We start from the raw sequence: 72,089 nt of genomic DNA, 5'->3' as shown, positions 1-72,089 counted from the left end.
ACAAGAGGAGAAGGGCTGTGTGCACACTGCAAAAAGGGCTTTGGACTCCGATGTCTATCAAAAACGCATAGCCCTATTTATTTGTCCAAATGAGAAGTGAACAAGTGAAATAAGTACATTGTGTGAAAATATGTGATAGAGCAACACAAAGTGTCCATCTTGCTGATGAATGAACATGGCGTGGAGAGTAATTTAGAAGAGTGCTACTTTCTCTGGTTCATCCCATTATACTGGATTAACCCCAACATTGAGATACACCTCTTAGCCTATTGCCTATATGGGCTGCAAAGACTGACAGGATGTTCTACACAGGCTTAGAGGAAGAAACCTTTGTGGTGACCTGAAAAAAACATTCTAAAACCCAGAACTGAAATAGATTGAAGCCTTGGTTGTCAGGGTTAAAAACATGAAATAATGCTTCTCACGGCACAACACGTTAGTTCCTCTCTAATATTGCTGTATGATTCATTGCTGTTGGTCTTGGACATAGACGCTAAGTTCAGTTTGAGTCAGAGTTTCGTGGCTTCATGCTCTAAAGCTCTACTGGCTTGGTTGGGTAACAGCTAACCTCCTACGCTTAACCAGTGCCCTTGTTTTCCATCCGCAACCCATGTTCCACGCTCCTATCCAGGTTTCATTATAACACACCTCATTACCTTAATGCCATTGCTCCTCCTCCCCACCACATGCGATAGTTTGCAATTATAATCAGTCCTGGATGAGAAAGGTCAACTGTATAGACTCAGGAGCAGAGACACTGTAGAGTCAAGGTACCTGAAACATGGGCTTCAGTGTGTTTTGAGGCCTGAGAAGGCAAATGATTTGCTCCTCATCAAGATCACCTAATGGATATTAGATTATACTAATGCCTATCAATTTAAACTTAAAACTCTCTTCTCTGAGTGGTTGTTCCCCTCCTTTGGTTCAGTGGTTTGATTAGTATGTAGTCTTCTCACAGCCACCAAGGCTGTCTAGACATCTACAGCGATTAGCTGCCAACAGTTGGCCAACATGTACCCACTTCCTGTGGGTTTTAACTAGGGGCAAGAAGGAGAGGTGAAGATAGGCCTTGGCCTCATGTGGAAAGTAATGGCTGCTTATCTCTATAGGGAACTGCAACAATGAAAAATGTTAGACAGCAACAAGTACAGTATCAAATTGAGACCAAATCATATGTGTAATTACTCCAAGTTGGAGTATACATTTGGGAATATTTAAAATTCATAACTGAAGTGTAGAATCAGAGATGTAAAGGCAAAAGAAGAGGTTTGTTGAAATGCATTGGAGAGATTAGAGGTAGAGGCATAGAGCAAATAAAAGCAGACTAGGCTCCAACACAGACTAGGCTCCAACACAGACTAGGCCTCAACACAATATACCTGACTTCAGCTTTTATCTTTGCCATATAACGGTTGTTTGATCATTTGGGAACAGTATTCCATAATGTTATCGATCTGTGTCTAGGCTCTTTATATCTGCGTAAGCAGTGGGTCATTCTACATATCCCGTAATATATAACTACATATCCCATGACGACCAGCCGAGCTAGCATTATGACTAAGGCTGTCTGATGTAGTGATGTATTCTGTGAATCTCTACAGATAAGGACATGATACCAGGTAAAGTGAAACATCAGTGTGATAGGTGCTATCTCAGGACGCAAACAATAGACTAGATGGTCAGATACATTTAGCTGGATCTAGGCTCTACATAATATAAGAGGAAAGGTTTTTGTTAAGTTCTCATTTAATAAACTTGATGATAGAGTTTGTTGTTGCTACAAAAATGTAGTCATTACTGTAAGTGGTTAACAGTAGGCCTAAGCAGTCACCCAGGCCTAAACCCCCAAAGAAGCCTAAACTGTAACACAGGCCTAAACGGCAACAAGGCCTAACCCCCCCCAGAGAGCAGTGACAGTAACCCAGGTCACAGTGACATTTTGGCTCTGTATTTTAGACATCATGCCAATGTTCTATCTTCTCCTGGCTCATTGCCTCTTATCCCAACTGTCTCTGTGAAGTTTACCAGAAGAACTCTATGGGTGCCTAAATATCTTTGATTAAATGTTATAGGCTTAAGGCTTTAAGATGTGACCTGTATGTTGAGAGGGTCTTCTGTTATGACTCAAATGTGTTTCTCTGGGTCTCCTCTACATGAGTCCTCTGTGTATTTCTCTGGCTCTCCTCTACATGAGTCCTTTGTGTATTTCTCTGGCTCTCCTCTACATGAGTCCTCTGTGTATTTCTCTGGCTCTCCTCTACATGAGTCCTCTGTGTATTTCTCTGGCTCTCCTCTACATGAGTCCTCTGTGTATTTCTCTCTGTCTCCACAGCTCACCCTGCAGAGGTCCAGCAGCTTCAAGGACTTCATGAAGCCCAAGTCCCCTGTAGTGCTGGACAAGGAGTTCAATTTGGACTACACAGTAAGTTTACAGTGTGACCGACTGGTTTTGAATTCGGGTCTCCACTACGCTGTGTCAGCGCACGGAGCTAAAGCCTAGGTATTACCTTGGGAAGCTAATGCAATTCTTCAGGGCTCAGACAAGGTTATTCATCACACGAGCATGGTTCACCAAACTACCTCTGTTACAAACAAAAGCCTCTGTTGTCTTCCATTAGCAGCCAAACGTAATCACAGTTCCATCATGTAACAGTTTAATACCAACCATTGATTATGGAAATACATAGTTTGTTTCAGTCTCTCTGTTTACTGAAATTCTAAGTGGTTGTTCCTCGACGGGGGACATACTGCTTTTATCCATACCCACATTCACCGCACACTGTCTATTTAATGAACACAAAGGGCAAACTCACGAAAGTGTTTGAATCTTTAACCATGAAGGAAGTTTGCAATTTATGCTTCCCAAAATTGCCCAAAACAAAGACCTGTCAAACAACCAATAGCCAAGTGTACTTCCTCACTTTCACATTGATGACAATAACATCAAACTGAAATAGACAGCACTGTTATTTTGCTACTGTAGTTTTACAAACCGTATGACTGGAAGTTAGAAGACAGAGACAGCAGTTAAGAAGGAGTTTTCGACAAGGAGAGGAAGTTCAGAGGATGAAGCTTAGAATTGTGTGTAAACGTCGAGAGACGGGACTGAAATAAACAAGCAGGATGTTCTCTGTGAAGTCAAGCAGGGAACTTATGGCTGCTGTCTTCGAGACAGTCTGGTTCTTCACAGTGGGATCCATTCACTACAGCTAATGACATCTCCAGAACCTATCTGTTCCATTAACTGTGAGGGACATGGTTTAATTATGAGCTATCGACCCACGTGCTGCTCCTATGATTTTGTTTAGGGATTATTTTGTTCCAGTCCTGTCTTTCTGTGCACAAGCATGTATAGTGTGTGTATGGTATGTGTTTGTGTGCATGTGCTCGTGTGTGTGTACAAATGCATGCCAGCGTGAGAGAGTATGTCTCTATTTGCTCTATGTATGTGAGAAATCTGTAGTATTTGTTGACAGCACATGTGGTCTGTTATGCTGAATTTGGGGCTGAAGGCTTCCATGTTAACTACACAGCCGTACTGTCTGATTGTAGCCCTGTGAGGAGGAATTAGTATAACTCTCTGTGGTGCTGACTGTACCATGCTCTGTTATGTTATGTTCTGCTCTGTTCTACACTGTTCTGCTCTGCTCTGTTCTGTTCTACTCTGTTTTGCTCTCCTCTGTTCTACTCTGCTCTACTCTGCTCTGCTCTGTTCTGCTCTGCTCTGTTCTACTCTGCTCTGTTCTACTCTGCTCTGTTTTACTCTGCTCTGTTATGTTCTACTCTGTTCTGTTCTCTCACCAAGACAGCGCCTTCAGGTCAAAATGTTCTGGCCTGCTGCCAGTGACACACACAAGCTTTCATCACAGCCAAGCTTTACTGGAAGCACTTTCACCGACAGTGTCCCAATCACCGATTCACGTCACACATTGCAATCTGTGTGTGTGTGTGAATCGCAGCATGCGTGCGTGTGAACCACTAGAGCACATCCCCACCCAAGTTACTGTGATAACTTAAATTTTTGTGAATAAAAACAGTTAGGTGACCCTGTGCACTTAATTTGTGTCTGAGAAGTCACAATTCTTGTGATCCTACACAGATAACAGCAGTGCACATCACCCCCACCTTACAAAAATTCACTTAAGTAGATGTTGAAATGGTAACCAAAAGTAACCCTCTAGGTGCCGGAGGATGTGTCTGAGGAGGAGGCAGTGAAGAGTGGCAGTAAGCAGGGGAAGAAATCGTGGCGTAACGTCATCTCACGCACCATGACCCGTAAAACCTCCAAGAGGGTACAGAAGGCTCTGGCAGAGGGGGTAAGTGTAGGGTGATGTATTATGGGTAATGTAGTACATCTGGTTTGGTCTTAGCAAAGAATGTTCCAAAGCTAACATCAGGTAGGTGGAGTACAGCGATGACCGGAAGTTACTTTTTCATAACAGGTTAGGAGAATTAAAGTGGTATCTTACAAGAATTAGGTTAAGGTTAGGAAAAGGGTTAGGGTGAGCTAAAATGGTCACCTGTTATGAAAAGTAATCTAGTCACAACCCTAACATCGTGGGTAGGTCTTCTTACCAAAAAAAATCATCATAACTGACCTGTTGTCTACAAAAATGACAATTATATTGTAAATATGAACATAATGTATGATTGCACAACTAATTTATATTGAAATATAGTTTTAAATGTGTGAAATAAAAAAACACAATGTTAGGCATAGATATTTAACCCTGAAAATGACAGACACTTCATTTGAGTGATCATGGATATATCTACATATCAATCAAATTGATTTATAAAGCCGTTTTAACATCAGCCGATGTCACAAAGAGCTATACAGAAACCCAGCCTAAAACCCCAAACAGTAAACAATGCTGTTTGGGGTTTTACTGTGTGTGTGTGTGTGTGTGTGTGTGTGTGTGTGTGTGTGTATATAATATATATATATATATTACACAGTTGAAGTCGGAAGTTTACATACACTTACATTTAGGTTGGAGTCATTAAAACTCCTTTTTCAACCACTCCACAAATGTCTTGTTAACAAACTATAGTTCTGGCAAGTTGGTTAGGAGATCTACTTTGTGCATGACACAGGTCATTTTTATTTATTAACTGTATCACAATTCCAGTGGGTCAGAAGTTTACATACACTAAGTTGATTGTGCCTTTAAACAGCTTGGAAAATTCCAGAAAATGATGTCATGGCTTTAGAAGCTTCTGATAGGCTAATTGACATAATTTGAGTCAATTGGAGGTGTACCTGTGGATGTATTTCAAGGTCTACGTTCAAACTCAGTGCCTCTTTGCTTGACATCATGGGAAAATCAAAGACTGGTTCATCCTTGGGAGTAATTCCTAAATGCCTGAAGGTACCACGTTCATCTGTACAAACAATAGTACTCAAGTATAAACCCCATGGGACCATGCAGCCTTCATACCGCTCAGGAAGGAGACGCGTTCTGTCTCCTAGAGATGAACGTACTTTGGTGCAAAAAGTGAAAATCAATCGCAGAACAACAGCAAAGGACCTTGTGAAGATGCTGGAGGAAACAAGTACAAAAGTATATATATCCACAGTAAAACGAGTCCTATATCGACATAACATGAAAGGCTGCTCAGCAAGGAAGAAGCCACAGCTCCAAAACCGCCATTAAAAAAAGCCAGACTGCGATTTGCAACTACACATGAGGACAAAGATCTTACTTTTTGGAGAAATGTCCTCTAATTAAACCAAAATAGAACTGTTTGGCCATAATGACCATCATTATGTTTGGAGGCAAAAGGGGGAGGCTTGCAAGCAAAAGAACAGGGGGGGGGGGGGGGGGATGCAGCATCATGTAGTGAGGGTGCTTTGCTACAGGAGTGACTGGTGCACTTCACAAACATATGGCATCATGAGGAAGGAAAAATATGGATATATTGTAACAACATCTCAAGACATCAGTTATAGCTTGGTCGCAAATGGGTCTTCCAAATGGACAATGTCCCCAAGCATACTTCCTAAGTTGTGGCAAAACGGTTTAAGGACAACAAAGTCAAGGTATTGGAGTGGCCATCACAAAGCCTCAACCCCATAGAAAATGTGTGGGCAGAACTGAAAAAGAGTGTGCGAGCAAGGAGGCCTACAAACCTGACTCAGTTACACCAGCTCTGTCAGGAGGAATGGGCCAAAATTCACCCAACTTATTGTGGGAAGCTTGTGGAAGGCTACCCAAAACATTTGACCCAAGTTAAACTATTTAAATGCAATATACTCAATTTGTATTTGGTAGCATGTAAACTTCTGACCCACTGGGAATGTGATGAAAGAAATAGAAGCTGAAAAACCACTCTACTGTTATTCTGACATTTCACATTCTTAAAATAAAGTGGTGATCCTAACTGACCTAAGACAGGACATTTTTACTAGGATTAAATGTCAGGAATTGTGAAACTGAGTTTAAATGTACTTGGCTAAACTCTATGTAAACTTCTGACTTCGCACTGTATATGTATCAGTACCTCTTTTCCTGAACATTTTCAAAAGGTTGACAATGTCTCCCCCTAGTGGTCACATTCAAACAGCACCCAAAAAGGTTCAGACTTTCACAGCTTCAAGATGTTCTACCATATTTAATTTTACCTTTATTTAACCAGGCAAGTCAGTTAAGAACACATTCTTATTTTCAATGACAGCCTGGGAACAGTTGGTTAACTGCCTGTTCAGGGGCAGAACGACAGATTTGTACCTTGTCAGCTCGGGGGTTTGAACTCACAACCTTCCGGTTACTAGTCCAACGCTCTAACCACTAACCACTGCCGCCCCGGCCACACTACAGCACAGTCTACTTTGGATACTTTTCTGAAGGCCCTCAGTTGTCAAGCTGTCTGTATATGTACTACAGCCTAGTTTTATGGCCATACATATAACAAAATATTGTATAATGAATATACAGTATGTCTGTGGTTAGGGCAAATGTTGACCTGAATGCACTGTCTGTTGTTGAACACTAATCAATATCCTCTATGTACAGGGGGAAAGTGGTGAGGAGGGCTCCCCGTCCCCCACCACAGACTGGATGCCAGACCTGACAGCAGGCAATAGGACCTCCGTGTGCTCCACAGGCTCAGAGGACACCATCTACAGCCCCCTCGCTCGCCAGCTCTCTGGGTGTAAACTAAAATATATTTTACTGAACCTGTCTAACAAGTCAAGTGCATAAAGCTAACCCCCACTACATTCAAATCAGAAGCCCATAGTAGATATCAATTTTAATCATAGACATGTCCAGGGTTGCTGGGCGCTCCCATTACCAATCATGGCACAGCCACAAGCTTGGGAATATTGGAATGGTATGACTAAAGGTTTTGAGTATAGTTCAGCTTCTTATTTTCAGGGAAACCCTTCATGGGACTATAAGGCTGTTAGATAAGCTGACAATGCCTGCGATTGTCTGTCTATGCGTGCTGCAGGTGGGGACCGTCAGAGCCTAGACAGTGGCTACAGCCAGAGAGACAGCATGAGGCTGGAGGAGTCCAGTCCTCCCTACACAGGCCCCTTCTGTGGTCGCGCCCGCGTCCACACAGACTTCATCCCCAGCCCCTACGACATTGAGTCCCTCAAGCTCCAAGTAAGTAGACTGGTTTAACCAGATTTAAGTCTGCCTCAGCATTTATACTAGTTTAACCAGACTGAAGGTACACTCAGCATTTATACTGGTTCAGGCAGACTACCAAGTAAGACCCTCCCTAGGGAATACGTCTTAAAACGACACCCAATTCCCTATCTAGTTCAACGCAGTAAAAAGTAGTGTACTACATATGAGATAGAACTCCGTCTCGCCATAATTAAACGTAACCGATGGCAATCATTTTGATATAGGGACCCTCCCTTGTTAACAGATTGTGAAATAAAATAATGCTTCCTTAATCATTATCCATGGCTGACTCTCTGCAGGAGCCAATCTTACTGAGCGCTGATCAGATTAGACATATCACTTAATTACAGTAGTATTGCAGTAGCTCAGTGAAGAATACAATTACAGTAGTATTATAGTAGCTCAGTGAAGTATACAATTAAAGTAGCTCAGTGAAGTGTACAATTACTGTAGTATTGCCAGCAGCATACCACCCTGCTTCCCACTGCTGGCTTGCTTCTGAAGCTAAGCAGGGTTGGTCCTGGTCAGTCCCTGGATGGGAGACCAGATGCAGCTGGAAGTGGTGTTGGAGGGTCAGTAGGAGGCACTCTTTCCTCTGGTCTAAAAAATATCCCAATGACATTGCCCTTTGTAGGGTACAATTGCAGTAGTAGAGAGAACAGTCTGTGGCTGGGGTCTTTGACAATTTTTAGGGCCTTCCTCTGACACCACCTGGTGTTGAGGTCCTGGATGGCAGGCAGCTTAGCCCCTGTGATGTACTGGGCCCCGTACGCACTACCCTCTGTAGGGCTTTGCGGTCAGAGGCCGTGATGCTCTCGATGTTGCAGCTGTAGAACCTTTTGAGGATCCATGCCAAATCCTTTTAGTTTCCTGAGGGGGAATAGGCTTTGTCCCTCTTCACGACTGTCTTGGTGTGTCTGGACCATTCTAGTTTGTTATTGATGTGGACACCAAGGAACTTGAAGTTCTCAACCTGCTCCACTACAGCCCTGTCGATGAGAATGGGGGCGTGCTCGGTCCTCCAGTCCACAATCATCTCCTTAGTCTTGGTTACGTTGAGGGATAGGTTGTTATTCTGGCACCACCCGCCCAGGTCTCTGACCTCCTCCCTATAGGCTGTCTCGTCGTTGTCGGTGATCAGGCCTACCACTGTTGTGTCATCTGCAAACTTAATGATGGTGTTGGAGTCATGCCAGATCGTGTTTGGATGGAGGTAGTCATCATTCACTGTTTATGTACCTGCAGATCGTGTTTGGATGGAGGTAGTCATCATTCACTGTTATGTACCTGCATATCGTGTTTGGATGGAGGTAGTCATCATTCACTGTTTATGTACCTGCAGATCGTGTTTGGATGGAGGTAGTCATCATTCACTGTTATGTACCTGCAGATCGTGTTTGGATGGAGGTAGTCATCATTCACTGTTTATGTAACTGCAGATCGTGTTTGGATGGAGGTAGTCATCATTCACTGTTTATGTAACTGGAGATCGTGTTTGGATGGAGGTAGTCATCATTCACTGTTTATGTAACTGCAGATCGTGTTTGGATGGAGGTAGTCATCATTCACTGTTTATGTACCTGCAGATCGTGTTTGGATGGAGGTAGTCATCATTCACTGTTTATGTAACTGCAGATCGTGTTTGGATGGAGGTAGTCATCATTCACTGTTATGTAACTGCAGATCGTGTTTGGATGGAGGTAGTCATCATTCACTGTTTATGTACCTGCAGATCGTGTTTGGATGGAGGTAGTCATCATTCACTGTTTATGTACCTGCAGATCGTGTTTGGATGGAGGTAGTCATCATTCACTGTTATGTAACTGCAGATCGTGTTTGGATGGAGGTAGTCATCATTCACTGTTTATGTACCTACAGATCGTGTTTGGATGGAGGTAGTCATCATTCACCGTTATGTAACTGCAGATCGTGTTTGGATGGAGGTAGTCATCATTCACTGTTTATGTACCTGCAGATCGTGTTTGGATGGAGGTAGTCATCATTCACTGTTTATGTACCTGCAGATCGTGTTTGGATGGAGGTAGTCATCATTCACTGTTTATGTAACTGGAATGCAGATCGTGTTTGGATGGAGGTAGTCATCATTCACTGTTTCTCCTGCAGAAAGGTGACATCATCCAGATAATTGAGAAAGACCCGGTGGGCACATGGACGGGGAAGCTCAACAACAAGGTGGGCACCTTTAAGTTCATCTACGTCAACATCCTACCGGACGAGACCACACCGCCCATGAGGAAGAGGTGCTCCGGCAAGAACCGCCGCTCCATGGCCAAAGACAAGCCCCAGACCCTGGAGGAAGTTCTGGAGAGGATCGGTCTCATCGTAAGACAATCATATCCTCTTAATCTCAGAGATTAAAATAGAGAGGTGGCTTAGAGAACGCAATCAAAGAGCAATCATTACTAACTTGGATCAGTTGAGTTGGGAAGAGTTTAAACACTGAGAGCTGTATAAAGACCTTAGTGAAATTGGATAAATACCTGACCACGCATCTCATATAATTGCAATTAATTCGAAGCACTCATAATTCCCTGTCAATTAACCTTTCTTTTGGGATTTTGTGTAATGCTAATGCTAATGTGATGCTTCTCCCTGTCGTTCAGGAGCTGGGCTCTTTGCTGTCTATGCATGGCTTCCAGAGCCTGGAGGACTTTAGCGGACTGAAGGAGTCCCACCTCAATGAGCTCAACATCACAGATGCTGAACAACGTACAAAGATCCTGAATGCTACTGAGCTGCTGCGTGAATGTAGGTCCACTATCCATTCCATATAACAACGTACTCGCACTATAGGAGGCCCATGATCACATTATGATCACACATAAACACACCTACTGGAGGCCCACCACACACAGATACCATTATTTACTGCAGCTAGTCGATGCAATAATGTACTTGAAATCAATCAGCAAATTGTATATATTTATTTGTATATACAGTCAATTATACCTTCTACTTGGGAGCCTCCCTCATAGCCTCTTATGTGGTACTTCAAGATGTAATGTAATGCAGGACATGTTCAGCAAGGCCTAGACGTGTACTCTTTTCTCTGTACAGTGCTATCACCAGCTTTCTCTCCTTTCTGGGAAAACTGTTCGCTAATTAGCGTAATATTATGAGGCTCACTGTACAGTAATGGTACAACATTCTGCTCACATTTTCTCGTTGTGCTCATTAGCCTGTAGGAAACCCCATTTGGCCCTCAGAAACACTCTTTCCTCCAGCCAGATCATTAGCCCTCATTTAAACACCTTTCTCTAGCTGTTTCCTCTGCTTGGAACATAACCACTTGGTTGGCCCTTAGCCTGAGGGGCTAGCAGCTCCGACATGCTTCCCTGTTCTAATTACATACACTATGGCCAGGATTCAAACGAACCACACTGCACTGACCGCTCTGCACTTGACTTTTAAAGGCAATTTAAAAGTCAAGTCAAAACGTTAGAGGCACATACTGAAATAATGGCATTTGTACCAACACTTGAGGTGATGGTTGTCTTGTCTTTGTCCCTCTCAGCGGATGATGAGTCTGAGCCAGAGGAGGAGGTAAGTAGCGTTGAGGAGAAGGGTGATGTACCCAGGGACTCGGGCTGCTTCGAGAGCACAGAAAACCTGGAGAACGGGCGCCATGAACCAGAGGGAGAGCCAGGTACAGAGCAGAAGTCTAACCGGGAGCCAGAGCAGCACCAGGTTGAAGAGGGGCAGCTGAGTTCTGTTGAGGAGCAACTGCAGGAGCTTACAGTGGATGTGGTGGTCACCTGAATACTGAAGAGAGGCTCTGGAATTGATGAGCCTTGGTTGGTTGACTGTACTGATGGACATTTTATCAAAAGCCAACGACAATTGGTTGATTGATTCAAACTATCAGGATAGAGTGATAGTCAGGATTAAGCCATATATATTGAGAGGGAGTGTCTTTTCATTTGTGGCCTGCACACTTTTAAAACAAAGGTCACAAGGCAGCAGCTGGAGCTTCACCAGTAACTGTTGGAAATGTTTTGGAAGAATACAAGACTTTGAAAGCTTGGTGTGGTTGTAAATATTAATATTAATTGATTGCGCAAGTGTCATCCTTTTCACTGATACCATGTCATTTGAGCAGGCCTGAGTGGATTTTGTATCAACTCAGAGCCTTCTTGTCATCTTTCCAGGCTACTATTAGTTCTGACATGGATATTAAAGACCTTAGTGAGGACATACAAATTGAAATATTCTTCTATGTGTTTCTGACCTGATATGGTCACGTATTTCATATTCCCATCAACGGATAGGTAGGAAATATACATTTTCTGTCACTTTAAAAAAATCCTTTATTCTGTCAAGCTCTGTTTATTTTTAACATTTTAATTGTGTTGATGTGTAATGTTTTTTTGCATCCGTTATTTGGGAAATAAACTTAAATAAAACCATTAATATTTGGACTGTATAACTTTACACATTTGACACCACCAAAGCTAAAGGGCTACCGAGTGACACAGCGGTCTAAGACACTACATCTCAGTACTAGAGGCGTCACTACAGACACCCTGGTTCGAATCCAGGCTGTATCACAACCAGCGTAGGTCATCATTGTAAATAAGAATTTGTTCTTAATTGACTTGCCTAGTTAAAAATCTTGTGTTAACATCTGTATTGTCTGTCATAGTTGTTAGGTAGACTTTTCTGTATTCAATTTTAAATTAAACCGTTTATAGTCAATTAACCTGGGCATTACACAAGAGACACTATAGGACAGAACCCTACCACTGCACACAGAGAGCACTGTTACTAGTGCCGTTTATACCTGGTGCCAACATGTGTCCTGATTTTATCCACGTTCTGATTGGGCTCAAATTTTTAGACCAGTGAAGATGATTCAAATAATTGATTGTGAGCAAATCTTTTTGACAACCTTCGAAAGTAGTCCGGAGAATGTACTGGTTGGATCAGAGCTTAGTGTCAGGTCAATGGGTTGAGTCCAGTAAAGACCAGGCTCACTGGGAGGTAGTGTGGAGGGTCAGGGAGGAAGGTTGGAGGGTAAGTGAGGTAGTGTGGGGGGTCACGGAGGAAGGTTGGAGGGATGTAGGTTGGAGGTAGTGGGGAGGGTCAGGGAGGGAGGTAGTGTAGAGGAAGGTTGGTTAGAGGGTCATGGATGTAGATTGGAGGTAGTGTGGAGGGTCAGTGAGGTAGTGTGGGGGGTCAGGGAAGAAGGTTGGAGGTAGGGTTGAGGGTGTTAAATGCCATTTGTGACACACAAGGGCTGCGTTTAGACAGCCAGACCAATTATTTTTTTACACTAAATGTATATTTTTGACCAATCACAGATTGGTCAAAAGACCAATTAGTGGTAAAATATCAGAATCAGTCTGCCTGTCTAAACACAGCATATGTCACCAGGTCAAATCTTATTATTCGTATCTCAGAGCCATTTGCTTTGCTAGTTATAGCTTAATGTTAGCTAGCTAACATTGAACTTTGTGGGTTAGCCACCTGCAGATTCATGCAGGTTGGTAACGTCAGGAGTTGGGATTATGGTTAATCGTTTACCTAGCTACATGTCTTAATGTGTTTGAGCCAATCAGTTGGTATGCAGAAGATAGCCATATTTGGTAAAAGACCAAGTCTATCTGTGACCGACCGCCTTGATCTGATCTTAGGTAGCAAAAATTGAAATTGTGTTTTTTTACATTGGATAAAAGTAGAGACGCAGGGCTACAAAATGTATATCATACACTGCATGAGGAACAATGGCAAAGTAATTCTGCTAATTTTGATAAGCTTAACCTCACTTTTGAATGTTTTGGTACGTACTGGAGAGCTCTTCTTTGTCTCCACCCATTCACAACCTCTTAAGCCCCACCCATCCCTTTAAGGTTTGAGCCGAGCCTTCTGTCCTAACAACAATCAAGCACCGAAGCTAACTGGATAACTTTAGCTAGCTTGCTAGCTACTTCCAGACACATGAGAGAACAGCTCACTGACCATTTTATTCGCCCTAGCAGAGCTGGTTAGGCTGTTTTTGATGTTATGCAGATCGATGGTGACTGCAACTGTACTGCTGGCAACAATTTACACTTTTTTTGCCAACATTTACTGACATTGGCCATATTCAACAGGTGTTGAACATTTGTAAATTTGTCAGTTCATCTGCACTCTGGCAGTGTATATCAATGATGTTGCTCTTGCTGCGGGCGATTCCCTGATCCACCTCTACGCAGACGACACCATTCTATATACTTTCGGCCCGTCTTTGGACACTGTGCTATCTAACCTCCAAACAAGCTTCAATGCCATATAACACTCCTTCCGTGGCCTCCAACTGCTCTTAAACGCTAGTAAAACCAAATGCATGCTTTTCAACCGGTCGCTGCCTGCACCCGCATGCCCAACTAGCATCACCACCCTGGATGGTTCCGACCTAGAATATGTGGACGTCTATAAGTACCTAGGTGTCTGGCTAGACTGCAAACTCTCCTTCCAGACTCATATCAAACATCTCCAATCAAAAATCAAATCAAGAGTCGGCTTTCTATTCCGCAACAAAGCCTCCTTCACTCACGCCGCCAAGCTTACCCTAGTAAAACTGACTATCCTACCGATCCTCGACTTCGGCGTCATCTACAAAATGGCTTCCAACACTCTACTCAGCAAACTGGATGCAGTCTATCACAGTGCCATCCGTTTTGTCACTAAAGCACCTTATACCACCCACCACTGCGACTTGTATGCTCTAGTCGGCTGGCCCTCGCTACATATTCGTCGCCAGACCCACTGGCTCCAGGTCACCTACAAGTCCATGCTAGGTAAAGCTCCGCCTTATCTCAGCTCACTGGTCACGATGGCAACACCCATCCGTAGCACGCACTCCAGCAGGTGTATCTCACTGATCATCCCTAAAGCCAACACCTCATTTGGCCGCCTTTCGTTCCAGTACTCTGCTGCCTGTGACTGGAACGAATTGCAAAAATCGCTGAAGTTGGAGACTTATCTCCCTCACCAACTTCAAACATCAGCTATCTGAGCAGCTAACCGATCGCTGCAGCTGTACATAGTCTATTGGTAAATAGCCCACCCTTTTTCACCTACCTCATCCCCATACTGTTTTTATTTATTTACTTTTCTGCTCTTTTGCACACCAATATCTCTACCTGTACATGACCATCTGATCATTCATCACTCCAGTGTTAATCTGCAAAATTGTAATTATCTGCCTACCTCCTCATGCCTTTTGCACACATTGTATATAGACTCCCCCTTTGTTTTCTACTGTGTTATTGACTTGTTAATTGTTTACTCCATGTGTAACTCTTTGTTGTCTGCTCACACTGCTATGCTTTATCTTGGCCAGGTCGCAGTTGCAAATGAGAACTTGTTCTCAACTAGCCTACCTGGTTAAATAAAGGTGAAATAAAAAAAAATAAAAAAAGACAGAGGTGAGTGCTCTGAAATTGGAGAAGATGGCCAGAGTGAATTTACCAGCTACATCTATCAACAGTTGTGGCAGTGACATTCTATTGAAGTGGTCATTGCTCTTTTGTTAAAACTTCTTTAAGGATAGCCCCCTTTTTTTCAATTTTCGCCTAAATGACATACCCAAATCTAACTACCTGTAGCTCAGACCCTGAAGCAAGGATATGCATATTCTTGGTACCATTTGAAAGGAAACACTTTGAAGGTTGTGGAAATGTGAATTGGATGCCATCTTCTCTACCATCTTTCAAATGCAAGAGAAAGGTCCCAGTTCCAGCCATCACTCCGCTTGTAGTTCCAATGGTGTCCACAAGATGGCAGCAGTGTATGTGCAACGTTTCAGACGGATAGCTTGAAGTATGAGCAAGCTACATGACATTTAGTGTGAAGTCACCCAGGTACATATGGGCAAATCGTGAAAGGTACATTTGCATTGATATTACATTTTTCTGCAAGAATATCATCAAATCTTTATACTTGGACTTTGATTGAGCTTTTCCAGTATTAGTAGCCCTATAAGTTTTGTCCAAAAGGAAAATGCATGCTGTCGTAGTAGCTACATTTTACAACATATACAGGGTTGCCTCATTCCTCATTGGCTATCTAGCTAGCTTTGTTTGGCCCCGATTGGTGCTCATTTGACAAAGTCAGCGTGCCTTGAAGGTGTAGCTCTCTGACCAAATATGGTGTCCTATGGGATATACTACACCCCTAATGATATAGAAGTCTGATAACATTCTAGGATCTCTGAGGAATACATACGAACGTGATTTGGCTGGTTGAAACATTTAGGGTTACATTTTCACAGATTCCTTTCTTTGCAAATTGAATGAGTGGAAATACAAAAATTGACCGTGCATGCTATATGGACCTTTTGGATATGAAAAATGATTTTAACGAACAAAACAACACTTCATGTTATCTCTGGGACCCTTTGGATGATAAATCAGAGCAATATTTCATAATGTAAGTACACATTTCACCTTCAGAGGTGAATTTATCAAACCTATCGCGGTGAAAAAAAGTGTTTTGTTGTTAGGAGCTCACCTCAAACAATAGCAGGGCATTTTTCTGCAGTAATAGCTACTGTAAATTGGACAGTGCAGTTATATTAACAAGAATTTAAGCTTCCAGATGATATAAGACACCTATATGTAACATTTGTTGTTTCTCTAAAATCTGCGATCATGACACAAGGCGCAGCATGATTTACAGTTGTCCCGTTGACGGGACGCCTATCCTATATTCTGTATACCAACCCTACCTTGTCACAACACAACTGATTGGCTCAAATGCATTAAGTTGGAAAGAAATTCAACAAATTAACTTAAGGCACACCTGTTATTTGAAATGCATTCCAGGTGACTACCTCATGAAGCTGGTTGAGAGAATGCCAAGTGTGCGCAAAGCTGTCATCAACACAAATGGTGGCTATTTAAAGAATCTCAAATATATTTTGATTTATTTAACACATTTTTGGTTACTACATGATTCCATGTGTTATTTCATAGTTTTGATGTCTTCACTATTATTCTAAAATGTAGAAAATAAAGAATAACCCTTGAGGTGTCCAAACATTTGACTGGTACTGTACATACAGTGCCTTGCGAAAGTATTCGGACCCCTTGAACTTTGCGACCTTTTGCCACATTTCAGGCTTCAAACATAAAGATATAAAACTATTTTTTTGTGAAGAATCAACAACAAGTGGGACACAATCATGAAGTGGAACGACATTTATTGGATATTTCAAACTTTAACAAATCAAAAACTGAAAAATTGGGAGTGTAAAATTATTTAGCCCCTTTACTTTCAGTGCAGCAAACTCTCTCCAGAAGTTCAGTGAGGATCTCTGAATGATCCAATGTTGACCTAAATGACTAATGATGATAAATACAATCCACCTGTGTGTAATCAAGTCTCCGTATAAATGCACCTGCACTGTGATAGTCTCAGAGGTCCGTTGCTCTCGATGTTGCAGCTGTAGAACCTTTTGAGGATCCATGCCAAATATTTTTAGTTTCCTGAGGGGGAATAGGCTTTGTCGTGCCCTCTTGACGACTGTCTTGGTATGTTTGGACCATTCTAGTTTGTTGTTGATGTGGACACCACAACCTGCTCCACTACAGCCCTGTCGATGAGAATGGGGGCGTGCTCGGTCCTCCTTTTCCTGTAGTCCACAATCATCTCCATAGTCTTGGTTACATTGAGGGATAGGTTGTTACCCGGCCAGGTCTCTGACCTCCTCCCTATAGGCTGTCTCTTTGTCAGTGATTAGGCCTACCACTGTTGTGATATCTGCAAACTTATTGATCGTGTTGGAGTCGTGCCTGGCCATGGAGTCATGGGTGAAAAGGGAGTACAGGAGGGGACCGAGGATGCACTCCTGAGGGGCTCCAGTGTTGAGGATCAGTGTGGCAGATGTGTTGCTACCTACCCTTACCACCTGGGGGCGGCCCATCATGAAGTCCAGGATCCAGTTGCAGAGGGAGATGTTTAGTCCCAGGATCCTTAGCTTAGTGATGAGCTTTGAGGGTACTATGGTGTTGAACACTGAGCTATAGTCAATGAATAGCATCCTCACATAGGTGTTCCTTTCGTCGAGGTGGGAAAGGGCAGTGTGGAGTGCAATAGAGATTGCATCATCTGTGGATCTGTTTGGGCGGTATGCAAATTGGAGTGGGTCTAGGGTTTCTGGGATAATGTTGTTGAGGTCAGCCATTACCAGCCTTTCAAAGCACTTCATGGCTACGGACGTGAATGCTACGGGTCTGTAGGCAGATTGCCTTTGTGTTCTTGGGCACAGGGACTATGGTGGTCTGCTTGATACATGTTGGTATGACAGACTCAATCAGGGACATTTGAAAATGTCAGTAAAGACACCTGCCAGTTGGTCAGCACATGCCCGGAGCACATGTCCTGGTAATCCATCTGGCCCTGCAGCCTTGTGAATGCTGACCTGTTTAAAAGGTTTTACTCACATCGGCTACGGAGAGCATGATCACACAGTCGTCTGGAACATCTGATGTGCTCATGCATGCCTCAGCGTTGCTTGCCCCGAAGCAAGTATAAAAGTGATTTATCTTTTCTGGTAGGCTTGTGTCACTGGGCAGCTCACGGCTGTGCTTCCCTTTGTAGTCTGTAATAGTTTGCAAGCCCTGCCACATAAGAGCGTCAGAGCCGGTGTTGTATGAATCAATCTTAGCCCTGTATTGACGCTTTGCCTATTTGATGGTTCATCGGAGGGCATAGCAGGTTTTCTTATAAGCTTCCGGGTTAAAGTCCCGCCCCTTGAAAGCGGCAGCTTTACCCTTTAGCTCAGTGCGACTGTTGCCTGTAATCCATGGCTTCTGGTTGGGGTATGTACGTGCAGTCACTGTGGGGGCGACGTCCTCAATGCACTTATTGATAAAGCCAGTGACTGATGTGGTGTACTCCTCAATGTCATCAGAGGGATCCCAGAACATGTTCCAGTCTGTGATAGCAAAACAGTCCTGTAGTTTAGCATCTGCTTCATTTGATCACTTTTTTATAGACCAAGTCACTGATGCTTCCTGCTTTAATTTTTGCTTGTAAGCAGGAATCAGGATGATAGAATTGTGGTCGGATTTACCAAATGGAGGGCGAGATTTGTACGCATCTGTGTGTGTGGAGTACAGGTGATCTAAAAATGTTTCCCCTCTGGTTGCGCATTTAACATGTTGATAGAAGTTAGGTAGAACTGATTTAAGTTTCCCTGCATTAAAGTCTCTGGCCACTAGGCGCACCGCCTCTGGTTGAACGGTTTCCTGTTTTCTTATACAGCTGACTGACTGCGGTCTTAGTGCCAGCATCTTTCTGTGGTGGTAAATAAAGAGCCACGAAAGTATAGCTGAAAACTCTAGGCAAATCGTGTGCTCTGCATTTTATCACAAGATACTCTACTTCAGGCGAGCAAATCTTGAGACTTCCTTAGATTTCGTGCAACAGCTGTTGTTTACAAATATGCTCAAACCCCCCCCCCCCCCCCCCCCCCCCTCGTCTTACCGGATTGTGCTGTTCTATCTTAAGCAAGCTGAATATCCATGTCATCATTCAGCCACGATTCTGTGAAACACAAGATATTGCAGTTTTTGATGTCCCGTTGGTAGGATATTCGTGATCGTACTTAGTCTAATATATTGTCCAATGATTGCATGTTGGCGAGTAATCTGCGGATGTTAACAAGGCACCCCGCTCTGTGCCCTCTGTACCTGCGTCTCTTCCTCTTGCAAATAACTGGGATGTTGGGTGTTCGAGTAATGTCCTATGTGTCCTGCTTGAAGAAAAAAAAGAGGTGAGTGATTGCTGTCCTGATATCCAGAAGCTCTTTTTTTGCCGTAAGATACGGTTGCAGAAACATTATGTACAAAAAAAACCCCACATAATAGCACAATTGGTTGGGTGCCCGTAAAACTGCTGCCATTTCTTCCAGCGCCATTTTAAATCCAGTTGTTGCCATCCTGTACCTGTCCCACAGGTGTGATGTTCGGATGTACCAATCCTGTGTAGATGTTGTTACACGTGGTCTGCCACTGCGAGTACCATCAGCTGTCCGTCCTGTCTCCCCGTCTTAGGCATCTCACAGTACGGACATTGCAATTTATTTCCCTGGCCACATCTGCAGTCCTCATGCCTGCTTGCAGCATGCCTAAGGCACGTTTACGCAGATAAGCAGGGACCCTGGGCTTCTTTCTTTTGGTGTTTTTAGAGTCAGTAGAAAGGCCTATTTAGTGTCCTAAATTTTCATAACGGTGACCTTAATTGCCTACCGTCTGTAAGCGTTAGTGTCTTAACGACCGTTCCACAGGTGCATGCTAATTTATTGTTTATGGTGAATGGAAAACTGTTTTTAAACCCTTTACAATGAAGATCTGAAGTTATTTAGATTCTTACAAATTATCTTTGAAAGACAGGGTCCTGAAAAAGAGAGTTGATAAGCACAAATACACATGTTTAAAAAGTAGTCACAGATCGGGATCAGAAGGTCACATGTTCTAATGTTGCAGATTCTCTTTCTCAAAAGAATGTCTATTTATAGCCCCATTTACACTTTGCATTAACGTGGTTTTCATGATCTGATCAAGATGACACATTTACTAGCTGTTCTACGTTTTCTGGTTCTAAACATGGTATTTTAATGTGTCCCTTCCACTGAGTCTGGATGGTGAACAGATTTCCTGGCCCCTCCCTGTATGCAAATTATTTGACAGATTGTTTCAAGCAGACAAAAATCCTTTCCATGCAATTATTCAGAGACAACATTATTAATAAGACAATATAATTTAATTACCAGATACGCCAATCAATCATGTAAAAAGTGAGGGAAATATCATGAAATATAAATAATCACAGTGCTATTACTAAACAAAGTGAACATAAATATAATTCCATCAGTGGTATTGTATCTGTACTGTATGCATTATGTACTGTCATATCTAGATCAGAGCCTTCTGATCGGAGACCCTCGTAGTGCACATGTAACATAAATCCAAATCATACATCGAAACGTTTACTCAACATTGAGATAAACAATTCCAAACGTCTCAGGTCATTTGATGTAATATTACCATATACCCATAGAGATATAGCATATAGTAAAAGGGTCCGATCCATTCAATTAGCCTTCAACCAGCTTAAACTTTCACATGAACATTCCTCTTGTCATTAGTTAATCACAAGTACAGTCACACTCTCCATTGAAGCAATACAGCAGGGAATTATCTATCGAGAGCGAATCTTTACAACTGTCCAGAACCGAAAACTATTCAGGGACAAAAACTCTTTCAACTTCAATTGATAGGAAGATTGGTTTGAGGGTAAAGCCTAAGAACTGCTCCGAAAGATGAAAAAAGGTTTTGGGGGAAAAAAATGATTACAATAGAAGACATTTCCTGAAAGGCCTTCTCACAATTGCATACATAGAAATTCAGAAAATAATCTTTCCCACTTTTTGATTAAAACATCCCTTTGTTGTCTGTTTCAAAAAGGCAGCTTACATTATCGGCAGCTCTGGGGTGAAATCTCCCCTAGGTACAGATTTAGGATCAGTTTACCGTCCCCCAATCCTAACCTTAACCATTAGTAAGTCAAATTCTGAATCAAGATCTGCATCTAGGGAAACCTCACCCTACACCTTCTGAGCAAATTAAAATAGTGATAAAAACACTGCAAGGGCCTAGATGGTTGTGTTTACTTATCGTTCAAATCAGGATAGAGTCTGGGTTACTGTTGTAATGTTATTGAGTGTAAATTGTAACAACTAGTAACTCCCCTACTCACATTCCTAATTCAAATACACTGGAACGGATAAGATTTGTGAAACGAAATGAAATTAACAGAAGTTTAAACATACTGCTTGGCCATATACAGTAGCGCTGCAATCCTTTATATGAATTAAGTCAGATTACTAAAGTATTGTTCTATTGATGTATAAATGATCATCTTGGGCCTATCAGATGGCTGAAAGACTCAACATTGTTAACTAGAGTTTCTATATAAGTATACAGCACAATTACTCTGCCTTACATACAACACAATGAGTAATACAAACTCTCTCCATTGTCAACCAATAGCAGTTTAACATATCCCCCAATTGTCACTGATAGTCATTTGTGAATCGTAGCCTAGTTGAAAAGCAGCTGAAATTCTCACACACCTTGCCCGACTCCCACAAACCCTCAATCCTCTGCTCCGTTTGGTGTGAAATGAACAGATGAGAAAGAGAAGGGAGAAAGCAGCTGCCGTCTCACTTTTCCAGTTTGATAATGAGCCCGCCACAGATGGCTGGTGTACTGAATATCTTCCCTGGGAAACACAGAGAGGAAGAGGAATGGAGATAATGAAAGCTGTCCTCAGCAATAGGTGGATGAGAAGGAGCAAGGGCACCAAGTTGACAGTGGAAGCTAAGAGGAAAAATTAAAAAGTTGCATGACTTGCAAGAAGCAGGGTGGATGTTCATTCACAGGCAAAAATCTAACACTGGCCACACACTCAAAAACAGAGACGACCTGGTTCTCTTCTCTCAATCTTCCCTTTTCATCAGCAATAGACCAAATAGTTTTTTCAACACCTACATATATTATTTACATTTAAACAATGGCTTTACTTCATTCTCTGCTGTCTCTAAGTCTCATTTGTAACTGTATAAAAAGGGACGTTATTTACAGTTGGCATGTACGATTTGGAGTGCTGAGTCATGAACTGGAGTCTAAGGGTCTCTGTAGCTCGACCTGGAGTCTAAGGGTCTCTGTAGCTCGACCTGGAGTCTAAGGGTCTCTGTAGCTCGACCTGGAGTCTAAGGGTCTCTGTAGCTCGACCTGGAGTCGAAGGGTCTCTGTAGCTCGACCTGGAGTCGAAGGGTCTCTGTAGCTCGACCTGGAGTCGAAGGGTCTCTGTAGCTCGACCTGGAGTCTAAGGGTCTCTGTAGCTCGACCTGGAGTCTAAGGGTCTCTGTAGCTAGACCATCTTAGTTATAATTGCATGTGACAGCGCAGCTTTTTGATAAGGCACTGTAACTAGTGTCAACAGCAATCAGGCCTTCTGTCTCTCTCACACACACAAGTTGGGGCTGTAATTATAAATAAGTAAATTCAATTCAGAGGGTCAACGGAAATTCCTCAGATTGAAAAAAAACTTAAAAGGAATTTCAGTTTACTTTCTGAATGGACTGAATTGAAATGAAAATGCGCCCAACAATGCCCCCCCCCCCCCCCCCCCTCTGGGACGTACTAAAGTGGCTGCTTCTAATGCTAGATACAGGAACTCTGATGGTACCCCTGGAAACAGCCTGCCATTTCAGAAGATCATTCAACCTTTTTTTCCCCCTTTCAGTTTATCCTCTGAATTGACTGAATTTATAATGACGGCCCCAACCCTGGTGTGTGTGTCTGACAAATGGAAGGATAGTAGCAAAGGTGGCACCTTAATCTCAACATTTCTAGAGATGTTCATTAGAATCACTTACTGAAGAGAGACAAAATGTTTGCCTCTGTACCTCAACCATAAACAATGGTTAGTGTTTCCTTTCTCTGCCATGTTTTACTGTTCAACACCCTAAACTAGCGGTCAGTCCTTATTTCCTCATCATCCTAATAGCTGTTGTGCCAACTGCCCAGCTTCCCATGGATTGCATAGGGGCCTGATCGGTGTGGTTCTGAGAACAGACTAATAGTGTGGATGTGTTAGAGGCTTTACAATAAGTGTATTTGCCAGATATTTTGCAATGCTAAGTATTTTAGAACTGGCTTCTTCACATAAAAAAAAATCATCACAGCTATAAAACAAAAGACAGAGAAACAATAGCATTAACAATCAGAGTCCACTGGTAGCCACGATCCAGAGGCGCCTGGGTATTTTAGGACCCCTTCAGCCGAACACTACCCAGGATATACAGTCATCTGCATTCAGTGGGTTCACAGTTCCTAGTTTCCCCATTATCTGTGTTTTTCCATGCAATCTTCAGGGGGAGGAGAAAGGTGCCGAGCTACCATCCTTCTGGAGTGTAAATGTCAATCAAGCAGTCCTGCAGTCACTAACTTAGGGGGGATGCAGGTTTGGTGGGGGCACCAACTCTGCATATCTGGTGGAATGAGCAGGGAGTCAGAGCCTTGCAGTTATTCTCCACTCATTACAGGCAGATGCTTCTCACTCATATAGCAGCTGATTAAAGTGTCTCCCTCACAGGTCCAGACAGAGCGCTTTAGGGAAAGGTTGTGACTAACTGTGGGAGGGGCAAGGAAAAAACCCCACCATGCAGCTAGAGTGCCTTATCCTTGGCAATAATTGAGGCCTCCGCGTCAGTTTCAGGTGAGGCCAAGGGTGGGACTTTGGTGGGAGTCGGCGAGGATTTGGGTAGAGTGGGCAGCTTATCCTCCCTGGGGGAGGGGCTTCTTTTCTCTGCATGAGCGATGGCAGCGTCTGCCATGCTGGGCTTGGCGTCGTCAGGGGTGTGCTCGTTGGGGATGAGTGGAGCTGTAGTTTTCTGCAGAGGGAACATGGGACCATAAGAAGATTCTAATAGTAACCAAAGACCAGGAACTATTGATAGCTGGCCTGTATTAGAATTCAGGGCAAGTGAAAAGGCAAAACATTGCACCAGTAGAAATATACAGACACAAAGCGAGGCACAAAATAGCTAGACATAGTGAGGTGCAACAGTAGATAAGCTATACATAGGCACGGAATGGCAACTGCAGACATTGCAAGGTGCAAAATGGCATCTGTACAGAGGCAGAAAATGGCTATAGAACAATGAGCCGCTGAGTACTTTATTACTATCTCTATAAAAAAGGAAAACAGTTTCTGCTCTACAGTACATTGTTCTCCCTGTACACCTTTGCTTTCCTTCTCTCTTCCCTCTCGCTCTATTGATTTAGGCTATATTTTATGCACGCTCACTGTACTATGCTTTGTGTCTGGCAAGCTGGAACGATTTTAGTGCCAGACACAGTAAGTTAGTGTGTGTGTGTGTGCTTACTGTGGTCTGTGGCACTGGATTGCTGTTGGTGGCAGGCTCGGCAGCGGATGTGGGAACAGACAAATCATCCCGCATCAGCCCTCTTCTGTCCAAGACACTGCCAAGGGAAGACAGACAAATCAGTCATCAACACCACCCTATTCACTACCGAAACAGAGGGGAGAGGGAGAGAGAGAACGAGATAGAGACAAGGGAGGGAGGGAGGAGGATGAAGAGAGGCTACGGTATGAGGGGAATAAAAAGAGAAACTAGGGAGGGATGGGTGAGGGTGGGAAGAGGACGACAGAGGGTGGCTACAGAGAAGAAGAATATTACAGAGACAAGTTAGCAAGAGAGAAAAAAAGAGAGAGACCATGAGAAGAACACAGAAGCAGAGTATTTTCCACACTAGTTCATCCTCTGAGCAGAGACAAGGCAGCTAGACGTCCTACAGCGCAGGCCCACACAGCACTAGAGGTCCTGCAGCACAGTAACTGACATATGCAGGCCCACACAGCACCAGTGGTCCGACAGCACAGCACCTGGGGTATGCAGGCGCACACAGCACTAGTGGTCCTACAATACAGTACCTGGGGTATGCAGGCCCACACAGCACTAGTGGTCCTACAGTACAGTACCTGGGGTATGCAGGCCCACACAGCACTAGTGGTCCTACAGTACAGTACCTGGGGTATGCAGGCCCACACAGCACTAGTGGTCCTACAGTACAGTACCTGGGGTATGCAGGCCCACACAGCACTAGTGGTCCTACAGTACAGTACCTGGGGTATGCAGGCCCACACAGCACTAGTGGTCCTACAATACAGTGCCTGGGGTATGCAGGCCCACACAGCACTAGTGGTCCTACAATACAGTACCTGGGGTATGCATGCCCACACAGCACTAGTGGTCCTACAGTACAGTACCTGGGGTATGCAGGCCCACACAGCACTAGTGGTCCTACAATACAGTGCCTGGGGTATGCAGGCCCACACTGCACTAGTGGTCCTACAGCACAGTACAGTACCTGGGGTATGCAGGCCCACACAGCACTTCACAGCAGTTATTGATGATGTTCTTGTGGCTGTAGGGGTTCTGCACCCGGTTCTTTCCAGACCACGAGCCTTTGATCTGTTTAACACAAAATACAGTCCCCCATTTTTTTTAAAAATACAGTAGAAACACATATAGCAAGGTACACATTTATTGTGTCATCTATTCCACCTAGGGTCAATTCCATTTCAATCCAAGTCCAAATCTTTCTTTTTAAATGAGGAAATTGGAATTTCAGTTCTGGAATCTACTGAATTGGAATGGAATCTAGCCCAGCCCTGCTTCAGCCAGATGCAAACACTCTTACCGAGAGAGACCTGAAGTTGGGTCGGTTTTATGACTTAACGACCAGTCGTAAATGGTTTCTAACTTTCTCCCTCTGCCTCTCCAATAATGGAATGTCTGAGTTGTATAGACTCTTGCTAAAAGAAATTCAACATCCAAAAGTGGATAATGAAACATCATTCCTAACATAAAGAAAGTGGGAAATTGTCGGGGGGGATGCAAACAATGATTATGTCGTATCATTTGTGATGTCATTAAAGACGGTTTAACGAAAACATTGTAACTTTAAGAGCTTTCACAACGTGTATGTCAGAATTGCTCAACTTTTGTGAAGATGAAATGTGATTTTAGCCTTCTAAATGAGATAATTGTTATATAAAAAGTTTACCCAGTCAGTAACCACACCCACATGAGCACAGGCATTATGTCATAAGGATGATACACCCCTTTTGCCAGAGTGCTTATAAAGGACCAAAACATGCCGGGTCGCTGCCGATGTGTAGAGTGGTTCTAGCTGTACCCTGAATAATCAACCATTGAGGCCATAGAACGTGAGGGTTTGGTCCACACTTTACAAAATGTTTAAAAAAAACATCAAGACCAGAAAATGGTAAGACCCTCAAACTCAGAGAAGACTAGACATGCATCATGTCTAGTCCACTAGGGACTTTTTATTGTATTGTTAGTAATCAATGTATAATCTATCGTGGGTGTGTTTATGTAATTAAGTGTGATTATTTAGTTAATTATTTATTTACTAACTAAGCCAACTTTTCTATCGCTGAGTCATGTAGACTAGGGTTCGTGCAGATTTAATGGATTATGCAACGTTCAGAATAAGATTGATATGAGCAAATGATTGACTGCTATGATAGAGATATTCGGATCTATTCTTGAGTTAATTCGGTAAACGGTAACTCAAAAAACTTTTTCCATGGTACCTCAGGTTACTAATGAGTTGATTGTTACATGATTAAATTAATCACGTAATAATTACAGTTAATTATTCAATAAATAGCATGTCATCGCATTAATGATAGTCACATTACGACACACGTTTGGCTGCGGGCCAAGGTCCTGCAGGTATTGATATGTCTATTATTAGCCTGACAGACAAGGCGGGCTGACAGCCACGGTGCTGTGTTGCTACCAAAGTGACAGTGGCTCATTTTGCTCACACTGCTCAATACCAGTAAAAATATGGCTGGCAGCGCGCAGGGGGAGAAAGAAGAGGAATAATACAAACATTAAAGTAGAGAAAGAGCTCTGCAGCTCTCAACAGCTACTACTGCTGCCATCTCTGCCTCTTGCCAGCACATCTGGGAGAGACTTGGATACAGACATACAGTGCCTTCGGAAAATATTCAGACCATTTGACTTTTCCACATTTTGTTGTTACAGCCATATTCTAAAATGTATTAAATAAAAGTCCTCAGCAATATACACACAATAGCCCATAATGTCAAAGCAAAAACAGGTTTTTGTGCCCTGTTTCCATTGATCATCCTTGAGATGTTTCTAACTTGGAGTCCACCTGCTGTAAATGCAATTGATTGGACATGATTTGGAAAGGCACACCTGTCTATATAAAAAGGTGCCACAGTTGACAGTGCATGTCAAAGCAAAAACCAAGCCATGACGCCAAAATAATTGTCCGTAGAGCCCCGAGACAGGATTGTGTCGAGGCACAGATCTGGGGAAGGGTACCAAAAAAATATTCCAAGAGCTGACCGCATGGCCAAACTGAGCAATCGGGGGAGAAGGGAGGTGAGCAAGAACCTGATGGTCACTCTGACAGAGCTTGAGAGTTGCTCTGTGGAGATGGGAGAACCTTCCAGAAGGACAACCATCTCTGCAACACTCCACCAGTCAGGCCTTTATGGTAGAGTGGCCAGACAGAAGCCACTCCTCAGTAAAAGGGACAACAGCCCACTTGGAGTTTGCCAAAAAGTTACCTAAAGACTCTCAGACCATGAGAAACAAGATTCTCTGGTATGATGAAACCAAGATTGCGCTCTTTGGCTTGAATGCCAAGCGTCACATCTGGAGAAACCTGACACCATCCCTAAGGTGAAGCATGGTGGTGGCAGCATCATGCTCTGGGGATGTTTTTCATCGGCAGGGACTGGGAGACGAGGCAGGATCGAGGCAACGATTAATGAAGCGAAGTACAGAGAGATCCTTGATGAAGTCCTGAGCGCTCTGGAGCAGGTTGTCAGACTGGGGCGAAGGTTCACCTTCCAACAGGACAACAACCCTAAGCACACATCCAAGACAATGCAGGAGTGCTTCGGGAAAAAAGTATCTGAATGTCCTTGAATGGCCCAGCCAGAGCCCGGACTTGAACCCAATCGAACATCTCTGGAAAGACCTGAAAATAGTTTTGCAGCAACATTCCCCATCCAACCTGACAGAGCTTGAGAGGTTCTGCAGAGAAGATTGGAAGAAACTCAAATACAGGTGTGCCAAGCTTGTAGTGTCATACCCAAGCACACTTGATGAGAGGGTCTGAATACTCATATAAATGTGATTTTTTTTTTTTTTTGCAAAAATGTCTAATAACCCGTTTTTGCTTTGTCATTATAGGCTACTGTGTCTAGATTGATGAGGGGAAAAACTATTTCGTACCAAAAATGTGGAAAAAGTCAAGGGGTCTGAATACTTTCCGAAGGCACTGTACGGCTGCATACACAGGACAATACTGCAGAGCAGAATCCTCCCGCCACACCAACACAAGGTCAGCTGGGAGTGAGGGCAAGGGGAGGCGGTAGCGACACTGACAAACTTGTCAAATGCCTCAATAATCAAAAGGTTTTTTAATTATTATAATTTTTTTAATGGTTTTGTTTATGTAATACCCACGGATTTGAGTATCTAAGAGTGCCATGTATCAAACTTCAGTCACTCCTGCATTGCCGTTCATACGCAATGGTCATATAAACATTGCTATGATGGATTTGATTGATTCCAGCCTTTTAGTGCCAACTATGACTGCAAAGCACAAAAAGGGTGTGTGGTTGCCTAGGTGACAGGTGGTATAACTAATGTTTACACTATCCACCCTAGGTGTGTATCTTTCCAGCCACATGAAGCCCCGCCATGTTAGCACTCCCCTTTTAGCATTATCAGTACCCTGGAGTGAAGAAGATCCTAACAACTGACACAGGGTTCGATCTTATTGCAGCTCCTTATGGTTAAGTACTAGGGGAAGGGTTCATCTGAACCCAGATCTGTGGTCATGTAAAAACGTTTTACTCAAGTGTCCAGCTGTGTAGTGTCTCTAGAGAGACGGCTTGCCTCCCGCAATGCACCAATGTTCCAGCATACCCGCCTGTACTTAAACGTGGTTTGGCAGAGAGGAAAGGGCAGAGTGGAGACATCCGGCTTTCTTACAACATTGCCTTATCCACTTGTTGCCCTAGCGTAAACATCCCCCGGACACAAAATAGTAACTAGCAAGAGAGTGAGTTTCACAAGTGGCTAGTTTGTATCAATCACCTTCACTAAAACCACTGCAAAGGTTTTGCCTGCAAACTTTGGTTTTATATCGCAACATTCTGGGCAGGTCTGCCTACTGGCTATGGTAATAGCTTTTAATGAGCACAATTTTAAGCCCTGTCTACCCAAACTTGTGATTTGTTGGAAGAGTTGTCTGTCTGAAAAGGACACTCCACAGAATAATTATTATTATTGTTAAATCTAATTGACCAAGATAATCCATCATGATTCCCTGACCTAGTGCTGCTGCCCTAGGTCTAATATTTTCAAGACGACCAGCTGTGTCAATCTAAAATGTCCTCCCTTTCCATATCTCCATTCTTTAAATCACCAGTGATATATAGAGGACGCTAGTTTAAACTATTGAGACATAATATAGAGAATGGTAGAGAATATAGATACTCACGTCCTCATTGGTGGTCTGGTTGAGGGAGATCAGGTAAGTATGGAAGCCTGTCAGTCCCACCACTGACCACAAGGTGAAGAAGCACACCAGCACTTCCAGCACAGTGGGATCAGGTTAAGGAAACAACAGCACAGATACTGCACTACAAGCTCTCAAAGTCCACAGGTCAAGGATAGGTCTTTCATGACATTACTGCAATCACTAATGATTTATTAGGTCTTTTGACATTCCATGTCCCAGTGACGATTCAGCTTATAACTCAATTTGACTCAAACTAAATTCTGTATTATTAATAGTGTCTTCATTTCTTTTAGTGGCCCTAAGGGGGAAGCTACGGTGGCCCTAAGGGGGAAGCTACGGTGGCCCTAAAGGTCAATAAACAGATGGTATTGAGGCCGTTTTCAGTTACAATAGTAACAATGTCTACACTGTATTTCTGATCAATTTGATGTTATTTTAATGGACAATTTTTTTTGCTTTTCTTTCAAAAACAAGGACATTTCTAAGTGATCCCAAACTTTGTGGAACTGAAAGGATATGTCCCAGGTGTGTCCTGTAGTGTCTTCACAAACCCGGAGTTCACCGAGCCTGTAGAGACGTATACATAGTTAAGAGGGTTTCTGTGATACACTCAAGCTCTCAAACACACCACACACATCTAATACGCTCTAAGACATGCACTTAAATATTCCCCTCTCACTCACTCCACTACACCATTAAAAAAAGAAATGATTAATACAAATTAGGGACAACATTGACAGCACGCTGACTGAGGCTTGAATTAAGCTCAGAAGCCTGGAGCTAATTATTCTGACTTTAAATGCTCTATGCTTTTCCCTGCCTCCTGCTGTCTGTAAAGGCCCATATAGGAACACAAAGGAGAGTGTGTGTCATCCAGGCAGTTAGCGTTGCATGTCACTTCACGCTTTAGTCAAGCCTCAGCTGAACTAGGTCTCGGTTTTCATATTTAGCCCACATCACTCACTTGACAAGCCCCATCCAGTTTGGTTACATTCCCTCAACTATCAATAGTGACAGCTTCCTGCAAACCTGTGCATTTCCTATCCACCAATCTGTAAACACCATGTCTTGAAATCTGTCATGGTCCGAAACTGACCTGGACCTACCTTAGAATATAATATCAAAAGCTGCTCTGGTCTTGGCTGTGACACAACAGTAACATTCCGGCGTGCCAAGCCCCACACATACACACACACACATATACCCCCCCCCCCCCCCTCCCTGTAGCTCCAGGAGAATACTCACGCATCACCACGTGTACGATATTGAAGGTGAAGATGTAGATGGTGAGCAGAGACAGGGACAGGGTGAACAGGTAGAAGTAACGGTAGTTCCTCTTGCCCACACAGTTGCCCACCCAGGGGCAGTGATGGTCAAAGCGATCTGTAGAGAAGAGGGGGATGAGGTTAAAGACCAATGAGGTTAAAGACCGATGGGAAGAGGTTCTGGGGCCATGGGATCAAACGCCACTCCATCATAGACACAAAAAAACTAACTTAGTTCAATTTAACTTGGAGATGCCAATGAGTGCATAGGACAGACCCTTCCCCAAAGTTCTGCTGGTTTAATGTATCAAAGATAGTAAAAGAGATTTGACTAACAAAGAGTAAACTGCAGGCTATAACAAAGAGAGACACACACTTGACTAACAGAGTAAACTGCAGGCTATAACAAAGAGAGACACACACACACACATAGACCAGTAATGAATTTGGCAGACCAACATATTGGCATCACATTGCCTTCCACGCGTTTAGCTAGGTAGACATTGACAACTAATTCGGACAACAACCTGTTCAACAAAGGTAAAGCAGCCATTATCCAAATGTCCTCTGCTACAAAAGGTCACTAACCCTCAAAGACGAGCGCACGGTTATTACAAGCAATAGGAGCCATTTCCTTATAATTCCCTCTGGTCTGAATATAGTGACCCCCCCATCTCATTATTACCAGAGTCAATGCCGGGTCAGATAGCTTCCGAGGCAAAACATCTTTCTTTAAACGGTTCTCCCTGTGGCAGATAACAAGCACACCCTGGATAGTTTCACAACATTATTTAAATGAGAATTATGACAGCATGCAGGTGGGAAGACTTCTGCATTGGAGCATAATAACAATGAGGAAGAACCATCAGATGATCTGTTGATGTACGGTATATGAGCCTCATGTAGATAATAGACTACTAAATCATATATGGCACACACGCCCGCAAGTACAGAGTGAGGATAGAGAAGACGGTGGAGGATCAGTGTGTGCCTCTATGCACAGTCATGGTTAGAACACAGGGCCGTCTGTGTGGGGCCAGTGCACCTGCTGCAGTCTGTCTGGGTCACACAGCCCCATCATGACACAGCAGCCTGTCTCCTTACAGGATACTCTGCACTAAGGGCTCTATACAATCAAGGAAGGGAGAGGGTTTGATGTACATACAGCTTTTCCCAGGAGCAAGACGAAACAAAAATACACTACTTCTTCCTCAATGCAATCAAGTCTGTGTTGTATTTCACTGAATTATTTTTGTAAAAAAAGAATCAAATCACATTTTGAATACAACTAGTGGGCGTGGTTATTACAGTGCCTTGCGAAAGTATTCGGCCCCCTTGAACTTTGCGACCTTTTGCCACATTTCAGGCTTCAAACATAAAGATATAAAACTGTATTTTTTTGTGAAGAATCAACAACAAGTGGGACACAATCATGAAGTGGAACGACATTTATTGGATATTTCAAACTTTTTTAACAAATCAAAAACTGAAAAATTGGGCGTGCAAAATTATTCAGCCCCGTTACTTTCAGTGCAGCAAACTCTCTCCAGAAGTTCAGTGAGGATCTCTGAATGATCCAATGTTGACCTAAATGACTAATGATGATAAATACAATCCACCTGTGTGTAATCAAGTCTCCGTATAAATGCACCTGCACTGTGATAGTCTCAGAGGTCCGTTAAAAGCGCAGAGAGCATCATGAAAAACAAGGAACACACCAGGCAGGTCCGAGATACTGTTGTGAAGAAGTTTAAAGCCGGATTTGGATACAAAAATATTTCCCAAGCTTTAAACATCCCAGGGAGCACTGTGCAAGCGATAATATTGAAATGGAAGGAGTATCAGACCACTGCAAATCTACCAAGACCTGGCCGTCCCTCTAAACTTTCAGCTCATACAAGGAGAAGACTGATCAGAGATGCAGCCAAGAGGCCCATGATCACTCTGGATGAACTGCAGAGATCTACAGCTGAGGTGGGAGACTCTGTCCATAGGACAACAATCAGTCGTATATTGCACAAATCTGGCCTTTATGGAAGAGTGGCAAGAAGAAAGCCATTTCTTAAAGATATCCATAAAAAGTGTTTAAAGTTTGCCACAAGCCACCTGGGAGACACACCAAACATGTGGAAGAAGGTGCTTTGGTCAGATGAAACCAAAATGGAACTTTTTGGCAACAATGCAAAACGTTATGTTTGGCGTAAAAGCAACACAGCTCATCACCCTGAACACACCATCCCCACTGTCAAACATGGTGGTGGCAGCATCATGGTTTGTGCCTGCTTTTCTTCAGCAGGGACAGGGAAGATGGTTAAAACTGATGGGAAGATGGATGGAGCCAAATACAGGACCATTCTGGAAGAAAACCTGATGGAGTCTGCAAAAGACCTGAGACTGGGACGGAGATTTGTCTTCCAACAAGACAATGATCCAAAACATAAATCAAAATCTACAATGGAATGGTTCAAAAATAAACATATCCAGGTGTTAGAATGGCCAAGTCAAAGTCCAGACCTGAATCCAATCGAGAATCTGTGGAAAGAACTGAAAACTGCTGTTCAAATGCTCTCCATCCAACCTCACTGAGCTCGAGCTGTTTTGCAAGGAGGAATGGGAAAAAATGTCAGTCTCTCGATGTGCAAAACTGATAGAGACATACCCCAAGCGACTTACAGCTGTAATCGCAGCAAAAGGTGGCGCTACAAAGTATTAACTTAAGGGGGCTGAATAATTTTGCACGCCCAATTTTTCAGTTTTTGATTTGTTAAAAAAGTTTGAAATATCCAATAAATGTCGTTCCACTTCATGATTGTGTCCCACTTGTTGTTGATTCTTCACAAAAAAATACAGTTTTATATCTTTATGTTTGAAGCCTGAAATGTGGCAAAAGGTCGCAAAGTTCAAGGGGGCCGAATACTTTCGCAAGGCACTGTATCTGGAAGGAAGGTGGTTTACATGGAACTGCCCTGTGTGTGGTTTTAACATTGACAAATCAATGTAGGCAAGGTCAAGTCTTGAGCAAACATTTAAAAACTTCTGTAGAATGTGTCCTTCACCCACTGATAAAAGAAAAGCTAGTCCCCAACACAATACCCAGTGTCAGAGTGAATTCTTCTATGATAACAAAATGAATTAAAAACTGAAGAGAGCAGGAGGAGACGAGTGCTCTCCCTTACCCACGCAGTTGTCACATATACTGCAGTGTGAGGCACGAGGTGGTCGGAAGATCTTGCAGGTGTAGCAGTACTTCAGTTTGACGATCTGCCCATTGATTTGGACATTGCGGATCCGAGGTGGAGGTCGCTGCCCAGCCGGGACGTTCCCATTGGTCGCCTCTGTGAAAAACGGAGGGAAAGGAGACATCAACAAAAGGTGCCCATTTTGGTTTATACTCAGTTAACAATCTAGTCATTATCATACTGTGTAATGCAAGTTTCACAAATACAGGTTTAGCCTACTCTTGGTATAAATTGTATTTTAACCAGGAATAATGCTAATTTTTATTCAGTCATGTTTTAAACAAGGTTGGTCACATTTAGGAGTCACAGACCACAGGGAAATTACACTGAACAAAAACATAAATGCAACAATTTCAAAATATTTTACTGAGTTACAGTTCAAAAGGAAATCAGTCAATTGAAATAAATTCATTAGACCCTATGGATTTTGGAATACAGATATGCATATTTTGGTCACCATGGATTTGAAAACCAGTCAGTATCTGGTGTGACCAACATTTCCTCATGCAGCGCAACATCTCCTTCGCATCAAGTTGATCAGACTGTTGATTGTGGCCTGTGGAATGTTGTCCCACTCCTCTTCAATGGCTATGCGAAGTTGCTGGATATTGGAACGCGCTGTCGTACACGTCGATCCAGAGCATCCCAAACGTGCTCAATGGGTGACGTCTTTTGAGTATGCAGGCCATAGAAGAACTAGAACATTTTCAGCTTCCAGGAATTGTGTACAGGTCCTTGAGACATGGGGCTGTGCATTATTATTATCATGCTGAAACATGGAGGTTAGGTAGAGTTGAAACCAGGATTCATCCATGAAGAGCACACTTCTCCAGCATACCAGTGGCCATCGAAGGGGAATATTTGCCCACTGAAGAAGTCGGTTACGACGCTGAACTGCAGTCAGGTCAAGACCCTGGTGAGGACGACGAGCATGCAGATGAGCTTCACGGAGACGGTTTGACAGTTTGTGCAGAAATTCTTAAGTCATGCAAAACCACAGTTTCATCGGCTGGTCTCAGACTATCCCGCAGGTGAAGAAGCCAGATGTGGAGGTCCTGGGCTGGCATGGTTACACGTGGTCTGTGGTAGTGAGGCTGGTTAGGCATACTGCCAAACATCTTGAGGCGGCTTATGGTAGAGAAAGGAGCATTCAATTCTCTGGCAAAAGCTCTGGTGGACATTCCTGCAGTCAGCACACCAATTACACACAGACATCTGTGGCATTGTGTTGTGTGACAATACTGCACATTTTAGAGTGGCCTTTTATTGTCCCCAGCACAAGTTCCACCTGTGTAATGATCATGCAGTTTAATCAGCTACTTGATATGCCACACCGGTCAGGTGGATTAATTATCTTGGCAAAGGAGAAATGCTCACGAACAGGGATGTAAACAGATTTGTGCACAAAATTAGAGAGAAATTAGCTTGTGTGCGTATAGAACATTTCAGGGATATTTTATTTCAGCTCATAAAACATGGACCAACACTTTACATGTTGTGTTTATATTTTTGTACAGTACACATTCAGTCGACTAAATATACCAGACTAAACCAAAGGATACATTTTTCTTTTAAATTGACCCACAGTGCCTCTACTAGACAAATATATAGTAGAGTGTGTAATGAGAATCTTCCACTGCCTGTTGCCAGCTCCACTGCCTGTTGCCAGCTCCACTGCCTGTTGCCAGCTCCACTGCCTGTTGCCAGCTCCACTTCAAAGAATTGTATTCAAAGCCGGTGGAAATCAAGGTTCCTATTGTGTTGAATATCTACACAGTAAAGCTGTGAGTTGAGCCACACCAGCTGATAAAGATGAAGGGCTTTGAAAGTACACACACCCGAATAGTTGAACCTTAAGAATGTCAGTGAATGACATTTATTTTTTATTTATTTTTTTAAATCATGATGTTATTGTTATTTATTAGCCTGGACCTGGGACAATGTGTCGTGCTGTGTCAGGGTATATAGTAGAGGTCGACCGATGATTATTTTTTTTTCAACATTGATACCAATTATTGGAGGACCAAAAAAAGCTGATACCGATTTAAAAAAGAGAAAGAAAAAAATAAATAAATAAATAAAAAAAAAAAAAAAAAAAAAAAAAAAAAAATCGGCAGATTTTTATATATATATTTGTATAATGACAATTTCAACTACTGAATGAACACTTATTTTAACTTAATACAATACATCAATAAAATCTATTTAGTCTCAAATAAATAATGAAACATGTTCAATTTGGTTTAAATAATGCAAAAACAAAGTGTTGGCGAAGAAAGTAAAAGTGCAATATTTGCCATGCAAAAAGCTAACATTTAAGTTCCTTGCTCAGAACATATGAAAGCCGGTGGTTCCTTTTAACATGAGTCATCAATATTCCCAGGTAAGATCTCTCTCTCTCTCTGAGTGCAATTTAATCAGCCATAATCGGTGTCCAAAAATGCTGATTACCGATTGTTATGAAAGCTTGAAAAATCGGCCCTAATAAAAAAAAAATGTAAATCCTGTTTTACAAACACTAGATGTACAAAAGTATGTGGACACCTGCTCATCGACCATCTCATTTCAAAATCATTGGCATTAATATGGTGTTGGTCCCCCCTTTGCTGCTATAACAGCCTCCACTCTTCTGGGAAGGCTTTCCATTAGATGTTGGAAAAATTGCTGTGGGGCCTTGCTTCCATTCAGCCACAAGAGCATTAGTGAGGTCGAGCACTGATGTTGGGCGATTAAGCCTGGCTTGCAGTCGGCGTTCCAATTCATCCATAAGGTGTTTGGTGTGTTTGAGGTCAGGGCTCTGTGCAGGCCAGTCAACTTCTTCCACACCGATCGACAAAGCATTTCTGTATGGACCTTGCATTGTGCACGGGGGCATTGTCATATTGAAACAGGAAAAGGGCCTTCCCCAACTGTTGCCACAAAGTTGGAAACACAGAATTGTCTAGAATGTCATAGTCAGCGTTAAGATTACCCTTCACTGGAACTAAGGGGACTATCCCGGTCTATGAAAAACAGCCCCAGACCATTATTCCTCCTCCAAACTTTGTAGTTGGCACTACGCATTGGGGCAGGTAGCATTATCCTGGCATCCGCCAAACCCAGATTCGTCCGTCTGACTGCAAGATGAAGCGGGATTCATCATTCCAGAGAACACGTTTCCACTGCTCCAGAGTCCACTGGCGGCGAGCATTACACCACACCAGCAAATTGCGCATCGTGATCTTTTAAGCTTGTGTGTGGCTACTCGGCCACAAAAACCCATTTCATGAGTTTCCCGGCAAACGGTTCTTGTGCTGCCTTGCAGAAGTATCCATCCCCCTTGATGTTTTTCCTATTTTGTTGCATTACAACTTGTAATTTAAATGGATTTTTATTTGGATATGATGTAATGGACATACAAACAGTCCACATTGGTGAAGTGATTTAAAAATACTTGTCAAAATATTCTAAATTTACGGAAAAGTGGTGCGTGCATATGTATTCATCCCCTTTGCTATGAAGCCCCTAAATAAGATCTGGTGCAACCAATTACCTTCAGAAGTCACGTAATTAGTTAAATAATGTCCACCTGTGTGCAATCTAAGTGTCACATGATCTCAGTATATACACACAGTCGTGGCCAAAAGTTTTGAGAATGACAAATATTAATGTCCACAAAGTTTGCTGCTTCAGTGTCTTTAGATATTTTTGTCAGATGTTACTATGGAATACTGAAGCATAATTATAAGCATTTCATGTGTCAAAGGCTTTAATTGACAATTACATGAAGTTGATGCAAAGATTCAATATTTGCAGTGTTGACCCTTCTTTTTCAAGACCTCTGCAATCACTGAGAATCACTGACATGTCAGCTGATCTTTTGTGGCAGTGCTGAAATGCAGTGGAAATGTTTTTGGGAGATTCAGTTAATTTGCATTTCAAAGAGGGACTTTGAAATTAATTGCAATTCATCTGATCACTCTTCATAATATTCTGGAGTATATGCAAATTGCCATCATTCAAACAAAAATGTTTGAAGGCCCCAGAGTCTGCAATACCACTAAGCAAGGGGCACCACTAAGCAAGCAGCACCATGAAGACCAAGGCACTCTTCAAACCGACAAAGTTAAAGTTGTTGGGAAGTACAGATCAGGGTTGGGTTATAAAAATATATACAAAACTTTGAACATCCCACAGAGCACCGTTAAATCCCTTATCATTTTTTTTGAAAGAATATGGCACCACAACAAACCTGCCAAGAGAGGACTGCTCACCAAAACTCACAGACCAGGCAAGGTGGGCATTAATCAGAGGCACAACAAAGATAACCCTGAAGGAGCTGCAAACTCCACAGCGGAGATTGGAGTATCTGTCCGTAGGACCACTAAGCCGTACACACCACAGAGCTGGGTTTTACAGAAGAGTGGCCAGAAAAAAAGCCATGTAATAGCCTTAATTTCTTAGAACAAGAATAGACTGACGAGTTTCAGAAGAAACTGACAAATAGATAGGCTAATTGATATCATTTGAGTCAATTGGAGGTGCACCTGTGGATGTATTTCAAGGCCTACCTTCAAACTCAGTGGCTCTTTGCTTGACATCATGGAAAATTCAAAAGAATTCAAATAATCGTAGACATACACAAGTCTGGTTCATTCTTGGGAGCAATTTCCAAATGCCTGAAGGTACCACGTTCATCTGTACAAACAATAGTACGCAAGTATTAAACACCATGGTACCGCGCAGCCGTCATACCGCTCAGGAAGGAGACGCGTTCTGTCTCCTAGAGATGAACGTACTGTGGTGCGAAAAGTGCAAATCAATCACAGAACAACAACCTTGTGAAGATGCTGGAGGAAACAGGTACAAAAGTTCCTATATCGACATAACATGAAAGGCCGCTCAGCAAGGAAGAAGTCACTGCTCCAAAACAGCCATAAAAAAACAAACTACGGTTTGCAATGACTCCAAGCATACTTCCAAAGTTGTGGCAAAATGGCTTAAGGACAACAAAGTCAAGGTAATGGAGTGGCCATCACAAGGCCCTGACCTCAATCCCATAGAAAATTCATGGGCAGAACTGAAAAAGTGTGTGCGAGCAAGACGGCCTACAAACCTGACTCAGTTACACCAGCTCTGTCAGAAGGAATGGGCCAAAATTTACCTAACTTATTGTGGGAAGCTTGTGGAAGGCTACCCAAAACATTTGACCCAAGTTAAACCATTTAAAAAGGCAATGCTACCAAATACTAATTGAGTGTATGTAAACTTCTGACCAACTGGGAATGTGATGAAAGAAATAAAAGCTGAAAAACCACTACTGTTATTCTGACATTTCACATTCTTAAAATAAAGTGGTGATCCTAACTTTTACGAGGATTAAATGTCAGGAATTGTGAAAAACTGAGTTTAAATGTACTTGGCTAAGATGTATGTAAACTTCCGACTTCAACTGCATGTAGTGTAAATCACTTATATTTTAATTATTCAAATAACATTACTGAATACTGCCAGGGGGAATGAATGCAAGGATAGGTGGAGAGACATCAGAACTTGAACCAAATCAAACATTTACACAGTTTGCTCTAAAAGCATAGAGGCCATACCACCCCCAAAGTCTTTGTATGATTGAACAAGAGGCTCTGCAAGAAAGCAGAATACATTATTAAAAAGGATCTTGCTACCACCATTGATGAAAAATGTACAAATCAACACCATGTACAGGACAAATCAGCACAGTGTACTGTACAGGACACAAGACGGTGGTTGTTAATTAATTAAGGGAGCACTTCAGCGGTGAATGAGACCATACATGCGGTCCTTTGTGAAGAGCTGGTCCTGGTCGGCCCATTATATATTCCAGGAGGATAGGCTCTCATCCGATAAGTTGTCCTCCAGGAGCCAGCTACTAACGGGTCTAAGTGACAGAGCACCACAGCTGAGCCTTCATCAATATGCCGGGCAGCCTGGGTTCTAGAGCCTGTCTCCCATTAACACACCCCACATTCCCATCACAGACCCCACCGATTGCCACGCTGGCCAATGATGGCACATTCAAGACATTTTGGGGATGTAAAGGCAAGATGAAAACTCTTCTGGCGACTCTACCAATAAAACGAGGCAGGCATGCTAGAACGTCACGATTCAAAATCAAAGTTAGCAGGCAAAACCTTTGCAGTGGTTTTAGTTAAGGTAGTTGATGCAAATGAATCACTTGCGAAATGCACTCATTAAAAATAACCTCTGATCTCCACCTTGCTAGATACTATTTAGTATTTTATTCAAGCGGATAAGATGGTGACGTACTGTAGGCAGTGACATATTTCCTCTATGCCAAAAAAGTATATGATTGAACACAGACCCAAGTAAGTCACTGTTGACTAGGGTCAGATTTTTTGAGACTAGTGTACGATGAGGAAGACCAGTTTGAGAGCAAAATACGTTGAGGGCAGGATCCTGCTGCAGAACACCAAACGCAATCTGTGACTCAAAATACTAAACAAGGTCATGTCACACAAACTGAACGGCCTTGCTGTTCTAAGTAATGCCATTATGGCCATTGTTAGACAAAATCCCTACATCCATTAATATGTTAGCCCAATAGCATGTTAGCTAAATAACGATTAGCCGAAGAGGCAATAACAATTCACATGTTATCCTAATAGGCAATCGCCTTTAGCATGGTTCACTGTTGTCTCACTAGAAGGCCTGAGTCAGAGCCATCACAAAGGAAGCAAATCAGTCCAACAAGCAATATCCATTAGCATCTCTATGCATTCTGACTGGAAGGCTTGAGTCAGAGCCGTGACAAAAAAGGAGCACTGCCAGCAAAGGCACTCTCAGTGGACCACCTACAGGATAGGCAAATCATTTCCAGACCGCTCATCTGTAGACAAACTCTGACGAGTCCCCCACCCAAGCCTCTCGACCATATGGGGATGCATGAAGGGCACTGTGAATCTTCCCTGCACATTGAACAGCTAGAGAGAGAGGGAGAAAGGGTTGGGCTGTGGCAGGGCTACTGCAGAGCAGACAGGCTTTTCCCTCAAGAGATGGACAGGAAAGAGAGTCTGGCTAAAAGAGTGGATAGTCCACTAGGGACTGGTCAGGTTATCAAAAACAAAGGCCATTACAAGTGCAGCAATGTACAGCATGTTCATTAAGAGCCACATCTGGCAAGCTTATACGTGGGAACATAGGAAGGAAAACCCTCCTATTTGGTTGTGCTGTCATAATAATGAATGCATACTAATGTTGTCTAGGTAATGAGAACGGCATGGAGGGCCAAACTGATGAATTCAGACGTCATCAAGGCTCGAAACAGTACACCTCAAATTGCAGAAAAAGTTGGTAACAATGCAGGGTTTTGACTAGGGGATAAGCTCTGAACAACATGGATGATTAGCTAACCTTTAGTGGCATAAAGCATAACAAACATGAATTAACCAACAGGCAGGTGCTCTGGTCTCCACACTGCTGCTTGACACACACACACACGTCTGCTGCAGTATTCATGACTCTAAAATGCTTTACACTTCACTTACTTCTTAAATCGCCTCGGGTGGTGGGCCACAGTCCTCCTAGGCCCCACATCCGGAAGAGACTTCGCTTGCCCCTACCCCTTAGGCACTTCATGTACATCGGAGAGGATTAGATAGGCCTGAGCAGCATGACAGTAGCTCTACCTTATCTCTGATAGGCTAGATGGAACGCTCACAATATTGCTTACCTTAAACTCTAAAATTCTTTCAGAGCTACAGAAAATGTCACATTACATTGACTCAGTTTGGGTTTCAAATCTACAAATACACTGAACAAAAAAATGCAACCAATTTCTAAGATTTTACTGAGATAGTTCATATAAGGAAATCTATCAATTGAAAACAATTCATTAGGCCCTATTTTAGGCTTAGGCTTGAAAAAGTTCCCACATATGCTGAGCACTTGTTGACTGCTTTTCCTTCACTCTGCGGTCCAACTCATTCCGAACTATGCAAATGGGGGTTGAGGTCTGGTCATTGTGGAGGCCAGGTCATCTGATGCAGCAAAATCACTCTCCTTTGTCAAATAGTCTTTACACAGTCTGGAGGTGTGTTTTTGTCCTGTTGAAAAACAAAATGATCCCACTAAGTGCAAACCAGATGAGATGGTGTATCGCTGCAGAATGCTGTGGTAGCCATGCTGCTTAAGTGTGCCTTGAATTCTAAATAAATCACCAGCAGTGTCACAAGCAAAGCACCCCCACACCATCACATCTCCTCCATGCTTCATGGTGGGAACCACATGTGCGGAGATCATAAGCTGACCTACTTTGCATCACAAAGTCAGTGGTTGGAACCCAAAAAAAATCTTTGTCAATGACTCATTAGACCAAAAGGAAAGATTTCCACTCTAATGGCCATTGCTTGTGTTTCTTGGCCCAAGCAAGTCCCTTCTTATTGGTGTCCTTTAGTAGTGGTTTCTTCGCAGCAATTCAACCATGAAGGCCTTTACAGTTGATGTTGAGATGTGTCAGTTACTTGAACTCTGTGAAGCATTTATTTGGTCTGCAATTTCTGAGTCTAGTAACTAATTAACTTATCCTCTGCAGCAGTGGTAACTCTGGGTCTTCCTTTCCTGTGGCGGTCCTCAGAGCCAGTTTCATCATAGCGCTTGATGGTTTTTGCAACAGCACTTGAAGAAACTTTCAAAGTTCTTGAAATTTTCCAGATTGACTGAACTTTTCTTGAAGTATTAGACTGTTGTTTCTCTTCGCTTATTTGAGCTGTTCTTGCCATAATATGGAGTTAGCCCGACCTTGTCACAACACAAGTGATTGGCTCAAATGCATTAAGGAAAGAAATTCCACAAATTAAAAAAGGCACACCTGCTAATTTAAACGCATGAGGTGACTACCTCATGAAGCTGGTTGAGAGAAAGCCAAGAGTGTGCAAAGCTGTCATCAAGGCAAAGGGTGGCTACATTGAAAACTCAAATATAGAATATTTGTTTAATACTTGATTGCATGTGTTATTTCATAGTTTTGATGTCTTCACTATTATTATACAATGTAGAAAATAGTACAAATAAAGAAACCCCTTTTTTTCACCTTTATTTAACCAGGTAGGCCAGTTGAGAACAGGTTCTCATTTACAACTGCGACAAGATAAAGCAAAGCAGTGCGACAAAAACAGATGGGATAAAAAACAAAAAACAAATGGGATAAACAAATGTACAGTCATAACACAATAGAAAAATCTGTATTCAGTGTGAGCAAATGAAATGAGGTAAGGCAATAAATAGGCCAATAGTGGTGAAGTAATTACAATTTAGCAATTTACACTGGAGTGATACATGTGCAGATGAGGATATGCAAGTAGAAATACTGGTGTGCAAAAGAGCAGAAAAACAAAAACAAATATGGGGATGAGGTAGGTAGTTGGATGGGCTATTTACAGATGGGCTGTGTACAGCTACAGCGATCGGTAAGCGGTAAGTTAGTGAGGGAGATATGTCTCCAACTTCAGTGATTTTTGCAATTCGTTTCAGTCATTAGCAGCAGAGAACTGGAAGGAAAGGCGGCCAAGGTAGGGTTTGGGAATGACCAGTGAAATATACCTGCTGGAGCACGTCCTACGGGTGGGTGTTGCTATGGTGACCAGTAAGCTGAGATAAGGTGGCGCTTTACCTAGCAAAGACTTATAGATGACCTGCAGCCAGTGGGTTTGGCAACGAATATGTAGCGAGGACCAGCCAACGAGAGCAGAAATGTCGCAGCGGTGGGTAGTTAATGGGGCATTGGTGACAAAGCGGATGGCACTGTGATAGACTGCATCCAGTTTGCTGAGTAGAGTGTTGGAGGCTATTTTGTAAATGATATCACTGAAGTCAAGGATCGGTAGGAGAGTCAGTTTTACGAGGGTATGTTTGGCAGCATGGGTGAAGGAGACTTTGTTGCGAAATAGGAAGCCAATTCTAGAATTATATTTGGATTGGAGATGCTTAATGTGAGTCTGGAAGGAGAGTTTACAGTCTAACTAGACAGCTAGGTATTTATAGTTGTCCACATAAGTCAGAACCACCCAGACTAGTGATGCTAGTCGGGCGGGTGGGTAGCGATCGGTTGAAGAGCATGCATTTCGTTTTACTAGCATTTAAGAGCAGTTGGAGGCCAAGGAGGGAGTGTTGTATGGCGTTGAAGCTCGTTTGGTGGTGTCATGACTGTCTTGATCAGGTCAGGCGACTACGCCCACTTCTGACCCAAGGGTATAAAACCTGTGAGTATAGAATTTATAACAGGACTACGTGATCCCAGCTGCAGCAGGGTCTGAAAAAGTCAACCAACCCAGAACGCAACGCAAGTTTGAGGACAAAGAAATCCTTTTCTACCCAAGCTACGGATGAGTAGCTGTGTCTAAGTGGGTGAATTCAAGTCAAACCACCTAGCCTCCATCTCCCATCGAATCGTGGTATCTAAAGGGTTTCATTCCTATGCTGTGAGCTCTGAGCTACAGAGCTGTCTGTCCTCAGAAGACCCCTTCCAGAGTAAAGGGTGAGGGAACAGGCTCCTAAGCCCAGAAGGACACTGACACCGGGAGGACGAGCAGGGAGGTGCGCAGAAGAAGTGAGTCATCGAACAACGGAACGGTCCACGCAGAGAATCCCCGGAGATCGTCCCCACGTAACTACATCATTATATTCTGACCCATAAGGGGGGCAGTTTGGGCAAGGCTAGGGTTAGAATAGCATAGCTGACAAATTCACCCAAATGTATATTCTTGTGTACTTTCTTTTTCTCTCTCTTTTGAAATTCCCATTGTGGGTAACAGGCGCCATAGTGTGTTGGCCCGTTATACTAAGTTCTAATCATTAGCCTATAAATGTGTTTTGTCTATGTGTATCTTTCATCATCATTTCAGCTTTTTAGTAAATAAATATTCAATTGAGATTGGTGTGGTACGAATTCATTAGTGGGACCCGGATCCGTGCAGATTCACAGGCTATAAGACGTTCAGAACGAGATTGTTCAGAGGCAACTGGTTAATTAGCGGCTGTTGTATAATCGATATTCTGATATTCTATGAGTTAATTTGGGAAATAGAAACTCAATAAAAACTAGTTTTCCCATGGTGCCCCAGGTTAATAATTGCTTGATTCAGTTAATCATGTAATTAGAAAAATGTAATAATTCGATGAGCAACAGTCGTCACATTAACTAATACAACGTCACGACAGTGGTTTGTTAACACACTATCTAAAGGGCCAGATGTATACAGAATTGAATCTGTAGGTGTCCAAACTTTGACTGGTACTGTATGTATGTATGTATGTATGTATGTATGTATGTATGTATGCATGCATTTTATTTTAAAGGTAGGGACTTGGATCAGAAAACCAATCAGATTCCAGGAACTCTGTACAGATCCTTGCGAGATGGGGATGTGCATTATCATGCTGAAACATGATGTGATGGTGGCAGATGAATGGCACGACAAATGGGCCCCAGGATCATTGTCATTCAAATTGCCATTGATAAAATGCAATTGTAGCTTATGCCTGCCCATACCATAACCCCACCATGGTGCACTCTGTTCATAACATTGACACTGCTCACCCACACGACGACATACACGTCTGCCATCTGCACGGTACGGTTTCTTGCAGTTTGTGCAGAAATTCTTCGGTTGTGCAAACCCACAGTTTCATCAGCTTTCCGGTGGCTAGTCTCAGACCATCCCGCAGGTGAACAAGCCAGATGTGGTGTTCCTGGGCTGGCGTGGTTACACATGGTCTGCAGTTGTGAGGCCGGTTGGACGTACTGCTAAATTCTCGAAAATTACATTGGCGGCAGCTTATGGTAGAGAAATGGGAATTCAATTCTCTGGCAACAGCTCTGGTGGACATTCCTGCAGTCAGCATGCCAATTTCATGCTTTCTCAAAACTTGAGACATCAGCAGCATTGTGTTGTGTGACAAAACTGCACATTTTAGAATAGCCTTTTATTATCCCCAGCACAAGGTGCACCTGTTCAATTATTATGCTGTTTTATTAGCTTCTTGATATGCCACAAACCTTTTGTTGTTGTTGATAATTAAGCTGTGTGTGTGTGTATGGAACACTTCTGGGATCGTTTATTTCAGCTCATGAAACATGGGATCAACGTTTCACATGTCACGTTTATATTTTTGTTCAGTGTATATATGGGATATGGCCTAGGGGTTGTTTCTATACAGGGCCAATGGAAGGATGATAACACAGGTAGGGTAAACTTTCTCACCGATCTCCATCTCGATGAAGGTGGCCTCCTCGGGGAGTGCGCGCGGCAACACGCCTGGGTCACTAAAGCTGGTCCTCAGCAGCATGGCCATGACGAAAAAGAAGAGGAGGATCGCGAAGACCGGGATGGCAGGGGACAGGTGGATTGCCAGGTATGGGCACCTGCAGATGTGACAAGAGGACCATAGATTAATAATATTCCAGCACCACACAACTCTCTCAATGTTGACTGAATACTCCATAGTGAGTGATTAGAATGTCTCCTGACCCCTCCTGTCTCAACCTCCAGTATTTATGCTGCAGTAGTTTGTGTCGGGGGGCTAGGGTCAGTCTGTTATATCTGGAGTACTTATCCTGTCTTACCCAGTGTCCTGTGTGAATTTAAGTATGCTCGCTCTAATTCTCTTTCTCTCGGAGGACCTGAGCCCTAGGACCATGCCTCAGGACTGACTACCTGGCCTGATGACTCCTTGCTGTCCCCAGTCCACTTGGCCGTGCTGCTGCTCCAGTTTCAACTGTTCTGCCTGCGGCTATGGAACCCTGACCTGTTCACCGGACGTGCTACCTGTCCCAGACCTGCTGTTTTCAACTCTCTAGAGACAGCAGGAGCGGTAGAGGTACTCTTAATGATAGGCTATGAAAAGCCAACTGACATTTACTCCTGAGGTGCTGACTTGCTGCACCCTCGACAACTACTGTGATTATTATTATTTGACCATGCTGGACATTTATGAACATTTGAACATCTTGGCCATGTTCTGTTATAATCTCCACCTGGTACAGCCAGAAGCGGACTGGCCACCACTCATAGCCTGGTTCCGCTCTAGGTTTCTTCCTAGATTTTGGCCTTTCTAGGGAGTTTTTCCTAGCCACCGTGCTTCTACACCTGCATAGCTTGCCGTTTGGCGTTTTAGGCTGGGTTTCTGTACAACACTTTGAGATATCAGCTGATGTAAGAAGGGCTATATAAATACATTTGATTTGATAATGTGATTGACTCGTGAAACATTAAGCTAAAGCACGGTAGTTACAGTACCATGTGATTATTCTGTTTAGTTATGATGATGCAAATCCTCATGAATTGTGAGTGGAACATTTTAATTTCTAGTCTTCAATTTCACATCAAAACACACTCAATATCTGATTTAAAAAAAAATGTATTTCATTGGCCCAGGAGCAAATCTGTGGCAGCACAATAATACGGCTGAGAAGATAACTACACCAGAGGTTGAAGAAGCCCTCGTCTTACACATGAGACTATTAGAATCCCCTAATTGTCAACGAAAGCGCTGCACAAACAGTCGGCACTGAGAAACAAGCCTCTACACGTCCTTGTAGAATGGTGTTCAGAAGTTGTTTACTGACGCAGCATGCAGTTAAAACAGTTTGGTCTGCAACCCTTCCCTAGGGCTTCACACACACTGCAGCCATGGCCCAAGAATCAACAACAGCCGGAGACCATGTTTACACTTCTAAACGCTCTCACCCTCCGGAGGGGGGAGGAGCAGTATTAACACGAGTCCAATTGGCACGCCTAAACTGTAAAACTGCCAATAGACTCAGGACGCCACTCTGCAGCCAGGACGCCCCACAAAAAAAGCCCCTTTTCCTGTCATGGTGGCAAAGGCATTCTGTAAAGTGATGCGGCAGATTGGCAAGCACCACAGGCCACTGCATTGAGCTATTAATAGAGAAGTTGCTCTCCTTCTTCCCCGTGTGGAGAGATCATACATCCACAATGTAAGAATATATATCTATAGTACCAATCAAAAGTTGACAACTACTCATTTAAGGGTTTGTCTTTATTGTTACTATATTCTACATTGTACATCAGTTGTGTTGTGACAAGATAGGGGTGGTATACAGAAGATAGCCCTATTTGGTGAAAGACCAACTCCATATTATGGCAAGAACATCTCAAATAAGCAAAGAGAAACAGCAGCATCATTACTTCAAGACATGAAGGTCAGTCAATTCTGAAAATTTCAAGCACTTTTAAAGTTTCTTCAAGTGCAGTCGCAAAAACCATCATGTGCTATGATGAAAAACTGGCACTCATGAGGAGCGCCACAGGAAAGGAAGAGTTACTAGAGTTACCTCTGCTGCAGAGGATAATAGCCTCAGAAATTGCAAACGAAATAAATGCTTCACAGAGTTCAAGTAACAGACACATCAACAGTTCAGAGGAGACTGCATGAATCAGGCCTTCATGGTCAAATTGCTGCGACGAAACCATCACTAGAGGATAACAATAAGAATAAGAGAGACTTGCTTGGGCCAAGAAACACAAGCAATGGACATTAGACCGGTGGAAATCTGTCCTTTTGGACTGAGGAGTCCAAATTAGATTTTTGGTTCCAACCGCCATGTCTTTGTGAGACGCAAAGTAGGTGAAAAGATGATCTCCGTATGTGTGGTTTCCACAGTGAAGCATGGAGGTGGTGTTGTGATGGTGCTTTCTTGGTGACACTGTCAGTTATGTAGAACTCAAGGCACACTTAACCAGCATGGCTACCACAGCATTCTGCAGTGATACACCATCCCATCATTTGTTTTTCAACAAGACAATGACCCAACACCCCTCCAGGCTGTGTAAGGGCAATTTGACCAAGAAGGAGAATGATGGAGTGCTGCATCAGATGACCTGGCCTCCATAATCACCTGAACTCAACCAAATTGAGATGGTTTGGGATGAGTTGGACCACAGAGTAAAGGAAAAGCTGCCAACAAGTGCTCAGCATGTGGGAACTCCTTCAAGACTTTTGGAAAAGTATTCCAGGTGAAGCTGGTTGAGAGAATGCCAAGAGTGTGCAAAGCTGTCAAGGCAAAGGGTGGCTACTTTGAATAATCTCAAATATATTTTGATTTAAAAAGAAATTCATTACTAAATTATTCCATGTGTTATTTCATAGTTTTGATGTCTTCACTATTAATCTACAATGTAGAAAGTAGTGAAAATAAAGAAAAACCCTTGAATGAGTAGGTGTGTCCAATCTTGACTGGTACTAATATATAACACTTCCCTCTTCATAATAATCACATTTGTAATGCCATATAATCTGTGCATGATAATGTACTGCTCCCCATGTGGAGAGATGTATTATGATAACATGTCCTATGAACACCCTCTTCATAATGCATAAGCACATGTATTACGCCTTATGAGCTATACATGACGCATATAATTCCTTATGAAGACAAAATGGGAAAGTATTACCACATCTGGTCATACAGTACAGGCTAATGGCCATGTTGGACAGGTTGATGAGTCTTGAGTGTATTTCACAGTGTAACAGGATATGGGTTTGATTATGCAAACGGAAATTATTTTTAAAAAACACCAGATTTTTTGTGGATCCTGATGTATAAAGATGGTGGATCTTCCTACAAAATCCCAAACATAATCAATCCAAGAAAATGCGTTCTAGTTGAAGAACCAACTTTCTCCCAAATCAGTCTGGTACACATGCACAAGGCAGGTTTATGATGGAAGCCCCAGACACTGACTGGTTAGGCTGGTTCTGTCATATTCAGTTCCCATTTAAAAATGTTTCATTTCCTCTTTTTGTTTGGGTGCCATTTTATGCTGACTCAAACACTCATACATCATAGTGAAAATGTTCGGTAAGAGGGAGGGGTGTAGCTACAGTGTACAAGAGTGAGTCAACAAAACACAGGGTGACAAAGTCTACCTGTTCCTTTCACATTATGGAGATTGACTTGACTTCAGGATTTATTACTTTGAACTTAGTGGGGCAAAAGGCACTATGTAGATTAGACAGGTAAGTCTGCATACAGGTGCCATACGTTTCCACCCAGTACCTATTTAATAGTCTGGTTCCACATCTGTTTGCGCTGTGTCCAACTCCTTTGCTTGACAATGACCATGGGAGTTGGAAAGATGGCATAAACAGATCTGGGAACAGGCTACCTTTTCAACACTAATGGAAAAATGAAAAGGAGCAGAGATCCATCCAATCAATATACATTTCCACTAGATTAAGCCCTGAGGCAGATGGACTGAGCTATATTTAAAAAAATATATAAACAATGCTGTTTCAGTTTTCATCAACAGCATAATTAATCACATTCAGACTCAACACTCATTGTCAGATTCTGTGTTCAGTATTATTTGCCTTTGAAAATCTCTCAATATGATCAATGCAGCCATTTTTGTCTCAACATCAAATCCTTGCTGGGTTATAATTAAGCACCTTACTGTGATTTTTAAAATTGAAAACGTGGTGAAAAAGAAACAAAAATAGCAATTTCTCAAGCAAGAATTTTGCTAGGACTGTCTGGGAGTGGTCTGGGTGGGGAGGGGAAAACTGAAAACTAGCTCGTATTGGCCGAGGGGTTTGGAACTCTTATTGGTCTATTAACTAAGGCTGTCTCTGGACCTGACAGTTCATGCAGCTTTAGCATTCTGATAATGGAGTTCTGGTAGAATCCAGATTGAGGAGAAATCTCCACACAATGCATCCCTGACCACCTCCTGAAATGGTCAGACAGATCTGAACACAATCAGACCACAAAGCAACTTGTGGGTCTAGACCAGTCTTTTCATTGCAAGCTTTGTGTTCTGATAGCCGAAGTCGCATGTAACAGTAGACACAACCTAATTTACCACCTGGTGATATCACAAGGCAGGCCACAACTACATCCCTCCAAAACAGGCAGTCTTTTCAAACAGATCTTACACTTAAAATCAGCATTATCCTAATTTTCACAATTTAGCAATACTATTCCAACCTCAGTGTGGAAGTGTATAGAAAAAACAGGAAATCTCATTTGACTGCACTGGGCCTTTAATATGTTGTCATATATTCCCTTGTTTGTTCTTTCTCTCCCCCGTTGTAGTCGGTGAGAAAGGCTCCCCAAAGTAGGCTATATTTATGCCCTCAAGTCATCTCAAAATAACATCAAACCAAGTCATTGAGCAACAAAATTCCTTTAAGAAATCTAATATAATATTAAAATTGGGCCTTGAGCCCAACCTGCATGCCATAGAACCTGTACAATTTGTCACACACTTTCCTAACACATGAGGCTTGTAACATCCAGTCCTTTGAATACATTGAAAGCAGAGCTAACATATCAACCACTACCTGGTATCAATTATAATAGGTAACAGATGCAGAGTAAACACTTTACTGTTCAATTTTAACCACTGGAGGGGGAGGGACATTTGATTGAGGGCTCTCTAATCTAGACTTTAAACCATTTAACTTCACACTCAACACTGATAGGATGATAGTTCTTGTTACTTAAGTCCTGTACCTAAGAAATATTTTTTTTTTGGTTCCCCTCAACTTTAGTTGTCCATGAAAATGGGAGCAATTCTCAGTTTGAGACTTATCTGCCCAATTTCCTGCTTTTTAGCCCAGGACTAGGCTTAATCGGTGTCTGGGAAACCGGCCGATCATGTATTTCAAGAGTGGAGATGAGGAGAGGCCTCTAAGGTGGAGACGTTGCAGCCTTAAAAAAAAGTTGAACCAAGGAATATGTCATGCCTTAGCTTTGCCACTCCTGACATTTGCCTTCACTGAGTATCTCATACCAAGCCTTTATGAATACATAACACCGGCGCTAGCTGTCTGTTGGAAAGCAGACGTGAATTATGTACTATACTGCTGCCCTAGCAGATCTGCAGTAGGCCTGCTGTGTAACCTCTCTATTTTGTAAGCTTTCTCTCTCACACACACACAGTAAACAGTTCTCTGACCCAGGAAAGAGTTCCATAATATTCGCCGCTGTATATTCTGACCAGAGTCCCTAGTGATCTCTAAGCCACAGTCATCTCAGCAACAACTGGGGCATGTTCTTCAGTTAGTATGTGATTCCATATTCTACATGTCATGTTTGTTCTAGACATAAATATCCTATCTGAACTTACCAAGGTTTGTGCCCGGTTGTCTTCATGACATATTGGCTTGAGACCAAGAATGGCCACAAGACTAAAAGTGCAGTCTGGACATTGCCCTTTGAACAATAAGAAAGAAACCCCAACCTACAGTAAGGGTGCAGTTTAGTGACATCAATATATAATAATGAACTCTAAAATAAAAATAAACACTATAATTGGTTACTCAACTTAAGGACAATCAAATAAACCAGTTGGAATTGAAAACTGTCTGATATTAATGTTCAGAAACAAGTTGCATCAGCAACAAAAAGTTGTAACAGTGGAGCAGAACAAAGAGATTCATTAATAAATCAGATCACAACGATGTGATTACATGAAATACCACACCAGTGACCTCTGACAGAGAGGAAAAAGGAACATAGTAGTGTGGAGAATCAATAAGGACCCAACAAGCCACTGCAATACAACAGCTGTGTTCCAAATGGCACCCTTTCCCCTATAGTGCACTACTTCTGACCAGGGCCCAGTAGATCAATATCTACTAATTGAGAAGGGACCGAAACCGTAAGACCCAAAATGCTGCCAGAGTGCCTATGAGGCAGTACCGCACACCTGAGTCCTTTATAGAGATGACAACAGACATCTCTTGGGAGAATGGTGGCATGTGTCTTCCATTTCAAAGCACTTGGATGGAGGTGAAAAACATGTAAAGTCTCTCCCCCTAGCTCACCTCCTGGACTTGAAGTACAGATATGAACAGGATCATTTCACTGAAATTCACTCTCCCTATAAACAAAACCTTAAATATTTTTAGGGAAGAAAGACTACTTTATGATAATTGGAAATAGATAGTTGTTCTGAATATGAAATCAGGGCACTGACTGGGTTGTGTTCATTAGACACCAAAATTAAGAAGAAAACAGACAACCAGGGAGTGACTACCTTTACCTGTTCAATCATAAAACACTCATTTAAATTTGCTGATTTAGACACACACACACACACACACAGGGGAAGATGGATACCCGGGGGGACCTCGGGTCTGTTACTAGATATCCTCTGGCCAGAGTCACACTAAGGTCAGCACTTGGCAGTGCAATCTCTCCCCCTCCCGAGCCACACACACACACAATATTTGAGGGATCTGACCGGGAGAAGCAAAGGGCCTCTCTGCTAGACTAGCCACCCCCATGAGGACTTGTACAGCAGCAGCCAGGCCTTCAGTTCAGAGCCAAATTACTATCAAAGCCTGAGCCTGTTCATTTAGCATCAAATAGAAGAAAAACAAACACATACAATTAGGGACCTGGACCAATAAGAAATGCTCATTTCTGTTTGTTGCAAAACATACAAAGACCACACAATCCTATTGTACGAATCAATGCTGGAACAAGGAACAAAAGCATGGAGATCGCTTCATCCTACAATTTGTTTCTACAATTTGGAGCCTCCCTCACTAGACTGCTGATGGTTGGTGATAAGTAGAGGTTAACCCAAGTTGGTTGGTTGTTCTTGGACTGGGTCCAGCCTGCTCAGGAGGACACTGCCTCTCTGTCCTCCAATCTATGCCCTGTTGCTACTTTTTAATCCAAAAAGTAACATGAAAGGAACCTGGCCCTAATGCAGTGAATTGATTCCCAAGGAAGATGTGTGTGTTGGATCTTCACGGACAAACATCAATATAATTAGTGGGAGGAGAACTAAGCTGGATCTCCTAGAGTAATGTAATCGTAGGATTCCTCTAAAGTTGTTGACCATGAGCTGTCAGAACTGGGCTGTGATTTGTTAGGGTACATAAAGCAGAACAGTGTGCAAACGAAAATGGAAAAAGAACACGAGCCTTTGTTCTTGGCCAAGCTCAGATAGGACCGCTCAGTTGCACTCAGATTCAGACGGTTTTCTTTAGTTTGGTGCCTAAAGAATGAACCCATGGTTAGATCTATCTCCCCTCTGAAAACAACTACATATATTCAGTGTAAAGAGTAGAGGTCGACCGATTAATCGGAATGGCTGATTAATTAGGGCCGATTTCAAGTTCTCATAACAAATAGGAATTTTTGGACACCGATTTGGGCGATTTAAAATATATATTTTTTAACACTTTTATTTAACTAGGCAAGTCAGTTAAGAACACATTCTTATTTTCAATGGCAGTAAAATAAAAAAATAGTTTCCGGATATGACCTAAGGCTCATATTTCTGTGTGTTTTCATGTTATAACTAAGTCTATGATTTGATAGAGCAGTCTGACAGCAGCAGGCTCGTAAGCATTCATTCAAACAGCACTTTAGTGCGTTTTGCCAGCAGATCTGCTGTTTATGACTTCAAGCCTATCACCTCCCGAGATTAGGCTCGTGTAACCGATGTGAACTGGCTAGCTAGTTAGCGGGGTGCGAGCTAATAGCGTTTCAAACGTCACTTGCTCTGAGAATTGGAGTGGTTGTTCCCCTTGCTCTGCAAGGGCCGCGGCTTTTGTGGAGCGATGGGTAACGCTACTTTGAGGGTGGCAGTTGTCGTTGTGTTCCTGGTTCGAGCCCAGGTAGGAGCGAGGAGAGGGATGGAAGCTATACTGTTACACTGGCATTAAAGTGCCTATAAGAACATCCAATAGTCAAAGGTTAATGAAATACAAATGGTAGAGAGAGAAATAGTCCTATAATAAGTACAACCTAAAACTTCTTACCTGGGAATATTGAAGACTCATGTTAAAAGGAACCACCCGCATTCATATGTTCTCATGTTCTGAGCAAGGAACTTAAAACGTTAGCTTTCTTACATGGCACATATTGCACTTTTACTTTCTTCTCCAACACTTTGTTTTTGCATTATTTAAACCAAATTGAACATGTTTCATTATTTATTTGAGGCTAAATTGATTTTATTGATGTATTATATTAAGTTAAAATAAGTGTTCATTAAGTATTGTTGTAATTGTCATTATTACAAAAACATTTAAAAAATAAATTTAAAAAAATATATATAAAAAAATATAAAAATCGGTATCGGCTTTTTTTGGTCCTCCAATAAATCGGTATCGGCGTTGAAAAATCATAATCGGTCGACCTCTAATAAAAAGAGGATGCTACACCAGCGATGATTATCCTGACCAGTATCCTATTGGTGTAAACCATGAAAGCACAGCCATCAAAAGGGGTTTCCATCATAGTTTCCTTACTCACATAAGACTAGTAGTTTGGCTACAATATTAGTAACATTGTTGCTAAATGAGGAATGTCAAACTGTCGCCAGATACAACAGACCCTCCGTGTCCAGCTGCAGAATCTGTCCCATAGATGATCCATGGCAACCTCACTCCATAACTCCATGTGCTGTAGCCAACTCCTATTGTCATGCCATACAGTCCATAATGGACATACAGTACCAGTCAAAAGTTTGGACACACCTACTCATTCAAGGGTTTATCTATATTTTTTTACTGTTTTCTACATAGTAGAATAGTGAAGACATCAAAACTATAAAATAACACTTATGGAATCATATAGTAAGTAATAAAAAGTGTTACACAAATCAAAATTTATTTTATATTTGAGATTCTTCAAAGTAGCCGCCCTTTGCCTTGATGACAGCTTTACACACTTAGCTGGTTAAGATATTGCTTCACCTGGAATGCTTTTCCAACAGTCTTGAAGGAGTTCCCACATATTTGGAGCACGTGTTCGCTGCTTTTTCTTCACTCTGCGGTCCAACTCATCCTAAACCATCTCAATTGGGTTGAAGTCAGGTGATTGTGGAGGCCAGGTCATCTGATGCAGCACTCTATCACTCTCCTCCTTTAGCCTTTCACGTCTGGATTCGTGTTGGGTCATTGTCCTGTTGAAAAACAAATGATAGTCCCACTAAGCACAAACCAGATGGGATGGTGTATCGCTGCAGAATGCTGTGGTAGCCATGCTGGTTAAGTGTGCCTTGAATTCTAAATAAATCACCAACAGTGTCGCCAGCAAAGCACCCCACACCACCTCCTCTACTTCGCTTCACGGTAGGAACCACATATGCGGAGATCATCCGTTCACCTACTCTGCATCTCACAAAGACATGGCAACCGTTCAGGGAAGTCAGGAACCAAAACACGCAGTCAGTCAGGAAAGCAAAGGCCAGCTTCTTCAGGCAGAAATTTGCATCCTGTAGCTCTAACTCCAAAAGGTTCTGGGACACTGAAGTCCATGGAGAACAAGAGCACCTCCTCGCAGCTGCCCACTGCACTGAGGCTAGGTAACACGGTCACCACCGATAAATCCATGATTATCGAAAACTTCAACAAGCATTTCTCAACGGCTGGCCATGCCTTCCTCCTGGCTACTCCAACCTCGGCCAACAGCTACGCCCCCCCCCCCCCCCCGCAGCTACTCGCCCAAGCCTCTCCAGGTTCTCCTTTACCCAAATAGCAGATGTTCTGAAAGAGCTGCAAAACCTGGACCTGTACAAATCAGCTGGGCTTGACAATCTGGACCCTCTATTTTTGAAACTATCCGCTGCCATTGTCGCAACCCCTATTACCAGCCTGTTCAACCTCTCATATCGTCTGAGATCCCCAAGGATTGGAAAGCTGCCGCAGTCAACCCCCTCTTCAAAGGGGGAGACACCCTGGACCCAAACCGTTACAGACCTATATCCATCCTGCCCTGCCTATCTAAGGTCTTCCAAAGCCAAGTCAACAAACAGGTCACTGACCATCTCGAATCCCACCGTACCTTCTCCACTGTGCAATCTGGTTTCTGAGCCGGTCACGGGTGCACCTCAGCCACGCTCAAGATACTAAACGATATCATAACCGCCATCGATAAAAGACAGTACTGTGCAGCCGTCTTCATCGACCTGGCCAAGGCTTTCGACTCTGTCAATCACCATATTCTTATCGGCAGACTCAGTAGCCTCGGTTTTTCTGATGACTGCCTTGCCTGGTTCACCAACTACTTTGCAGACAGAGTTCAGTGTGTCATATCGGAGGGCATGCTGTCCGGTCCTCTGGCAGTCCATGGGGGTGCCACAGGGTTCAATTCTCGGGGCGACTCTTTTCTCTGTATATATCAATGATGTTGCTCTTGCTGCGGGCGATTCCCTGATCCACCTCTACACAGACGACACCATTCTGTATACTTCCGGCCCGTCCTTGGACACTGTGCTATCTAACCTCCAAATGAGCTTCAATGCCATACAACACTCCTTCCGTGGCCTCCAACTGCTCTTAAACGCTAGTAAAACCAAATGCATGCTTTTCAACCGTTCGCTGCCTGCACCCGCACGCCCGACTAGCATCACCACCCTGGATGGTTCCAACCTAAAATATGTGGACATCTATAAGTACCTAGGTGTCTGGCTAGACTGTAAACTCTCCTTCCAGACTCATATCAAACATCTCCAATCTAAAATCAAATCTAGAGTCGGCTTTCTATTCCGCAACAAAGCCTCCTTCACTCACGCCGCCAAACTTACCCTAGTAAAACTGACTATCCTACCGATCCTCGACTTCGGCGATGTCATCTACAAAATAGCTTCCAACACTCTACTAAGCAAACTGGATGCAGTTTATCACAGTGCCATCCGTTTTGTTACTAAAGCACCTTATACCACCCACCACTGTGACCTGTATGCTCTAGTCGGCTGGCCCTCGCTACATATTCGTCGCCAGACCCACTGGCTCCAGGTCATCTACAAGTCCATGCTAGGTAAAGCTCAGCCTTATCTCAGTTCACTGGTCACGATGGCAACACCCATCCGTAGCACGCGCTCCAGCAGGTGTATCTCACTGATCATCCCTAAAGCCAACACCTCATTTGGCCGCCTTTCGTTCCAGTTCTCTGCTGCCTGTGACTGGAAGGAATTGCAAAAACCGCTGAAGTTGGAGACTTTTATCTCCCTCACCAACTTCAAACATCTGCTATCTGAGCAGCTAACCGATCGCTGCAACAGTACATAGTCGATCGGTAAATAGCCCACCAAATTTTACCTACCTCTTCCCCATACTGTTTATATTTATTTACTGTTCTGCTCTTTTGCACACCAATATCTCTACCTGTACATGACCATCTGATCATTTATCACTCCAGTGTTAATCTGCAAAATTTTAATTATTCGCCTACCTCCTCATGCCTTTTGCACACAATGTATATAGACTCTTTTTTTCTACTGTGTTATTAACTTGTTAATTGTTTACTCCAAGTGTAACTCTGTGTTGTCTGTTCACACTGCTATGCTTTATCTTGGCCAGGTCGCAGTTGCAAATGAGAACTTGTTCTCAACTAGCCTACCTGGTTAAATAAAGGTGAAATAAAAAAATAAAATGGCGGTTGGAACCAAAAATCTCAAATTTTGACTCATCAGATCAAAAGGACAGATTTCCACCAGTCTAATGTCCATTGCTCGTGTTTCTTGGCCTAAGCAAGTCTCTTCTTCTTGTTGGTGTCCTTTAGTAGTGGTTTATTTGCAGCAATTCGACCATGAAGGCCTGATTCACGCAGTCTCCTCTGAACAGTTGAGGTTGAGATGCTCCTGTTTCTTGAACCCTATGACACATTTATTTGGGCTGCAATCTGAGGCTGGTAACTAATGAACTTGTCCTCTGCAGCAGAGGTAACTCTAGGTCTTCCTTTCCTGTGGCGATCCTCATGAGAGCTAGTTTCGTCATAGTGCTTGATGTTTTTTGCGACCGCACTTGAAGAAACTTCTTGAAGTTCTTGAAATTTTCCAGTTTGACTGACCTTCATGTCTTAAAGTAATGATGGACTATCGTTTCAGTTTGCTTATTTGAGCTGTTCTTGTCATAATATGGACTTGGTCTTTTACCAAATAGGGCTCTCTTCTTTATACCACCCCTACCTTGTCACAGCACAACTGATTGTCTCAAACGCATTAAGTAAAGAAATTCAACAAATTAACTTTTAACAATGCACACCGATTCATTTAAATGCATTCCAAGTGACTACCTCATGAAGCTGGGTGAGAAAATGTCAAGAGTGTGCAAAGCTATAATCAAAGCAAAGGGTGGCTACTTTGAAGAATCTCAAATATAAACAAATATAGTTTAACACTTTTTTGGTTACTACATGATTCCGTAAGTGTTATTTCTCATGTAGATGTCTTCACTATTCTACAATGTCAAAAATATATATTTTTTTTAAATAGAGAAAAACCCTTGAATGAGTAGGTGTCCAAACTTTTGACTGGTACTGTACATACAGTCCAAAGAGCTCATGGGACAAGGCCAGATCCATGGGAATTGGAGAAGTCCTGTCTATATAGATGTCTCTCTTTTTACATGCAGATTTTGACTTGTCTGGCCCATGATCCATGGGCATTTTAAGATTTAGACATCTATGTGTTAGGACAGGTATTCCAATTGCGCATACCCCCCAGTGGGTACGCCAAGTAAAAATGTGATTCACCTCCACATTTTCAATCAATACATTTATATTTTCCAACGTGTGTAGCCACGTTTCACGGCCAAAAATAAAATTAAACCATCTAGTGTTCAGCGAAATAACAATGTCAAATACAGGTAGCCTAGTCAAATAATTCCACTAACGTTCCATATGTATGGGAATTCCACTAACAGTCCGTATGTATGGGAATTCCACTAACAGTCCGTATGTATGGGAATTCCACTAACAGTCCATATGTATGGGAATTCCACTAACAGTCCGTATGTATGGGAATTCCACTAACAGTCCATATGTAGCCAAACCGTAGCTCCTGCTCATTCCATTTGCTCGAAAAATGGTAAATGGTTAAATAATAAATGGTTAAATAAAATGTAGCCCCGCATCCACAGAGGCACATACCATCTCTGCTGGTAGCTACTACCAACAGTACACCTGCACCTGTTGACGAAACAAGATGTTCTGCGTCAACGATCACATCCAATGCTAGCATCAGTAATTCTACATTTGTTGTTAGCCCAGCTAGCATGGACACACAGTTGTGAAGCTGATGCAGCCAAAGAGCTACTGCCCCCTTACCCGGGAAAGCTACGAACAGACAGGGACATGGACCATCGAAGAGGGGCAAATATGATGAGAAATACATTGATTTGGGGTTCACTTATATTTGGGAGTAGAGCCTTTACTCAGCCTCAGTGTGTTATAAACTCAGCAAAAAAAGAAACATCCTCTCACTGTCAACTGTGTAAATTTACATGTGTAAATATTTGTATGAACATAACAATATTCTACAAAGACTAATTTAACAAGTTCCACAGACATGTGACTAACAGAAATGGAATAATGTGTCCCTGAAAAACGGGGGGGGGGGGGGTCAAAATCAAAAGTAACAGTCAGTATCTGGTGTGGCCACCAGCTGCATTAAGTACTGCAGTGCATCCCCTCCTCGTGGACTGCACCAGATTAGCCAGTTCTTGCTGTGGGTGTTCCCCCACTCTTCCACCAAGGCACCTGCAAGTTCCCGGACATTTCTGGGGGGAATGGCCCTAGCTCTCACCCGCCGATCCAACAGGTCCCAGACGAGCACAATGGGACTGAGAGCCGGGCTCATCGCTGGCCATGGCAGACCACTGACATTCCTGTCTTGCAGGGAATCACTCACAGAACGAGCAGTATGGCTGGTGGCATTGTCATGCTGGTGGGACATGTCAGGATGAGCCTGCAGGAAGGGTACCACATAACGGAGGAGGATGTCTCCTTGTTACGCACAGTGTTAATATTGCCTGCAATGACAACAAGCTCAGTCCGATGATGCTGTGACACCACCCCAGACCATGACAGACCCTCCACCTCCAAAATCGATCCCGCTCCAGAGTACAGGCCTCGGTATAATGCTCATTCCTTCGACAATAAACACGAATCCGACCATCACCCATGGTGTCCTAGGTTTTCATAACTGTAACCTTAATTGCCTTCAGTCTGTAAGCTGTTAGTGTCTTAACGACCGTTCCACAGGTGCATGTTCATTAATTGTTTATGGTTAACTGAACAAGCATGGGAAACGGTGTTTAAACCCTTTACAATGAAGATCTGTGAAGTTATTTGGATTTTTACAAATTATTTTTGAAAGAGTACTTTTTGCTCAGCAAAAAAAGAAACTCACAATTCGATGAAACCTTCACAATTGCGTAGAAATTTAGAAAATGCCATTTTGAAAAATAAGCCGAAGGAGTTAGAGCGAGAATTAAGACGACTTTCGAGTAGTAAAACATGTATAAAAGCAACAGATACCATTAATAAGGGGCTAGAAGTGTCTTATATGGTGAGCTACCGTGTGGCTAGGCCAGGCAAGCCCCATACTATTGTGGAGGACTTAATTCTTCCTGCTGCTGCGGATATGGCTGGGACAACGCGGGGGAAAAGGCCAAAAAAACTATACAGACAATGTCTTCACCAAACAGCACTGTTTCACGACGCATCAGTGACATGGCAGAAGATGTTTTGAAACAACCACTGCTTCGCATACAAGCCAGTGAATTATTTGCATTACAGCTGGATGAGTCAACAGACGAGGCGGGCCTGGCACAGCTCCTGGTATATGTCCGTTACTTTTATGGGGGGTCAATTAAGGAAGACATCCTCTTCTACAAACCAGGACAACATGAAAGGATATTTTTAAAGTACAGGACAACTTTGTGACATTAAATGGACTTTGGTGGTCAAGATGTGTTGGTATCTGTATTGATGGCGCAAAAGCCATGACAGGGAGACATTGTGGAGTGGTAACACGCGTGCAAACAGTTGCTCCCGACACCACTTGGGTAAACTGCAGCATCCACCAAGTCTCTTGCTGCCAAGGAAATGCCTGACAGCTTGAAATAGGTTTTGGACACTACAGTGAAATTGGTTAACTTTGTTAAAGCAAGGCCCCTGAACTCGTGTATTTTCTTCATTATGCAATGTTATGGACAGCGACCATGTAATGCTTTTACAACATACTGAATTGTGCTGGTTATCAAGGGGCAAAGTATTGACACAGTTTTTAAATTTTTTTTAAATTGAGAGACGAGCTTAAAGTTCTTGCATGATGTTTCTCACACAACTGGCCTATCTGGGTGATGCTTTTTCTCGCCTGAATGATCTGCATCCAGGATTACATGGAGTCTTCGCAATTATATTCAATATGCAGGACAAAATTGAGGCCATGATTGAGAAGTTGGAGCTCTTCCCTGTCCGCATCAACAAGGACAACACACAGGTGTTTCCATCATTGTATGATTTTTTTGTGTGAAAAGGAACTCAAGCTTACAGACAATGTCAAATGTGATATAAAAGATGACAAACAACTGGATTCATTATCCCTTTCATGCCAGTCCACTTACCGATATCTGAACAAGAGAGCCTCATCGAAATTGCAACAAGCGGTTCTGTGAAATGTTTATGTAATCAGAAGCCACTGCCAGATTTCTGGATTGGGCTGCGCTCAGAGGATCCTGCCTTGGCAAATTGCACTGTTAAGACACTGATGACCTTTGCAACCACATACCTATGTGAGAGTAGATTATCGGCCCTCACTACCATGAAAACTAAAGAGGCACAAGACTGTGTGGGGGAAATGATTTAAGACTGAGACTCTCTCCAATACAACCCAACATTGCAGAGTTATGTGTATCCTATCCAGCACTCCCTTCATTAACCTGTGGTGAGTTATTCACAATTGTCAATGAACAAATAAGGTTTTATATGTAGGATGGTTAAATAAAGAGTAAAATGATTGATTATTATTATTTGTGCCCTGGTCCTACGTATAAGAGCTCCTTCTCACGAGCCGGGTTGTGACGAACTTACACTCGTTCTTAAGTTTAATAAATGTATTGTATAGTTTGTGTGTGGCAGGCGAACAATGATGGCAAAAAACAACATTTGAGAGTGTGCTGACCCTGGTGCAGCTGGAGGTTAAATGTTTGTAGGGGTACGGGACTATAAAAAGTTTGTGAACCACTATGTTAGGACATTTAATATTTTTTGAGATATAGTATAGTGGAAATGAAAGATCCCAGATATCACTTCAGTTTCCGATAGAGGAGTGACTAGATGTTGGTTAGTGGTAGTGAGCTACTCTCTCAAACATGCCTCCTGAAAAGCATGAAAACCACAGTGCCTCTTTCTTCAGCAAATTGTCATTAGCCTGTCAAGGGGCTAGATCTGATATGGCTCAAATTGCTCTGTAATGGAGAGTTTTGAATTACAGCCCCTGTTCCCCAGCTCAATCTCTATGTTAATATTCAGGCCTCGCCATGAGAGATAATTATGGGGCAACTGTAATACGAACGTAGTGTGCTAACGGCGATCTGGCCATTAGTTACTGTTGGGCCTGGTCCAACCTCTAAACTAGTGGGATCAGCAATATCAGTCTCCACTCTGGCTCCGGGGCGAGACAACAGTTCCCTCTGTGGAGATTCAGAGAACATGTTCTGTTCATTATGCCAAAATGTTTCAATAACGTAAAATAAAATTGAGCGTTATTGATTGGACGAGTCCAGATATAGCCCCTCCCTGTTTCGGTCCGTTTTCTTACATTTGGTGCCGAATGAACTCGACCCAGACTCCCATTGAGCACACACAGAGATGGAAAGGGCTGCACATTTACTGTAAGGCCAGAGGCCCCAGGGAGCTACAGTCTGCAGCCACTGCTGTAGCTCCTCAGCAGTCCACTGGATAATTACATTAGGCCAAGAAGCCTAGCAGTGACGGTCCCTGTCCAGTAGAATTACTTGGTAAAACTTGATTCCAGCTGTTAGAATATCATGCATTACATTTCATGGAGGAAAACATTTTGTATTTATAGGGCACAACTAGTCATGAGCCTGGACACTGGACCACTTTTACTTGAGGCCTCCATTATTTTTATTAATGAATGATAAATCTGCAACAAACAAAAAAATATTTAGACAGGCACACTGACAAGGCATTGCCCGAACTGCTCTTTGGCCAGTCTGTTTCTGGGGGGCTACGGTTTCACTCTGAAACCTCAGTTGTAAAACACCTGGCCAGCTAGCTCCACCTGCCAAGTCCAATACAGGTGCAAGTTAGGTAAAATGGTTACAGTTAGGGGAAGGGTTAGCTAACATGCTAATAGTTGCAAAGTAGCAAGTAGTTGCTTTAGCTAAAATGCTAAAGTTGTCCATGAGATTCAAACACGCAACCTTTGTTACCTAGATTTTCATCCACCACAATCAACGCATGTCATATGTAGCTCTCCTAAACATATAATACTAATTTGAGTGTTACGGATTTACGCTTACTATGTTACGTCGTCTATGAGACCAGACTGTAAAGCTAGGTTTGATGTTTTATTATTATGTTCTGAAAGACAATGCTTAATGTTTAGCTAGGGCCCCTTTCACTGGACAGTAAGGGAATTAAATATGCAAGACTAGATATTAATCAATAATGGTTTCTGTCTGATACCACTCAGCCAACGATTTTCGTGGGGAGAATTTTTTTTCTTCAATATTTGATATGCCTCATCACTTAATGCATAGCTTGGTACAGGGTAAATAAAGGCTATTTTAGGCCTACTACATGTTATTAGTTTCATCAGACTTGCGGCCCTAAAAGTACCTCATCCTAGAAAACATTTTACACACCTAAGGAAACGTCATGGGACATTGATTTGTTCAGAATTTATTGAGAAAACACGGCCGAATTATTTTGACAGCTTGCTTGGTTGTTTGATCATCACCCAAATAAACAATGGATAAACAGATCTACTTACTCGAATGCGAAGAACAAGGAGCAGGTGCCAACGATGAGAAATAAGGTTAAATAGAAGACGCCTTTCTGCCGGGCCATCATTACGCGTCCATCACAGCAGAAAGTGTTTTTCCCTGGGAGCTTTTCCCATTTTCGTACCTTCCGTGTCATCATTACCGCCGACATACTGACAGTTTTCGATCAACTCAGTAAGCTATAGTGACATATAATGTTTATAGGCCACTGTATGTAAATTACAATATTTACTTGACTTTCAAAACGAAAATTATACGGTAAAGTACATTTCCCTGTGACAGGAAATATCCGTGAGATGGGTTTTTTTTTCCTTCACTTTTTATACGGGCGATTCAGCTCACAAATATGCGTATTCCTATGAACACTCCACGTTAGTTGTTCTGAAATGACATGATTGTGAAGCACTTGTCGTTCGTGTCATTCATTTGAACAAATCCATGCATCTATCCATATTTTCGGCAATCAAAGTTCTCCTCGTTTCAGTGCGTCCACATCCTTCCAGTGCCAGAGGGCTTCCATTCTAGAGTAGAACAGTAATCAGTATCTTAAATTCTCCCCTTTAATAACGGAATTTGTTTGAGTCAGATCTTTTTGGCCCAAAGGAAAGAATTCCAGTCTTGCTACTCGCATCAGGAGCGTGGACCTTGACCGAGTGACATCCATAAAACTGATAATACATGCGCGCACATGACAGTCATCGCTTGGTTTATGTTGATATTAGTCTATTCAGTAAGACATAACACATTTTAAAAAACAATAGTTCTATATCATAAATAATCGTTGCCTAAATAATGTGTTTTGATTTCCCGCAAGACGCGATGCGAGTTTGTCTCGTTTCTAATCAATGGGTGCAGGAAACACGCCTAGATTAAAATGTCTTGTTTTAAAGGGGCAGTACAGAAAGCAAGGAACAAAGGAGGTTGAGTTCTCTATCTGAAACATTGGGATATTACGCTACCAATCAAAAATATAAACGCAACAATTTCAAAGATTTTACTGAGTTACAGTTCATATAAGGAAATCAGTCAATTTAAATAAATAAATTAGTCCGCAATCTATAGATTTCACATGGCTGGGAATACAGATATGCATCTGTTGGTCACAGATACCTTAAAAAAAGGTTGTACGCGTCGATCCAGACCATCCCATACATGCTCAATGGGTGACATGTCTGGAGAGTATGCAGACCATGGAAGAACTGGGACATTTTTGCTTCCAGGAAATGTGTACCGATCCTTGCGACATGGGGCCGTGCATTATAATGCTGAAACATGAGGTGATGGCGGCGGATGATTGGTACGACAATGGGCCTCAGGATCTCATCACAGTATCTCTGTGCAATCAAATTGCATGATAAAATGCAATTGGATTCGATGTCCATTGCTTATGCCTGCCCATACCATAACCCCACCGCCACCATGGGGCACTCTGTTCACAACGTTGACATCAGCAAACCCGTCGCTGACGCTATGCCGTACACGTGGTCTGCGGTTGTAAGGCCAGTTGGATATACTGCCAAATTCTCTAAAACAATGTTGGAGTCGATTTATGATAGAGAAATTAACATTACATTCTCTGGCAACAGCTATGGTGGACATTCCTGCAGTCAGCATGCCAATTGCACGCTCCTCCAAAACTTGAGACATCTGTAACATAGTGTTGTGTGACAAAACTGCACATTTTAGAGTGGCCTTTTAGAGTGTGTTCTGTTATATTGTGTTCTATTCTATTGTGTTATATTCTGCGTTTTATTTGACTGTGTTCTATTCTATTGTGTTCTACTCTAGGCTAGAGTCTCTATTATCATTATCAATAAAAAAACAACAAAGAACATAATTGTGTCTGTAATATGCATTCTCCATAGAGAACAAAGCACACTGATGTTAGCCTACTCCTGAACAGAAAAGCATCGGTAGAAAATCTATATCCTTCATAATAAAATTAGTCTATGGAAATAATTACATGTCATCAAATAGGGGGAAATTAGTATTGATCAGTATTGGTTTATTAAAGTGCCCATTTTCACAATTTAGGCAAATGAGCAAATTCTATCAGAACATAAGGAGATCCACTGTGCAGGGCGTAACCCATGCTTAAAGAGCATCAGCAGGAACTGCAGTGAGGATGAGAGGGTCGTAAAGGAACTAGAGGAGTCAGAGAAGGGAGGGGGTTTGGCAGATCCTCTGGAAGGGCTGGACCGGAGGTAGTAAACAAGCAGAGCGGGAACCATTCTGTCTACATCATCACCACCAGGGATTCTGTCTATTTCAATCAGCCAATTTATGACTTGTCAGAGGCCATCGATGAGTAGTTTTACACTTGAGTTTATTGTTTAATTCGATATCATCATTCACCGTTGTTTTCTGAATCATAATGTCACTTGGGATGTCAGGATTTAGGCTTTTAGAATGTTTTACCCTCTCTAAACAGTGAGGTAAAATCAGGGATTAATATTAATTGAAAAACAAAACAATTTGATTTACATAAAACATACTCTGGAATACTGTAGGTTATGCCAAGTAGGTTCTTTGTATGTTAAATAATGTATTTCTGATAACTGAATGACAATTCGCACCCAAAAAACTATATCAATGATAAATGTTGATTATTGATAGCGTTGCACATGATTTTCATGGTGAATCCCTTAACCTGTAATTTTAACATGCAGAATCACATAGAATGCCAAGATATCCTTCCAGTTATATAAACCTCCATCATAAAACCAGATGTTCTAAAGACAGACATTCAATTGCCCATGTTTGTTCCCTTGTTTGCTCACTTTTCCACATCAATGACACTTACGGAAGTTATTGCCCACACACAGAAGAGATGCAGAGCAGGATGTAGCCATTAACAAAGTCTCGTGAATTCATAACGACTGTCAACAACTGATAGCATTCATGTCCCTGACATCCTCAGCAAATGTTTGATGTTCCAATGTTCTTTTATTTAACTGGAAATATAAGAATTGTCTCATTGTTTGATCATCTGTTATCTCTATGTCAATAAAGAGTCCCAGGGACAGGGGTTGATAACCATTTATAGACTTACATCATTTCTGAGTTTCTAATCAGTTAATAGCTGAGACCAGATACAGCAGGCTGTAATAATGCTTAATTGGGTAGAGCCTTGTAACAACAATGATGTCATCAAAGGCTACACTTTAGACTACCTAGAACCAACAGGTTATTCGACTGTCCCTGTAGGAGAGCCCTTTTAAGTTCCAGGTAGAACCTTTCACCCTTGGATGTACCATTGTACTGTCTCTAACTATGTGTGTGGGTGTGAGACTGGGATCTGAGGATGTGGGTTTCCCGTTTTGAACTTTGAGTGGTGGTAATTTGTCTAAAAGTGTCGAATATTGTGTGGCTGTGTCAGGTGCCTCCACCTAGTGGTTAGATATAATCATGACAATTCAGAAAACAAAACTCAGTTCTTTTCTCAATAAGTTTTGCTCAACTGCATCCTCTCCTCCATCCTCTCTTGCTTCCTTTTGAAAAAGGTCAAAGGTAATCAAAGAGAGGCAGCGAGAAGAGTGATTGTGGCAGAAAATGCGCTCAAATGAAATGAGAAGCTTCTTCTCCAAAACAGCAATATAACTGTTTGTGCCTCTTGAAACGGCATAGCAACAAATCAAATCTGATCAAATTGTATTAGTCACATGCGCCAAATACAACAGGTATTGTTAACTTACAAGCCCCTAACCAACAATGCAGTTCAAAAAATCTGATTAAGAATAAGAAATAAAAGGAACAAGTAATTAAATAGCAGCAGTAAAATAACAATAGCGAGACTATATACAGGGGGGTACCGGTACAGAGTCAATGTGCAGGGGCACCGGTTAGTTGAGGTAATTGAGGTAATATGCACATGTCGGTAGAGTTATTAAAGTGACTATGCATAGATGATAACAGAGAGTAGCAGCGGCGTCAAAGAGGGGGGGGCAATACAAATAGTCTGGGTAGCCATTTCATTAGATGTTCAAGAATCTTATGGCTTTGGGGTAGAAGCTGTTTAGAAGCCTCTTGGACCTAGACTTGGGTCTCCGGTATCGCTTTCCGTGCGGTAGCAGAGAGAACAGTCTATGACTAAGGTGGCTGGAGTCTTTGACAATTTTTAGGGCCTTCCTCTGACACCGCCTGGAATAGAGGTCCTGGATGGCAGGAAGCTTGGCCCCAGTGATGTACTGGGCCGTACGCACAACCCCCTGTGGTGCCTTGCGGTTGGAGGCCGAGCAGTTGGTATACCAGGCAGTGATGCAACCAGCCAGGATGCTCTCGATGGTGCAGCTGTAGAACCTTTTGAGGATCTGAGGACCCATGTCAAATATTTTTAGTATCCTTCGGGGGAATAGGTTTTGTCATGCCCTCTTCACGGCTGTCTTGGTGTGCTTGGACCATGTTAGTTTGTTGGTGATGTTGACACCAAGGAACTTGAAGCTCTCAACCTGCTCCACTATAGCCCTGTCGATGAGAATGGAGGCGTGCTAGATTCTCCTTTTCCTGTCGTCCACAATCATCTCCTTTGTCTTGATCACGTTGAGGGAGAGGTTGTTGTCCTGGCACCACACGACCAGGTCTCTGACCTCCCCCCTATAGGCTGTCTCGTCATTGTCGGTGATCAGGTCTACCACTGTTGTGGCAAACTTAATGATGGTGATGGAGTCGTGCCTGGCCGTGCAGTCATGAGTGAACAGGGAGCACTCACCCCTGAGGGGTCCCTGTGTTGAGGATCAGTGTGGCAGATGTGTTGTTGCCTACACTTACCCCCTGGGGGCGGGGCATCAGGAAGTCCAGTATCCGGTTGCAGAGGGAGGTGTTTAGTCCCAGGGTCCTTAGCTTATTGATGAGCTTTGAAGGCACTATGGTGTTGAATGCTGAGCTGTAGTCAATGAATAGCATTCTCATGTAGGTGTTCCTTTTGTCCAGGTGGGAAAGGGCCGTGTGGAGTGCAATAGAGTTGGCATCATCTGTCGATCTGTTTGAGCGTAATGCAAATTGGAGTGGGTCTAGGTTTTCTGGGATAATGGTGTTGATATGAGCCATGACCAGCCTGCCAAAGCACTTCATGGTTACAGACATGAGTGCTACGGGTCGGTAGTCATTTAGGCAGGTTAGTTAGTGATCTTGGGCACAGGGACTATGGTGGTCTGCTTAAAATGCGTTGGTGTTACAGACTCGGACAGGGAGAGGTTGAAAATGTCAGTGAAGGCACTAGCCAGTTAGTCATCGCATGCTTGCAGTACACGTCCTAGTAATCCGTCTGGCCCTGCGACCTTGGGTATGTTGACCTATTTAAAGGTCTTACTCACATAGTCTGCGGAGAGCGTGATCACACAGTCTTCCGGAACAGATGGTGCTCTCATGCATGTTTCAGTGTTATTTGCCTCAAAGCGAGCATAGAGGTACTTTAGCTCATCTGGTAGGCTTGTGTCACTGGGCAGCTCTCGGCTGTGCTTCCCTTTGTCGTTTGTAATGGTTTGCAAGCCTTGCCACGAGTGTCAGAGCCGGTGTAGTACGATTAGATCTTAGTCCTGTATTGACGCTTTGCCTGTTTGATGGTTCATCGGAGGGCATATTGGGATTTCTTATAAGCTTCCAGGTTAGAGTCCCGCTCCTTGAAAGTGGCAGCTCTAGCCTATAGCTCAGTCAGGATGTTGCCTGTAATCCATGGCCTCTGGTTGAGGTATGTACGTACGGTCACTGTGGGGACGACATCATCAATGCACTTTTTTATTGACCGAGTCACTGGTGCTTCCGGCGAGCTTTGTAGGCATCTCTGTGTGTGGAGTAAAGGTGGTCTAGAGTTTTTTTCCCTCCGGTTGCACATTTAACATGCTGATAGAAATGTAGTAAAACAGATTTAAGTTTCCTTGCATTAAAGTCCCCGGCCACTAGGAGTGCCGCCTCTGGATGAACATTTTCCTGTTTGCTTATGGCGGAATACAGCTCATTGAGTGCGGTCTTAGTGACAGCTTCGGTCTGTGGTGGTATGTAGACAGCTACAAAAAAATGCAGATGAAAACTCTCTAGGTAGTTAGTGTGGTCTACAGCTTATCATGAGATACTCTACCTCAGGGGAGCAAAATCTCGAGACTTCCTTAGATATCGTGCACCAGCTGTTGTTTACAAATATACATATTCCGCCCCCCTTGTCTTATCAGACGCCGCTGTCCTATCCTGCCGATGCAGCATATAACCAGTCAGCTGTATGTTGATAATGTTGTCGTTCAGCCACGACTCCGTGACGCTTAAGATATTGCAGTTTTTAATGTGCAGTTGGTAGTTTAATCTTCCTCGTTGGTCGTTGATTTTATTGTCCAATGATTGCATGTTAGATAGTATAACGGAAGGCAGTGGTGGGGATCGCCTTCGAATTCTCCGAATGCAGCCCAACCTCCGTCCTCTTTTTCTCCGTCTTCTCTTCACGCAAATGACGGCGATTTGGGCCTGTTCCTGGGAAAGCAGTATGTCCTTCATGTCGGGCTTGTAAGATTTGTTAAAGGAAAAAAAAGCTTCTGCCAGTTTGTGGTGAGTAATCGCTGTTCTGATGTCCAGAAGCAATTTTCGGCCATTAGAGACGGTAGCAGCAACATTATGTACAGAATAAGTTTTAAAAAACAAGTTACAAACAATGCAAAAAAACAAACAAAAACACATTCGGTTAGGAGCACGTAATATGTCAGCCATCTTCTCCGGTGCCATGATAAGTACACTTCCTCAAAATAGTCTATATTCATCTCAGACAACTCAAGAAATGTGTAATTATTTGTGAAGTTTTTGCAAAGGAGGCTTTATTTTACATCTACATTACATCTACATCTACATTCATGTGCATGAAAACTAGTTGTCTGTTGTTGAATGACAACAAACACTTAATTGAAGAATCCCTACTGTTGACCAATCACAATGAAGGGGCGTAGACTTCGGCTACTGAACTTCAACAAGTCT

The 72,089-nt window shown here is 42.7% G+C and overlaps 2 protein-coding genes across 2 annotated transcripts in view; one reads left to right on the top strand and one right to left on the bottom strand.

The window, feature by feature from the left end:
• The window catches only part of LOC109864871 (SAM and SH3 domain-containing protein 3), a 12,378-nt gene extending 307 nt beyond the window's left edge, over window positions 1–12,071 (top strand). The window contains exons 2-8 of the mRNA XM_020452894.2: window positions 2,333–2,422; window positions 4,182–4,316; window positions 7,017–7,155; window positions 7,456–7,613; window positions 9,765–9,983; window positions 10,265–10,409; window positions 11,176–12,071. Coding sequence (XP_020308483.1) covers window positions 2,333–2,422; window positions 4,182–4,316; window positions 7,017–7,155; window positions 7,456–7,613; window positions 9,765–9,983; window positions 10,265–10,409; window positions 11,176–11,420 — 1,131 coding nt within the window. The 3' untranslated portion in view covers window positions 11,421–12,071. The remainder of the gene's footprint in view (window positions 1–2,332; window positions 2,423–4,181; window positions 4,317–7,016; window positions 7,156–7,455; window positions 7,614–9,764; window positions 9,984–10,264; window positions 10,410–11,175) is intronic.
• Window positions 12,072–23,491: 11,420 nt separating this feature from the next.
• On the bottom strand, window positions 23,492–65,999 carry LOC109864870 (palmitoyltransferase ZDHHC9-like). Its single transcript, XM_020452893.2, has 9 exons — window positions 65,126–65,999; window positions 46,586–46,746; window positions 34,287–34,445; window positions 31,091–31,228; window positions 30,364–30,412; window positions 29,825–29,927; window positions 25,610–25,713; window positions 24,604–24,700; window positions 23,492–24,108 (listed from the first exon to the last, which is right to left on the bottom strand). Exons 1-9 carry the CDS (start codon window positions 65,287–65,289, stop codon window positions 23,884–23,886), a joined length of 1,200 nt encoding a protein of 399 aa, XP_020308482.1. The 5' UTR covers window positions 65,290–65,999; the 3' UTR covers window positions 23,492–23,883.
• Window positions 66,000–72,089: the final 6,090 nt, after the last annotated feature.

This window comes from Oncorhynchus kisutch, linkage group LG19 (assembly GCF_002021735.2).
Source record: "Oncorhynchus kisutch isolate 150728-3 linkage group LG19, Okis_V2, whole genome shotgun sequence".
Taxonomy (NCBI): domain Eukaryota; kingdom Metazoa; phylum Chordata; class Actinopteri; order Salmoniformes; family Salmonidae; genus Oncorhynchus; species Oncorhynchus kisutch.
This window is presented reverse-complemented; position numbering and strand designations above follow the sequence as displayed.

Coding starts and splice junctions, on each gene's coding strand:
- LOC109864870 (XM_020452893.2), bottom strand. CDS start 65,289: ATGTCGGCGGTAATGATGACACGGAAGGTACGAAAATGGGAAAAGCTC. Junction 46,747..65,125: donor TCCTTGTTCTTCGCATTCGA/GTAAGTAGATCT, acceptor TCACATCTGCAG/GTGCCCATACCTGGCAATCC. Junction 29,928..30,363: donor CTACAGGACACACCTGGGAC/ATATCCTTTCAG, acceptor ACCTGATCCCAC/TGTGCTGGAAGTGCTGGTGT.